We start from the raw sequence: 62,836 nt of genomic DNA on the forward strand, positions 1-62,836 counted from the left end.
GAACCACAGGCACCCAGAATGAGTCCTGTGGTAAAACGTTCTAGAACCAGAAGCTCGATATCTTCCTTGTGAAGCCATCCCACTCGTATGTGAAGTGGGGGTGTGATGTATCGCACCCATCCTTCTCTTGGGGACGCTCCCGTAACACAGCGGATTTTAAACTGGGTGGTATAGAGAATCAGAGGGATTTTGAGTTGTTGACACAGTTCCATGGAGATGAAATTGCCAGCTGACCCAGAGTCAAGGAGAGCTTTCACTGGAACAGAGCACATTAGTGGTGGGTAGTGCCATAGGTGTATTTGTATAAGAGACATTGCTCACCAGAGGTCACGGGGGTCGGCAAAGACATGTCTGACGGACATGTCCTGACTCTGCACAATAAAGACAGAGGCCCTGGGTCAGCCGGCGTTGCCCTTCAGAGGGGGTAAGTCGAGAGAAGGAGTGATAATCGAGCTGCATGGGTTCTGATTCTGGAACATGCGCCTTCTCTGGTGGGCAGGGAGAAAAAGGAGGTTTTAGGCCTGTAGAAAGTTCTGATGGGCACTCTTGTAGTTGGTTGGAGACTTAGATAGAGGTACTGATAAGATGTTCTAACCCAAGTGAATCATCGTGGGTGGCGAGTTGCAGTCGTAAATTCGGATTGAGCCCTTGCCGGAACTTTGTGAAGAGGGCTGCTTCATTCCATCCACTGGAGGCTGCAAGGGTTCGGAACGTCAACACATAGTCAGTAATAGATTCCTTTAAATAATTGTTCTCCAGTGGTGGAGAAGTCAGCCGATTGTTTAAATACTTCTCTGAAATAAGAAACAAATAGGTTATAACACGTACTACATTACTATTTTGTTGCCAAATAGCTTTAGCCCACTGTAAGGCTTTTCGTGTGATCTGTGGGAAACCGTTGAGACTGCATATCAAATGTGAGTGAACATTGAAGGAGGAATCCGTTGCAATTCTCCGCCTCACCAGCGTAGGGCGCTAATGGTGCCATGGGACTGGCTAATGGGAAAGATGACGGAGAGGAGGAAACTGTTGCCGGAAGTGAAGCGGTGGAGGTGAAAACTTGCTGAAGCCGCTCCACGAGCTCGTGGAAGGGATCAGTACCCGTCGGGTTCATGTTTTGTGGGTCTGGACTTCTGTTAGGAAAGGAACGAAGCAGGAATCCGTTGCAATTCTCCGCCTCACCAGCGTAGGGCGCTAATGGTGCCATGGGACTGGCTAATGGGAAAGATGACGGAGAGGAGAAAACTGTAGCCGGAAGTGTAGCGGGGAGGTGAAAACTTGCCGAAGCCGCTCCACGAGCTCGTGGAAGGGATCAGTACCCGTCGGGTTCATGTTTTGTGGGTCTGGACTTCTGTTACGAAAGGAACGAAGGAGGAATCCGTTGCAATTCTCCGCCTCACCAGCGTAGGGCGCTGATGGTGCCATAAGACTGGCTAATGGGAAAGATGACGGAGAGGAGAAAACTGTAGCCGGAAGTGTAGCGGGGGAGTTGAAAACTTGCCGAAGCCGCTCCACGAGCTCGTGGAAGGGATCAGTACCCGTCGGGTTCATGTTTTGTGGGTCTGGACTTCTGTTACGAAAGGAACGAAGGAGGAATCCGTTGCAATTCTCCGCCTCACCAGCGTAGGGCGCTGATGGTGCCATAAGACTGGCTAATGGGAAAGATGACGGAGAGGAGAAAACTGTAGCCGGAAGTGTAGCGGGGGAGGTGAAAACTTGCCGAAGCCGCTCCACGAGCTCGTGGAAGGGATCAGTACCCGTCGGGTTCATGTTTTGTGGGTCTGGACTTCTGTTACGAAAGGAACGACACATCAAACAGAATGAAGGGGATAAACCTGATCAGGCACTTTTATTAATAATAATAAACAGCTGAAATGGTGATAGTGACTGATAGAATAAACTGGAAAGTCTTATCTGTGATATCGATAGAGGTGGTGGACGGAGGATCAGGAGAGGATGACAGGGAGACAGGATATGGATACTGGAGGAACACGGAGACGAGGAAACACGGAGACGACGAGACAAGGAAACACGGAGACGAAGAAGCACAGAGATGAGCTTTTCTAGCTGGATGCGTTGGCAGCATGAAGTCCTTGTCTGTATTGGAGTCCAGACAATGAGTGAAGGGAAGTGTCGTGTATATATGTGTGTAGGTGATGACATGCAGGTGTGTGTAATCAGTATTTGGCAGATTGTGAACGCTGATTGGGGGCGGAGCCTGGCGTGTCCGTGACAAATATTCTGGAATATTGATAACTTTTTTTAGATGAATAAATTAATTACAGTTCCGGCTTTCCTTGCACAGATACTGGTGGATTAATTTAACTGTAATAACGTATAATTTTAATGACAAGTCTCAATAATTAACTATCATTACTACTTTAAATTTTAATTTCATTAGTAATCAATTAGGGTTTGGGTTCCCTAACTGATATTTTTATTTATAGTTTTCGTCTATGGACCACTGCACAAATCACTTACGAAGTCACTTTTTATGCATATTTGCACACCAGAGCCATTTCAAACGTCTCAATTTCTGTTTTGACAAATTTCTATTTCTATTTTCTTTTCTATATTTCTATATGTTATATTGATATTTTGTTCTCATCTCACTAGTTAATTTTATTTTTAACGTATTTTTTTTATTACAGTGTATTTTTTTGTACAGTATATTTTACTAGTTAATTTTTATTCTTAACGTATTTCTTTTATTTATATATTTTTTTATGTATAAGGTTTTATTTTTTAAGGTCACTGGCAGTCGTGTAAGCATTTCACTGCATATCGTACTGTGTATGACTGTGTATGTGACAAATAAAATTTGAATTTGAATTTAGTTCAATACTAGGTGATTGATTACTGTAGGTTAATTAAAGCTCATTAAAGCTTAATACTCAGCTATAATTCTTAAGTTGAATATTTTAAGCTTATTTCACAAATCAAAATTAGCATTTGACTAACTAAATTTTAAGTTGATTAATAGTAAAATCATTTTGCAACCAGAAAAGCAGATTCTGTTTGCCTTCCTTTCTCAACTTACCATAAGCTTCAACCTTTCCTTACAAAAAAAGAGAGAACCTGAAAAGGGAAAAGTGAAATTAGCCCATAACTACTCTAGCCGTACTCTGTGTGTCGTTCTTCTGTTCCACCTTTGTCTTTAACTGTGTGTCTACTAGTACCTCCCACCGAGACGCCCAATTAATAGCATGTCCACCAGAGGATCATGGTCACCGAGATCATCACCCACCCTTGACGGTGCTTACTCGCATACCTGATTGCCATGCTTGTTTTGTTTTTCTCTTCAGGTCTGTCAGTCGTGGTTCCAAAGCACCGTTGAAACATGTCTCACACTACAGACCCTACACTGGGAGGATCTGGAAACTTTGTGTTGCAACCGACAGCCTCCTACCTAAAGCCGCTGAGATAATGCAACACCAGACACAGTACCAGCTTGACGACAACTTAATGAGCCTTATGAAACAAGATCCAGGTCAGAGCTACAGTCACAAGGTACTAGCCTTGTGACTAAGCAGCCAAGATCACTGGCTCCTTAATCCACCCATAAACTGAGCAACAGGCATGCCGCCTATCTTCAGCAGGAGCTGACACAAGCACAACGATGCATTTAGAAGATGGAGACTCAGAAGTGATAGAAAGTAGCGTCATGAGGTAGAGCAAGGTGCCAAAGTGGAAATCACCAGGCTGCAAGAAGCCCTGGCAGCTACTACGCAGGAAAGGGAACAAGGCAATTACGCTGATCACTCCGACAGGCTGCAGCATGCAGAACAGCTACGGGGAAAGGTCAAGGCTGACTCCAGGGATAAAAATGGCAGAATTAAATCCCATAAAACTTACCGGGACTGAAGGAATGAGATCAGCCGCCTCATGCGACAGCTGGACCATATTAAAGAAGAGTCCGACAGCATCAAAGAGAAAATCAAACCCGCCTATAAATGGTGCCATGATCTGTCAAGGAAACGATGTGCACCCATCTTACCCCTGCTGAGCAAAGAACTCTACCACACAGCAAAACAAAGGAAACCTGTTTCCTCCAGCTACAGAGGACCGCACGGCTTGGACCTCAAAGAACTTGTCAAGCTCACTAGGAACATTGACAAATTCATGCCACATTTGCCAGGTAGCCAAGATGTCCAGGCTTACCTGCAGGTTATTGAATTCCATCTGGAATTGAGACCCAACATTGTTTCTCTTGCGCTCGCTGAATCGTGAAATTCCTCTGCCCGCTTCTCAAGCTTCTCAAGTGTTATCCCGTGTTTTCGTGCCGTCGACTTATTTATTTATTTAAATATAGTTGATGTGGAAGCGCAGGGTTATATGATGATGCCCCAGATATAAGAGATGCTTCCAGGCTATCTCTCCTGGGACATCATCCTCCCTGAAAAGCCAACACTTCCTTCCAAGCTGTGTAGACTTTTATCTTTCCTGGAGGGAAAAGCTTTTCAGGCAGCAGATCAGGTTGGTTTTCCACTGCTCACCATGGCAGTTTTGCAGGGCTAGTCACGATTTGGGCACAGTACGGGAAGTCTCTCCTGCTCTGGAGCTGTAAAAGGTGGAGGACAGGATGCCTTAAGAACAACTGGGTGTATGGTTGAGAATGGAACTTTCTAAAGATAGTTCGGGTAAGGATGCAGAATAGCTTTGAGGGCGATGTAAGAACCGAATTCAGATTAACGTCCATCGCATTAGCCAGTGGCATAAGTCAGAGCAGATTTTTATATGCTACAGGGGGCGCAACCGGGGGGCCGCAACCGGGGGGCAGCCGCCACTACAAGTTGTCACATTGGGTGAGAAATGCTATTGCCCTAGCCTATGGGGTGCGTGGTCTCAGTTCGCCTCTAGGAATCAGGGCTCATCTAACCAGGGGAATTGCCTCATCTATTGCGCTGGTAAGAGGTGTCCTCCTGCAGCAAGTGTGTCATGCGGCAGGTCGGTCCTCTCTGCACACATTTGTCAGAATTTATATTCTGGATGTTCATGCTACTCCGGGCTCACGGGTCTTCGAGTCAGCCTCCCAGAGCTAGCTCTAAGATCTCCTTGGCCTTTGTGCGCACATGCTACACAACCTTGGGGGTCCAGACACTTGCAGTGCGGCGGCGTTGGTATTCTCTTTCCCATAGCGTTTTCACGCAGCATCTAGACGTCCTTCAAACAAAATTGATCTAAGGAATGTTTCCGGTTCACTCCTATTTATAAACTGCAGGTGCCCTTCATCAGATGACGTCACCTGACTGAGGTTATATATGCCAAAATTTGGCGTGTTTGATACACACATGCTTCACAACCGGCAATATAGAAAGATGTTCCCATGGCATTTTCACGCAGCATCTCGTTTTCACTTTTTCAGGGAACAGGGTTACAGCAAAGTAACCCGAGACATTTCATGTATCGTAGAGTAGATAAATTCTTGTTTCTTTATAAAGAACTTTTGTCTTGGTCATGTTTTTAAACGGTAAACATTTGCCCAGATATGACATTATCTTGCACATAATTGCTAAAATACCAGGTTTTGTATTATCATTGTTGGCCACAAGATAAGCAGAATTGATACACTGAATCGTGCTAAAGATACACTGAATCGTGCTAAACGCTGGAAAGATAGTGTATGCTATTAAATTTAAATCAGTTTAATTAAATCAACCCGAATCCTCAAAGATTTGATTCACCTCTGACAAAGTGCTGAATCCAGAGCTTTGTACTGATTGCTGGAGATGGAAGATTGTTCCATCTTCAAAATCACACACAGCTCACCCCAACCTGGACAGTGACTGCTTGAGCTTGGTTAATTTGTTAGACCGCATGGTAACACAGCAGACCAGGATGCCACTCTCCCATGACACGGGTGTGGGAAATTTTAATGCTTCTGATCATTCAACATTGGGTCATTGCAGTTGGGAGAACAGATGTCTGATTTGTTTATATCCTGGTAACTGGAAAAAGACATTCACCACGTAATGGCAGAAATGGCCCCCTGAAGAGGGCGTTGTGGGTAATGCCAATGATTTCCTCATCATGGACACTGATTTGGTCCAAGTGTATGAATAGGGCTGTGCAGTGGCTCCCAAAGGAACCAGAGTATTTGTTCAGGCAGTTTAAAAAGTGAAAGCTTTTGGTAAACATTTAATGCTCCCGTTTCTATTAATTGCCTTGTGCAGCTAACAGGAAAGTTAAGTTCACGCTACATGGCATGCACAATAAGCAGAAAGGCCATAAAAACTAAGTCCTGCAGGTATCTTGCCTAAAAAGCAGCAATCAGACAAGATAATTATATTAACTAGCTGTAAGGAATTGCAAAAACAAAATAAGGGTTTTTAGGACTTGAAGTTTGGCATGTCCTGTGTTGTGTCTACCTTGGTAGTGCCTAGCCAGCATGACTACCTTATCTTGGGCCCAAACCTCATCAAGTACCTCATTTACAGCCTGGGTGATGAGCTATAGTGGGCATCTTGCCATGAGGATCAGTCCAACCCTGAAATTGATCAATTCTTTTCAGTGTTCACCAATGAACAATGTTGGAGAGGAGATAAGATTCCTAATAAGGTAGTGATAATAAAACCTATTGTTTTAGACATAAACACTGGTTTTGGAGCTTGACTTCAAAAGTGAAGTCAAGTGATATTTTTGGGGGACACCTTATAATTCCACTTTGGAGTGAGAGAGTGGTGCCTATGACTATGGTGAACCTTTCAAATGCCATTATGTTAAGCAAGATGGCTGATTTTTCTGTGTGGAAGGTAGTTAGATCCTCCCTGTATTATTGTCAGAATATTGTTATGCCTATCAGTGGGCATAAGTGGGTTTATAAAAAGCTCAATTATCAGTTGCATGTGTCACTCTCAGGTGGTTTTGTAAATTTCACAATAATAAAAGGTTATGTTATCGTAAAAAGATCTCTGCAAGTCACATACATGATTGTTTTGAGTTGGACAAATTGACATAAATGCCTAAAAAAAACAGGTAACTTTCTCTTAAATTTACACTATAATTTTAGCTTAATTCACAAATAAAAAAATAGCATTTGACTAACAGAATTTTATATTTTTAACATGCACTTAATATTTTTGATACTTATATATGATATATATATTTTTATAAATATTTTTAATACAAAATATTTCGTAAGCAGAGAGAAAAGAGGAAAGGCAAGAGTTTAGGAGTGATAGTAGGGACTTTGAATGTTGGGACCATGACAGGGAAGGGAAGAGAGTTAGTTGATATGATGCAGAGAAGGAAGGTGGATATACTGTGTGTCCAGGAGACCAGGTGGAAAGGTAGCAAGGCTAGAAGCTTAGGATCAGGGTTCAAATTGTTTTACCATGGTGTGGATAGGAAAAGAAATAGAGTAGGAGTTATCCTAAAAGAGGAGTTTGTAAGGAATGTTCAAGAGGTGACGAGAGTATCAGATAGGGTGATGAGTCTAAAGCTGGAAATTGAAGGGATAATGTTCAATGTTGTTAGTGTTATGCCCCACAGGTAGGATGTGAGTTAAAAGAGAAGGAGAAATTCTGGAGTGAGGTGGCAGTAGAGTTTTTGACAAGTTTGTTTAACAAGATCTTGGAGAGTGAGAGGATTTCAGAGGAATGGAGGAGAAGTGTATTGGTGTTAATTTTTAAGAACAAGGGAGATGTGCAAAGCTGTGGCAATTATAGAGGTATAAAGCTAATGAGCCAGACAATGAAGCTGTGGGAAAGAGTAGTGGAAGCTAGGTTAAGGGCAGAGGTGAGCATTTGTGAGCAGCAATATGGTTTTATGCCTAGAAAGAGTACATCAGATGCAGTATTTGCTTTGAGGATGCTGGCGGAGAAGTACAGAGAAGGTAACAGGGAGTTGAATTGTGTCTTTTTAGATTTAGAGAAAGCGTATGACAGGGTGCCAAGAAAGGAGCTGTGGTATTGTATGAGGAAGTCTGGAGTGGCAGAGAAGTATGTTAGAGTGGTGCAGGACATGTATGAGAGCTGTAAGACAGTGGTAAAATGTGCTGTACTGTAGGTGTGACAGAAAAGTTTAAGGTGGAGGTGGGTCTACATCAAGGATCGGCTCTAAGTCCCTTTTTGTTTGCTCTGGTGATGGACAGGATGACAGATGAGGTAAGACAGGAGTCCCCATGGACTATGATGTTTGCAGATGACATTGTGCTCTGTAGCGAGAGCAGGGAACAGGTGGAGGAAAATTTGGAGAGGTGGAGGTATGCTCTGGAAAGCAGAGAAATGAAGGTTAGCCGCAGCAAGACGGAATACATGTGTGTAAATGAGAGGGACCCAGGAGGATCAGTGAGGCTACAGGGAGTAGAGGTAAAGAAGGTGCAGGATTTTAAGTACTTGGGGTCAACGGTCCAGAGCAACAGAGAGTGTGGAAAGAAGGTGAAGAGGCAGGTACAGGCAGGTTGGAATGGGTGGAGAAAAGTGTCAGGTGTGTTGTGCGATAAAAGAGTATCAGCGAGAATGAAAGGAAAGGTGTACAGGACAGTGGTGAGACCAGCGATGCTCTACGGCTTAGAGACAGTGGCACTGAAGAAAAGACAGGAGGCAGAGTTGGAGGTAGCAGAGCTGAAGATGTTGAGGTTCTCTTTGGGAGTGACAAGGATGGATAGGATTAAGAATGAGTTTATCAGAGGGACAACCCACGTTAGATGTTTTGGAGATAAAGTCAGAGAGGCCAGATTGAGGTGGTTTGGGCATGTTCAGAGGAGAGATTGTGAATATATCGGTAGAAGGATGCTGAGGTTGGAACTGCCAGGCAGGAGGTCTAGAGGAAGACCAAAGAGGAGATTTATGGATGCAGGGGGGGCATGAAGTTAGTTGGTGTGAGAGAAAAGGATGCAGATGATTCGCTGTGGCAACCCCTGAAAGGGAACAGCCGAAAGACAAAGAAGAAGAAAACACAAAATATTTGAGAATAAAGTAATTATACTGATTTCAAAAACTACAATCATCACTCATTCTAAATCAATATTCTTTATGTTAAACAACAATAACTTAAGAATAAGTAAATTGCCCAGCGCAAGGTGCTCATGAGAAGTCTGAATCTAAATCAGACACAAGATTCGAGGACACACTGCTGTAAGAGTAACTAGCTAACTAAGAAGAACCTAAAACTTTTGATCCTTACAAATCCTAGCAGCTAGCACAAGTAAAATGATGTCTCTGCCTGTATGCATACACAACTTTATAGGGTGCAAGTTACTTTTCTGAATACTCTCACAGTCATGCACAATAGTTAGCTATTATAAGTTCTGATGTTAATTGTTATTTTGCTTGTTTGTTCCAACAACTAAACTGCTCAGCTAAAGTGTGGTTAATACAGATACTGTACTCTTTTGGGGGAAAAAAAATAAATTTTTTGTTTGTTTAACACTGAGCAGCATGTGCGTGCATGTCGACCTTTACATTGGGTTTCTCTGTATAAGCGGCTACGGTTGTGCCACAATACTAGAATTTTTTCTAATATATAATATAAAACTATATATAAAACTAGCATATTCAAATAAGTAATAGTCTCCCACATAAACAGAACCATGCGTCGGCTTGTTTCACTCGAACACTTTAAGGAGGAAAAGCAGACCAAACCAGCTTTGAACAGCAGAAAGTGATGTATAATGTCAGTGGTCTAGCAGTGTTTAGGCACAGGTTATGTCGCGGCAGTACAAGATCTGCGCAGCGCCGCTGTGCCTCAGTTTTGAGACTTAAACACTAAGCACTTGTGTAAGTAAAAAAAGGACTTTTTACTTGAGGTGAGGTCCTAAGTACATGATGCTCTAAAATTTCATCATACCTTTTTGGTACCTGGTACCTTTTTCCAGATGGGTGAAGAGTTCGTGTGATGGGTGTGTCTGATCAGCCACAATGCTGGTGGCTTTGCGGATGCAGCGTATGGTGTAGATGTGTTTAAGGGGAGTGAGACCCCGATCTTTTCTGCTGTCCTCACTGTCCGCTGTAGGGTCTTGCGATCCGAGATGGCACAATTCCCAAACCAATAATGAAGCTGCTCAGGATGCTCACAAAAGTCCCTGTATACAAAAAGTGGTAAGGATTGGTGGTGTAGGCTGGCCTTGCTCAGCCTTTTCAGTAGAAAAAGGTGTTGTTGGGCTTTTTTCCTGTGCAAGGAGCTGGTCTAAGGGACACGGTAAGGTTCTCCTCCAGATGGACATACAGGAACAGGTGCTGTTAATGATCTCCACAGAGGAGCCGTTGATGTTCGGAGTGGTCACAGAGTGGTCACTCCGTGTCCTCCTAAAGTCAACAACCATCTCTTTTGTCTTTTCAACGTTCAGAGACAGGTTGTTGTCTTTACACCAGTCCATTAGCCTTTACACTTCCTCTCTGTATGCTGACTTGTCGTTCTTGCTGATGAGACCCACCATGATTGTGTCATCAGCAAACCTAAAGATGTGGTTGAAACTTTGTGTCGCTACACAGTCGTAAGTCAGCAGTGTGAACAGTGGCGACTGATGACACAGCCCTGGGTACACAATGCAACATTTTTTCTAGAATTATTGTTGGGGGAAAGTAACATAAAATGGAAATATTTAAGTGAAATGTTATGTGTGTTGTGATTTGTACGTAAAAGTAACTAAAATTGGAGTTGAAAGGAGATAACAAAACAGAGGAAGTAAATGTCAAACATTTATTTCAATGTTACAAGTGTATTAAATGTTTAACTATTCAATTAAATATCCTAACATATAAGTTTGGTTAACACAAGTTCAGGAAAGCAATAAATAAACAAAATGACTTGCACCTTAATTTTGACTGTGAGTGCTTTGGCCAGGGAGCATTTACTGGAAACAGAAACAGTGACTAATCAGAAACATGTACAGTAGTAATAATCATTAGGCACAATTTTGAATATGTGAGTAGAGCAACACCTACAGGTAATGGTCCCTATGTAAATCTTATTAATCTGGTCCTGACCTAATAAGATCAATTCCGCTTACTGTTTTTATGATCTTGTTACATGTCATTTGCAAAGTGAACCAGGTTGATTTTAAACTTCATCTTGTCAAATTTGTCAAATAAATGTTTAATTAAAATGGTAATGTGTGTGTTGTTTCTTTGTTTATAGTTTGGTGTCAGTAAATATAGTGATCTTAATTAAAATACTATAGATTAAAGAATAAATATAGTTTTAAAAATGTAAGTAAATTAAGTTAACTGTGATAGACAAGTATGAATTAAATTAAGGTTAAATATTTAGTAAATGTAGCACATTTGTTTGTTAAATAATAATCTAGATTTTAGTTTCTTTTACCTTGCATTTCAATTATATCTACTAAATATTTTACTCGTTTTTTACTTAGAGTAACCATTGCATTAACTTGTGAGTTTAATTATGTTTACTCGATTTTATACATTATGGTACCAAATGTAGTTATTCAGGTCTAATTAATTTTCCTGACTTTTACCCAATTCATAAAGTATATTTATATAATTTTGCAACTTTAATACATTTACTTACCAAAGAATTTTAGGCAAAAAAATTGAGTTCAGCACAGTTTTATTTTTTAGAGTGTACAGTGCCCAGTATGTATAAATGGAACATGTTTTTAAGTTTGTTAGGTTTCATACAGTATATTTAAAATACTACAAAACTACTGTTTTGGTTGCCCATCTCCATGCCTTGAGAGTTTGCCAAGGTTTGCAGACTATTTTAGCAGCACCTTCATGTACAGTAACACCCTATGAAGTGTTAGCAATGACACTGGTTATGCCATAGGCTTTTCTAACATAGGCCTGCATTCTGTAAACATTGTTAGGTCAGTAATGCATGTAAGTCTGAGCTTACTGCTAAGTGACTTTCAGGACATGATGTGTTGAAGTCTAAGGGTGAAATGAGAATTTAATTAAAAGTCTATGTTTTTATAACATGGTAACCAAAGTACTGTATAATTTTCATTGTGCTGTCTTTTTAGAATTACTGTACAGCATAACTAACTAGTTAACATTGCCAGCTGGCTAGTTAACTTATCCCTCAATAACTATAAAGTTGGAGCTTGGAGTATATAGTTTATTTATAGTAATCCCACTGTCTGGTCAAGATGTCTTTTTGAATGGTTGGCTTAGAGTTTTATTTAAAAATCCAAAAAAATATATATACTCCAATAAAAATGCTTCTTACAGCCAGTTCTGCTCCAAAATTATGCATGTTTAGATAAAAACACACACACAAACCCCACACAGAGACAAGGACCTTTTTACTTCAATACACTTGCTTACAAAGTTGAAGGATGTTCCTTTCAGTTTGAAATACCCCTATATCATTATATCAAACATATCCCTCTGCATTAAGCAAAATATGCTCGACTTAAACTCTTGCAGATATGGATTCTAAGAAAGCTACAATGTGAAATTGAGAAGACATTACTTAAACTGAAAGAAGCACCTGAGAGACAATAGTGGTGTCAAAACAGGGGGAAGCTCTTGTGTTTGTTTAAACTGATGACTTCAATTATTATTTGTTTTACTCCAGAGCTAAAAACTCATTTAAGCCTTTTTTTTTTTTTAAAGAAAGCTTTTAAAATGTATTTAATTTTAAATTATTATAGACTGCTTTGTGAATTAAAAAAAAAAAAAAAAAAAAAAAATCTTTTTTTTTAACCCAGGCAGAACTGGTACCAAATGCTTGCCACACGTCCTGTTTGTGGTATGTGTAACACTGCATGCCTCCACAGGTTTCATCTCGTTCTGTGCAAGTCTTACTCCCAACCCCATCTGAGGCTGACTGAGGCAGAGTTCCTGTTGTATCAGATCAGATGTGGCATGGTGAAGCTTCAACAGAAAAAGTGGAGGTGGTCTGATCATTCCCATGCCCAACACCAAGGAAACAAGTACGTGCCTTTTTGGGCCTGCCACATTATCGTCGTTTTGTGCCTTTTTTGCCTTTTTTCCATTCTTTCACTTTTTCCAGGTGTCCCCGATCTCCTGAGAAAAGGACTCCTGGACAACTAAAGAAGAGCCGGCATTCAAAACACTAAACACCTCACCAGTTCCCCCGTCTTCAACTGTGCCTTGGTTGTCTAAACTGACATGGTACAGCATATGCGGCTACAATGACGTACTGCTGCCTTGTGAACACCTTATTTTTGCCTTAAAAATGCCCTATGAATGCCATACGAATATTGGTTCATACAGTAGAAACGCTATAAGATACTATATAGTATACTGTATATACTATTTATACCTATACTCTATAAACAACTTATTGTTGTTCTTGCGGCATACTGACAGCCACCGTAGAATCATGTTTTTTTTTTGCATGAGCATCGTACAATGTCTGTTAACATCGTTAGCATTGGAAGGAAAATTGGAGCATGTTAAAAAAAAATACCTTACTGCCTCAGTATTGATTCTTAAGGAGCGTTATTAATTCGTTATTGATTCCTAAGCATGGTCATTTTCTGTTTGCCAAAAATCCTTGTAATAAATGTAGATGGAAGTAATTTTAAAATTAACAAAGTAATATTTTAAGGCAAATAGTGATAATTAAAAACCAATAAAGAGCCATATTACATAATAAAGTTCATTGCACAATAGAAATGGTTCAATCTAAAATATATGTGGTTTGATTATTTTAGTCATTTTTATATTATATTTCATAATCAATCTGATGACATATTTACCATATACTTTTTATTCATAAAATATTTATGATTTGGACACTTTATTTCATTCAATACTTTGGAGAACATTATATCATTATATATTATTATTATTATTATTATTAACACATTGTTAATCTACTGTATGGCTTCTCAAGGTTCTCAAGGTGAAAGCGTCATTACCGAGAATAAAATAAGGCTTGTGCCAGTCATCATTGCTTCTGGGTTCTGGTGGAGGAAAGTTGATAGTACAATCCTCTATGCACCCCTTCAGCTAACTGTCATTATATAGTTGTGTCTATAGGTCGCGAGAAATCGCAAGACATCATATATTTTAATATAAACATATCCAAAAAGAAAACAATTAGAACACATTTTTTAACACCTTTTAAACATTTCTAACTATTGTTGCTGTGTTGCTACCTATTTCCATACTGGGAAGATAAGACAGCCCTGGGTGCCTTGTACAAATGCATGAGTGATTCATAGGCTACTGTGTTGCTTAACACACACACACACACACACACATCCCCATCAAAAATTCAGTTGCGGAAAAAAAATTGCAGATTTTACCATGTCCCAATCTCTTTGCATTGTGCGTGTGGAAAGGTTTTTACTTTCACTATTATAAATTAGCTTTACCATTTTTTCCCTTCTTTTTACTTTTTGAATTTGAAATTACAAGCATTTTAGTGGTATCTCGTTTAAGATGTTTTTCCCAAGACATTTCTTCCTGGAAGATTATGGTTTGCTTGGAAACTATCTTTCCAAGTTTTAATAATGTTTTATTTTTAATTTTTTGTTCTTAACCAAATTTTAGTTGTTGCAGCAATCTCCTTAGGTTTTTTTCTTTTCTTGTTGCAGGAAAATAATTTTGATCATTTTGGCTTATTTACTGTTTGAAATAACTATAATAAAAAAATTTGTTTCTTTAAACTAACATGCAGCTAAATCCTGACTAGCAGAACACAACAGGCAATATAAAAAGGCAGAGCTAGCAAAACATCAGCTGAAGTTTATTACTACAACTAGTCATTTGGTGTCAATATAATTTGCACTGAAGGTCCAAATCCCTTCTTTTTACTCTTTTATGTGCTGCTCTGGTTTTGGCATTGGCCTGCTGTCAGATTTGTTTTTTTGTATGTTTGTCTATTACTAAAACTTTTAACGCTTAAATCTCGACCATTCATAATTACACTTTCTAATGTTGCTAAAAGTAATATCAAAACAAAATGGCTAATGGTGAAATTGACAACATGCAATTATGATTTTAATAGTGAGAAGCCAAAGGGGATCTGGCTTGCAATGACATAGTTCTGAGAAATCACACATTGACAATGGTATGATCATACCATTTATCTCATCTGACTGATGGGACTTAAAGAGGTGCTGCTTACCTTACTGTAAAATACTCAGTGAAAATCTGGAGAATGTGGTAGTCAGCAACAGCACAAAAGAATTTATTACTAAAACAAAGTTGTTTGTTTAATTGTTTTATTAAAATGATGTGAATTGTAGTCTGAAAAGCAGGGGAAGATTGGCTTCTATTGGCCCTGGGAGAAAATGCCACAGGAGAATACCAATATTCATAGAATTCAAAACATAAAACAGTACTTGGTTTCCAAGTTCATATAAAGGGCGCATTCTAAAATAAAGAAAAAAAAGAATGATTATTTTAAAGCCATACTCTACTATTTACCTGACAGGATGACTTTTAGTACAGAAAACTAACCTCCCATTAGGTATATTTCTACTAATCTACTTTCGACTGAGGCTCCTTCTCTTTCTTTCTTTAACAATACAATAAATTGTGAAGACTTCATTCCTAGTTACTTGTGGATGCCATAGTTTTTCCCTAATGTTAGCAATCAAACTGTTATAAATCACAATGACTAAATGTTACTAAAGTTATCTGGTTAAAAGGTAATTATAAACAGCACTATATTGTGTCAGGTGTGTTGTGCGATAAAAGAGTATCAGCGAGAATGAAAGGAAAGGTGTACAGGACAGTGGTGAGACCAGCAATGCTCTACGGCTTAGAGACAGTGGCACTGAAGAATAGACAGGAGGCAGAGTTGGAGGTAGCAGAGCTGAAGATGTTGAGGTTCTCTTTGGGAGTGACAAGGATGGATAGGATCAAGAATGAGTTTATCAGAGGGACAACCCACGTTAGATGTTTTGGAGATAAAGTCAGAGAGGCCAGATTGAGGTGGTTTGGACATGTTCAGAGGAGAGATTGTGAATATATTGGTAGAAGGATGCTGAGGTTGGAACTGAAAGAAGAAGACTATATTGTGTCAAGCAAACAAGAATAAACTATTATAAAGCACTTGATCCCAAAATCTACGAATCTAAAACAGAAAGGCAATAACTAAGATGACTTATCCATTCATGCAGCAACTCCATGAAAACTTCAACTGGCTCTGATCCATAGCTGAACTCTGGTGTTGATATGCACAGATTTGAACACACACTATACTTTTAGATTAAAATTTAATTTACTTTTTTGGTTTATGCACAATGACTATAAAGCATTTCGTACAAGTATCTATAACGATACTTCATCTTCTCACATATGTCATTTATTAAATTAATAAAATGTTAATACAGTATATATAGCATGGTAGCTTAGTGGTTAGCACTGTCACCTTGCACCTCCAAGTTCAAGGTTCAATTCCTTTCCTCAGATTCTATGTGCAGGAGGTTTGCATGTTCTCTCCGTGCTTTGTGGGTTTCCCCTGGGTACCCCGGTTTCCTCCCACAGTCCAGAGACATGAGGATTAGGCTTACTGGCGCTGCCAAATTGCCTATAGTGTGTGTGTGTGTGTGTGTGTGTGTGTGCCCTGTGATGGATTGGCACCCTGTTTAGGGTGTACCCGCCTTGTGCCCTAAGTCTCCTGGGATAGGCTTCAGGCCCCCTGTGACCCTGTATACAGGAGAAAGTTGTGTGTGAATGAGTGAGTATGTAAATCATTGTTCAATATATATTACTCTCCCACAAAGTATTTTTTTCTGTTGTTCCTGAGGGAAACACATACAGCACAGGGAGAACATGCAAACTTCACACACAGACCAGAGGTGAGATTCAAACCCCCAAACCCTCGATATAGATTCAAAAGAAAGTGCTTAATAATGAGCCATCATGCCCCACGTGTTTAAGTTGCCTGAGACAGGTGTCAGTTTCAGCACAACACATAAATAAATGCATCAGGTTGTGTTACTGCTGAGCATGATTTATATATATAAAGGTTAATTATAATCAACTGCCTCATACAGTCGCATGTCACAAATATAGCATACAGGGTGAAGGTTTTCCCACCAAGATTTTTTTTTCAGACCTGTGGCAGGTTTCCAACACAGTTGGTTTAATGGAAGATGAAAGAACTAACTAACTGATGTCTCGTTTGTATGTAAGCGTGTCATGAGAGAGAGAGAGAGAGAGAGAGGTGCTTACTGCAGATTCGAGGCGCGACTAGAGATTCTCAAGAAGAAGCGGAAAAAAAAAACATTACCGCACCTCCCATTCCCCTTGGTACTCGTTGCCTATCGCGCAAGAGAGGTTGAAAAAAAAAAAAAAACCCACACCCTGGCTCTCATCTTCGAACCGTATGCAGCACTCTCGGAATGGCTTTCTGCTAAATTGCTCTTCGGAAAACAAGCTTGCTGAAAACCGCATAAGGTGGAGTGAAGGATATCAGCTACATTCAACCATCGCTTCTTGGATTCAGATGCCTCTGTATGAACATACGTAGTCGTAGTCGTCTTCAGGAGATTTTAGGGATTTAAGAAAAATAAATATTCCTGCTTTACGGTATGTAACGGTCAATTAAAATGTCTTGCAGCAGCGACATTCCGCTGGAAAGCGATCTCAGAAATGATTATTTAGTATGGTGCAGCGTCAACAATCTGTTTCAGGCATTTTAGCTACGGTGTATATGCATGCTTATGTATCGCAGTGCTGTTTTCTTTGGCTGTTGACGCCTTATTTTAATCGACTATAGTCAGAATTATTTTATTCAGCGAAAATTAAACGTTATACACGGTAACGTCTATCTCAGAGCCCCCTTGTTTCACTCTTAACCCACAGGCGTCCCCAAATGGAGAGAAACCAGTCATTTGTGGATCTGAGGAATATTCACCTTAATGACAACGAGTCGTTGTTCCAAAACAACTTCAGTGATATCGACGACGCGGATGATCTGTTTCCGCGCAGTGTGAGGATCACCATCGCACTGGTCTATATGATCGTGTGCATGGTGGGACTCGTAGGAAACTGCTTAGTGATGTTTGTCATAATCAGGTAAGCCTGTCCGTGTGTCCACATGGCTAATTAATAATAGTTTGGAATGAAAATAGTTGACAGAAAGCAGCTGTTTACACCATCACACTTAAGTTTGTCGGGAGAACATTTCGTTGTATTTGATGTGTAAGCCACAAATGCTAACCCTGTTGAGGTAAATAAATAAATAAATAAATAAATCCAGTGTTCGACCAGCTTCCAAAACACAGGCCAAGCTATTGAAGCTTTTACACCATATTTGGCAGCTGGTACTGTAAGTTAGTTGTCAGCTTCCTTATTGCTCGACTACTAGTAATACATGACCGAATAAATAATAGATATATAAATGTTTATAAAAAATGAACAGTGTTAATTTAGTAACTCAAAATTTTCGCCAGGCCGTGTCTGATTTTTAACGATTGCTCAGTTTATGTTTATAAACAAACTGTCACACCATCCACATACACTGCATATACAGTCATAGCCAAAATTATTGGCACCCCTAAAATCTTTCCAGAAAATCAAGTATGTCTCACAGAAATGTATTGCATTAACACATGTTTTGCTATACACATGTTTATTCTCTTTGTGTGTATTGGAACAATCCAAAAAAGGGATGAAAAGAAGCAAATTTGAAATAATGTCACAAAACTCCAAAAATGGGCTGGACAAAATTACAGTATTGTCACTCTTAACTTAATATTTGGTTGCACACCCTTTGGAAAAAAAAAAAAACTAAAATCAGTCAATCAATAAGCTTCTTAAACCTCTTACCTGGAATTCCTTTGCAAACTGCTCCAGGTCTTTCATATTGGATCTCTCCACAGGTGTTCAATGAGATTTAGATCTGGACTCATTGCTGGCCACTTTAGAACTTTCCATCATTTTGTGGCCATCAATTTCTGGGTGCTTTTTGTTTTGAAGTATGTTTGGGGTTATTGTCCTGCTGGAACACCCAAGATCTCGGATGCAAACCCAGCTTTCTGACACTAGGCCCAACAGTGCAACCCAAAATCCTTTGGTAATCCTCAGATTTTATGATTTGGTAATCCTCAGATTTCACGATTGCACACAGTCAAGGCACCCAGTGCCAGACGCAGCAAAACAACCCTAAAACATCTTTGAATTTTTACCATATTTAACTGTAGGTACTGTGTTCTTTTCTTTGTCGACCCCATTCCATTTTGCAGTAAACAGTAGAATGATGTGCTTCACCAAAATGCTCTATCTTGGTCTCATCTGTCCACAAGACATTTTCCCAGAAGGATTTTGGCTTACTCAAGTACATTTTGGCTAACTGTAGTCTTGCTTTTTTATGGCTCTGTGTCAGCAGTGGGGTCCTCCTGGGTCTTCTGCCATGGTGTTTTATTTCATTTAAATGTCGACGGATAGTTTACGCTGACACTGATGCTCCCTAAGCCTGCAGAATAGCTTCAATTTCTTTGGAACTTGTTTGGGGCTGCTTATCCACCATCCAGACTTTCCTGCGTTGCAACCTTTCATCAATTTTTCTCTTCCATCCACGCCCAGGGAGAATAGCTACAGTGTCATGTGTTGCAAACTTCTTGATAATGTTGCGCACTGTGGACAAAGGCAAATCTAGATCTCTGGAGATAGACCTTGAGATTGTTGATATTTTTCCAAAACTTTGGTTCTCGAGTCCAGTTCTCTTTTACTCTTTCTGCTGTCCATGCTTAGTGTGGCACACACAATACAAAGACTAAGTGAACTTTTCTCATTTTAATATGCTTTCAGGTGTGATTTTTATATCGCACCTGTTACTTGCCCCAGGTGAGTTTAAAGGAGCATCATATGCTTGAAACAATCTTATTTATCCACAATTTTGAAAGCATGCCCATAATTTTGTCTAGCTTTTTTTTTTTTGAGTTTTGTGTGACATTATGTCAAATTTGCTATATATATATATATATATATATATATATAGTCACACGTGTAGTAGCCAAAATTGTTTTATATATATATATATATATATATATATATATATATATATATAATCTTAGTTATGTCCCTTTTAGGACCCATAACTAGTACATGCCTACACACCCTATCACTGCTTATCTGACCATGTTTACTGTTATGTAGTGCAAGAGTAACAATTAGTTGACTCATTTGTGTGGTTTTCAATGAGGTATGAATGATTCAACAGCAAACAACCCGATTTCCCCCACTCCCACCCACTCAACATTTGTATGTTCAGTCGAAATCTGTTAGCTTTGCATCCTGCCTTGAAATTTGTGCTTATAAAGGCATTGGTCATTTTGTATGCATTGTATAATTTATCTTTAGTGGTTAAAATCCTACAGTCCTCCCTAAATTATATATACTGCCATAACATTATGATGACACGCTGAAAATAGAGAAGGTGCCCTGTTTGCCCTTGACTTTTTGAGGCATGGACTCCACTAGACATTTAAAGGTATGCTATTGCATCTGGCACTTGTGAGTAGAAGCTCCTTTATGTCCTGTAAGTTGTGAGATGGGAGCTCCAAAGAGCAGATTTGTTTTTCAGGCACATCGCACAAATGTTTGATTAACTGAGATCTGGAGAATTTTTGAGGCTAAATCAACACCTCAAACTTGTATTAGAATATTTTATTTAAAGTTTGAGTAAATTACTATTTAATATGTATAACATGTAACTATTGGTCTAGTTCAGTAAATCAGGGAAGACTGAGCTTTGTCCTGGACACCATCATCAACACCATCCAAAAACCACAAAAGGTCTTCATTAAAAAACATTGGATGTTTGCAAAGTGCTATTTTTATGTATAGTCTCGAAAAATTGACTGTATGGGAAAAGTGTGATGAATAAAACAGTAAATTAGCAACCCGGATGAACACGGGTTTCAGAAGATTGTTAAGCAAAGCCATTTCATGAACTTGGAAAAGCTTCACGATAAGTGAAGTGAGGCTGGAGTCAGTGCATCAAGAGGTTCCACATACAGACATCTTCAGGAAATGGGCTGCAGCTGTTGCAGTGATAGTATCAAGCCACTCCTGAACCAGAGACATTAGAAACATCAGAAGCATCTTCTGGCAAAGGAAAAAAAAAACACACTGCTAAGTGGTCCATAGTCCTCTTTTCAGATTAATGTATATTTTGCATTTAGTTTGGAAATAACTCTCCAATGTTAAAAAGTCTAGAGGAAGAGTGGAGAGGAACAGAATCTGGTGTCCACCGTGTTTTATCAAGTTCAAAGTTAATTGGAGATTGTACCGCACTTCATGCTTTCCTTTGCTGTAAAGCTTTATTGAGATTCCAATTACTTTTTTCAGCAGACAAAATGAAGTAAAGAAACAGCATCATGAAGCCTAAGGAACATACCAGACAGGTCTGGGATAGAGTTGTGGAGAAGTTTAAAGCAGTGTTAGATTATAAAAAAAGATTTCTTTGCTTTGTAAAAAAAGTTTTCAAGCTTCGAACATTTCATGAAGCACTGTTTATTCCTTCATTCAAAAATGGAAAGATTTTGGCACAGCCTACCAAAACAAAGTCGTCCACCTAAATTGACAGGCTGGGCACAGAGAGCATTAATCAGAGAAACAGTCAAGAAGCCCATGGTAACTCTAAAGAAGCTGCTGAGGTCCACAACTGAGGTGGGAGAATCTGTACACAGGACAACTATTAGTCATGCATGAGTGGCTTGAAGGGGGGCTGAATACAAATGCACATATTTTCAGATATTTCTTTTTTTTTATTGTAAAACAATTTATATAAAATCCACTTTACGGGATGATTATGTACTACTTGTATCAAATAAAATCCCAATAAAATACATTTATGTTTGTGGTTGTAATGTAACAAAATGTGAAAAAGCCCAAGGAGTATAAATACTTTTGGATGGCATTAAACACACAAATGGTATGTCCAGAAAAAGCCCAGCCAGTGTTAACCCTCCTGTTACCTTCGAATTTACTATCATCTTTTATCCTTGGAGTCAATTTGATCCCAGCAATTTAAACCTCCAGAAAAATATCATAATTAAAATTGTTACCCAAGTTTATATATCAAAGTCACTGAATATGAAGGAATATGTCAGTCATTCATTTTGAGACTGAATGGGGTCAAAATGACCCCAAAGATAATAGGAGGGTTATTATAACGAGAACGATTTGCATGTCATCGATGTCCTGGCAGCCTAAGAGCATGAACTGAAATGGGCATGTGTGAAAGCATAATAACTGTGAAAGTGAGAATGTATACTGTGGACATTGCATTTAAAATTACTGAGCAAGTAGAGCAATGAATCTGCATCAAATCTTGTGTTAGGCAAAAACGATTCGGAATGATTCAGAAGTCTTTCAGGGATGAGGCAATGACTGCAACACAAATAGAAGTATGGCGCAAGCACTTCAAAGCTGGCCAAGAAAAGTTGAACAAGAACGTTCAGTTCAGTTCAACCTCCTGGATGACCAGCAACAAGCAGAACACCTGAGAAAGTTGTATGCCTAAGGTCTTCAGTTAACAAAGAGTTCCGTCTGACATTACGAGAACTAAAAGGATAATTAGTAGTTTGTTACATATAATCCTGGATACTTTTTGTTATATACTGTATACGCTACAATTTTCCAGAGGTGCTACAGTAAGTAATAGTACTGTTGGGAAAAAAAATGAGGGTCCCACTCAGTGCAAATCAGATGACATGGCATGCCCTGCAAAATGCTATGTTAGCTATGCTGGTCAAGTGTGCCCCCATAATTTTGAGTTCAGAAAGCTCAGAAATGGACTCATCAGGCCATTTTCACAAGGACAGTTTTTCCCTGATCTAATGTCTGTTCCTTGTGTTTCTTGGCCCAAGGAAGTCTATTCTGCTTTTTGTTCATCTGAAGTTATGGTTTCTTTGCCGTAATTCGACCATGAAGGCCTAACTCATGCAGACTCCTCTGAACAGTGAATGTTAAAATATGTTCATGGCTCCAAGAAGCATGTACTGTATGTGGGCTCTAATGTGAGATGGTGTAAATGGGCTGTTTCATATCTGTAAAGGCATGAATTGACAATTCACTGACAGCAGTTGCAGTGGGAAGTTTACATATACTCATCATAAACATAAAAGTCAAGGCAATATTAAGCTTTAAGTAATTTCTTTTTTCTGGGGGTGGGGGGTGTGTGTGATGTGACAATGTACATAATGAGAAAAAAGAAAAAACTCAAAATTTGGTGAACAAGTTTTAGTTTTTATATATTTTGTTGCTTTTTCCTGAAATTTCAAAAAAGAAAAAATGATACCTAAAGGGTTAAATATATACATACATCACACTTATTATGTTTGGTTCATCTTTGGAAGATGCTTTTTTTATCCATTCAATTTAATTAAATTCAATTTTGTTTATATAGCGATTTTAACAATGGTCATTGACTCAGAGCAGCTTCACAAAAATTAAAAGAAAATTTTAAAAGAAAATTTATGGAAGTGTATAGGTGTGACAAAAATGTGTTTAGATAATAATGAGATTGTGTCTCATGAGCAAGCCATGGGTGAAGGCGACAGTGGCAAGGAAAAACTCCCAGAGATGGCAATAGAAAAAAACCTTGAGAGAAAGCAGACTTATCAGGGAACCCATCCTCATTTGGGTGATAACGGATAGCAATTATATAACATCATATGTGTTATGCAGCTAAAAGTTCAATATAACAGAAATCCATCAACAAGCATTTGGCAGAATTCTGGTAGGATTACAGTAGGGTTGTTTCTAAAAATCTTAATGAATTCCCTCTCAGGGAAAAAATTGACAGTTTGTGTCTTATTATAGACCTGGGCAACGTGGCTATATCTTTCAATAACTTCAAGAGACATTTGTGACATATATTATAAATTTACTTTCCCCTTCCTCAGATTTGTACTGAGCTCATTAGACCTTCTCATTGCACTGTGAGTTGGTCAATGCATTGATTGCTATCAAACAACCCATTTTTATGTTGGTGTAAAGAAACTAACAGATCACTTACAAAAAAAGAGCGGCTTTGGAGTGACCTACTGAATGTACTGAATTACCAGGTTATCTCACTGATAATTTTTTTCTAGAATATAATGGCATAGGAAAGTCACAAAAAAAACAAAAACATGAAAACACTTTTTAATAAGGCAGGTAGTGTCTGCCATAGACACGTTTATTCCTAAAAGTTGTGTCGGTAACAACCAATAAAACCAATTCTAGATAAAAGTTCACGAGAAACTGGTCATGTTTTCTTATCTTATTTAAAATTGAAGATGAGCATCATAAGAAATCATTTTAGAGAGACGTAGATTATTAAAGCATACGATCCAAGGTAAATTATTTGTGTGTAGAATGTACAGTGACATTCTAGACTTTGGATAACATTCTTTTTAAAATATTTTTTTAATAATGGATGATCATCTTCTATGACTTTTACTGTAAACAACTGCAGCATAAGTTTTTTGTGATAGCCTGAATCGTAGGCTATCCATTCATCCATTCATTCATTCATTCTATATAAGGTACTGGTGGATATGAAGCCTTAGTTCATATTGGACATTGTTGGGATAAACAATGGTTTATAAAGACATTGGATTTTTTTATTAACATATTTGGTTTGATAGTTGCCAGAGTTCATGATTAGATTTTAACTAGTGCATTTATTACTGTCATTTAGATGATACTAATTAGACACATATTACTTAATGGTGTAACATAATTATGTCATGTTGTCAGATCTGTCTTTAAGGTGGGTACAATAGAGTTTATATATAATATAGTGTAAATTTAAACCTTTTTTAAAACGGCAATTAAAAACCCTTTTGTTTTACAGCAGCTTGCAGTAGTTGCTAAGACTATCCCCATTTCGTGTGCTACATCAAGTTTATATGTGTAATTACTCGTTTAAAAATTTGCATCATTAATATTTATTAATAAAATACATATGATATAGTAAAAACTAACTAAATCTTGTATCCACAGTGGGTTGCAGTATGTAAGCTACCCTGCAAATTAGATAACTTTAATGTTTGTAGACTCATACACAGTAGCTCAGGTGATCCACTTTTAAGACTTTCCCTAGCCGATTCTATTAATATAATGTGCCAGTGATTAGCGATTCTGAGATACTGATTCGGTGGATTTTAAAAATATGTTCAGTTGTACTTTTTTCCACTCAAGAATAAGACAATACACATTCTATCCTTTGTGTGTGCTTATTTCCTAAGGAATAAAAGAGATATAGTAATCTTTAATGTGCAGTGAATATCAAACCAGGTTTACTTCACTGTGTTTGGGTGCTCATCTTTTATGGCCACTTTATAGCTAAATATCTCAATATTTAACTTTGGGCCACCTTTTTACTTTGGCCATCTTTTCAACTCTACTGCCTGAATAAAACAAAAACATATTCCAGACTCTCCACTCTTGCTTGCGTTGCTATGGTTATTTTTCAATGCTTCCCACAAACTCGGTCATTTTTCCCTGCTTTAACACACACTTGTCACTGCTGTCAGCACCGTGCTTAAACAAACAGAATCCTATTACTCAGATAAAATCCATACACATAGTAAAAGTATTGATTATTTTAAAATGCTGGAATGGAGTTGTTTTCAAAATACCAATACTACTCTGCCCAGCCCTCTTTCTTACTGCACCATTTCATTCTGTTATTCTTCACCCAGGTCATCAGGAACACATACTGTACACAGACGTTGTAACGTTGCTTTTTTCAGCCATGTCTGGAAGTAGTAGACTTGTTTAATGGGTTTTACAGCTTATAACTGCATATTGCATTTAAAAAAATAAAAAATTTAAGGCAATTAAAAAGTGTAACAAACTTGCAGCAATGCAGTAGGAAACAGGGAGGCGAAAAATACTTCTAAAATTTATATATTTGCTCAGAATTAAAAGGGTAAATGTGAGAAGGTGAATCAGGTGCTTGCACATGTTAACAGGACACATTTCTGATGCATCTGTATGGGGTTGTATTGAGGTAGTTGTGCCTTGAGGGCCTGGAACACCTCCCTGCCCACTTTACCTTATGTGGGTGTCCCTTATTCATCAGGTCTGCAAGTAGGGGAAGTTGAGTAAATAAAACGTAAAATCTGGCCAGCCCCAGAAAGGCCCATACCCGTGTCCTAGTGCCGGGGTGGAGGTATGCTTGGCTGGTTGTTTTTCTTCTTCTGCCTTTAATCTAAATGGCTGTGGGAAAATTGAGGACAAAGGGGCAAACCCCATTCTGCCAGTGGCTCGAGAGGTACTGAAAGCTATTTCATTAATTGCAGGGTGGTATTGAACCCCCTGTAAGCCTTGGTCAGCATGAGTGTGGAAATAAATCTGGCCTCTGTCCCCAGGTGCTCATCCAGGGTCACAATTCAAACTCAGACATCTGGTTGAGTCTTCTGAAGTCAGTACATAACCTTGATGGTGTCGTTGGTCCTGTGGACTAGACCAGGGCCTATGAACCCATGTTGCAGTATTTATTTTCTTGTCCTTTATTTTCATGTACACTGTCTCATGTAATATTAGAATTGGAAGCTTGCTAGGAAATATCTCTGCACTCCTGCCAAGCTAAATAATGGGTCTGTCTCATAAACCTTTGGCAGCACTTCTCCATGATAAAATAGTACCAACAACCACCGCAACATAATAATAATAATAATAATGATATTTGTATAGCACATTTGTATAGCAACATAGCTGAGATTTAGCTTTACAAAAGTGTAAGTGTATTCATAACATTTTTTAAATCAAGGATTTATCCATTTTCCCTTAATAATAAAGCTAAACTCAAAGGTTGCAAGGAAAAACTTTGAAAGGAACCATACTCAAAAGGAAACAAATTCTTATTGAGGGGCACCAGATAAAATGATCATAAATTGAACTCACTGAGCATTAACATTAGTTGATGCCAAGTGCAAATGCCCTAACTACCTCTAGACGTTTTAATTTGCTTACTTGTAAGTAAAATAACAAGGACCATCAAATACGCTTTGTCATGGAACAGCTAGGCAGCAAATTGTGTTTTGGTCCCTTAAAAAAGAAGGAAAACACAATTTAAAAACACATACAAATTGTTGTAATTCCTACACTATATACTGTTGGACATAAATGAAATTAAAGTTAGTACTTTTGGTTCATAATTATAACTTAATTTTAATTCTAACATTATGGTAGTCGCCTATCATTCTAAGTTTAGGCCTTTTTGATTGAACATGGTGACGAGGTTTGTTTTTGTGTTTGTGACTACTGAAAGAGCAAAATATATCATTTTTGTTGTAACATGAGTGATGAGAGCACTTGCTTATTGCGCCCTAGCTTTGATCACACTCTTGCCTCCTGCATAGATGATGATCTGTTCTGCTCATCCGGTGATTCCTCTGTTATCAGACCGCCTGCTGCCAATTAAATGGCAGGCAGGGGTAGGGGTGGGCTGGCGTCTGTAAGATGACTGTCGGCAGACTTGGTGTCAGTAGTTACATAAGATTATTGATGGAGTATCATGCATAACCAAAAAAGACTGCCTTTGCAATAGGAACAGTTATGCTTCTATCGCATTAACAAGCTTAAATATGTACATTTCTCAGCTAGTTTTACAAAGTTCTTTACATAAAACTAAAGGGTGAGCCAGAGATTGTTAAGCCTGTTCTGTCAAACCCATTAAAATTAGTAAAAAGTGATTATATGTCTTTGTGACAAATAATACTGTTTCACTGTGCTGTAGTGTATATGTACAGTATAATAAAGGCTTAATAAAGGCTTATTCTTTAAGTAGTTTCCTTAACAAAGGCCTTAAATTCAGTTTCATAAATAATGTGATATTAATCCTATGGTTTATTTCGTTTTAAAAAATGTGAAGCTAAATCAGAATAATTTTTGATTTACACAGATTTTTATTGTTTTATTTGTTTTTATTATTTGTTTTGAATCTCTAAATATTTTCAATTTTAACTTATTTATGGGCCCACTTGAGTCTTTCTGTTAGTGGTGTTCATGCTTTAAGGTCATAATGAATGTAATTAGCTAAATTTCTTTTGGAAGGATGTCTGGCATTGATATGACTGGACAAAGCAGAGAACTGTATCTGTATTACAATATATTTCTAAGCCAGATGGCTGTTCTTGTACTACAAAGAAAGTAGAATAAGTGAAAACAGAACATGTCCAACATAAGCTGGAGATGAAAAATGGTAGTGGTGACAGCACCAGAAACCTTAAATACTGCATGCCTAATTACTTACTGTAGTTCATGTTGCATAGTGTATTTTTTTTAATTGACAGCTTCATGAAATAACTAATTGGACTGAGCAAGGTTTGTTTATGTTATTATGCTTGAAATGAAGTTTGTGGATTTATGAAGCTTTCTGCCAGAGATGACAATGGTGCATCTGTTGCATCTATAAATGGCTGAATGGCTGCTGTACAAGAGCTCACAATGCTGCTGCTTTTACCAGGATATTACAACCATTCGCACTAATAAACTCTCAGATGGAATCTTATGGGATTATAAGTTTATATTGGCAAGCATCATTTCCACATGTTCAGCTGTTGCTCTTAGATGTGCGTGTGTGTGTGTGTGTGTGTGCATACATAAATTGTGTGGCATTTAAGCAATGTATTTAGTGTTTACTGTTTACGTGCAGAAATCTGTATGAATAAAAGTAAGGTTTTGTCTGTACATTGGGCAAAACTTTTAATGATATCTTAGTTTCATACATTAGAGGACCTAAAACCAGTCTAAAAAAAAAAGTCCTGTCCATCTATCTGTCTGTGTGTCTGTAAGTGTGTCCCGCCATTTTCGGCATAGCATCACACTAAACTGGCTAGACAGAATTTAATGAAACTTTACCTTCGGTATTTGCCTGAAGTTGAATCTGCGCCATAAATGAAATCATAATGTTAAAGGAAATAATGAGCAGTTTTATGCCAGTTACATTTATGATATGTCGCATCATCTGCTTTTTTTACCCTAAGGAAGTGGGCTTGGCTCTACGCATCACTTAATAAAAGCCAATTAATGAGATAGTTTACTGTAAATACACAGAAACTAATGTAATGCATCTACAAAGCTTCCTAATACGCACAAAACACAAACAAACAAACATGTGCCACAGTATGAGGTTACTTAAAAAAAGCATGTAGTGTATGAACACTGAACCTTAAAAGATAGATCGATGTATGTTTATTCTTGCTGCAGCAAATATGAGTTTGTCTCATTTGTTCTGAAACCGTGGTGCTAATAAAAAGCAGTCATGTCACCATGAGATAAACCATAGGTCGTTAGAAAAAAAGTATCTGCAGCAGACTGAGGTGAGTCCCTGTAAAATACCGAACTGAGAGCACATTGTTGTGTGCTAAAATCAAATACTAATAATTTTGAGTAAAAGTGATGTTATGAACAGTTTTGTGACAGATTTAATAATCTACTTAAAACAGGGAGTGTATTGGCTGACAAGGAAAGACACGACTTAGCGAAACAAGGCAGAAGATACTCAACCTTACAAAATTTAAGTTCTTTGTATTAATAAGTTAGGCAGAGAGTTCTGCCATACAGAAAGACAGGCCAGACATATATGTGGACTTCAACCTAAAATAATAATATCATTGACTACAATAAAGCTGATCAGCTTATTTTTAGCTTCAACCTTTTAACTAACTCTTTACCCATCAACTACAAAGCAAGTAATAAAAAAAAGGCCTCTGTGAGCACATGAAAGGTGTATGTACATAACAACAATCAAAAACAGACTAAATAAGTATTGTCACGGGTTCTACGTGGGATAGGAAAGACCAGGAAAACCAGAAAAGGTTTTATTACTTTCAGTTTCTCTCTTTTCTTTTCGGCAGGCTCAGAGCAAACCAACGGGGTGCATTCGTAAACATCAACATAAGGTTCAGGATTTCCTTATTATTTTCTCTTAAAGAGCCACCTTACTGAAACTATAGTAACTGGGGTTGAGAATGAACCGGGCCGGAATCCAAGACCGTTCCTCGGGACCGTAGCCTTCCCAATCGACCAGGTACTGGGTGCCTCTGCCCCGAGGTCACGAATCGAGGATGCGACGCACAGTGTAGGCAGAACCACCATCGAAAACTGTAAACTGAGGCCCTCTTTCCGAGACGATGTCTTTAGGGAACCCATGCAGACGGACTACATGCTCTAATACCAGCTCGGCTGTACGTTTGGCTGACGGGAGTCCGGCGAGGGCCACCAGGTGCACAGCCTTAGAGATCATAATGGTCATAATGGTGTCTTTTCCTTCGGAGACCGGCAGGCCCACAACAAAGTCGACGGCAATGTGCGTCCAGGGTCGATGGGGAACCCGAAGGGGTTCTCCCGGCGTAGGTTGGTTAGTGTCTTTGGCCCTGGCGCACACTGGACACGCCTGAACAAACTCTTTGCCGTCCCTAGCTATAGATGGCCACCAGAAGTCTCGTTGGAGAAACTGAAGGGAGCATCTTGTGCCTGGGTGTCCTGAGAGGGGGAAGGAAAGGCCCCATTGGAGGACCTCGGATGTCAAGGTTTCGGGTACGTAAAGTCGTCCAGGCGGTACACCTGCCGGTTCGGTCTCTGTGGTCTGCGCCTGGCGGACTCTTGTTTCCAAGTCCAGTTGAAGTGGTGCGATGATTTTGGAAGAAGGAAGAACAGGCGCAGGGTCCGCCCGGGGGGAATCCAGCTCGAGTTGCCAAGAGAGAGCATTAGCTTTAGTGTTTTTGGATCCCGGGCGGTATAAGAGATGGAAATTATAATTTTTAAAGAACAACGCCCACTGCGCCTGTCAGGGATTTAGCTGCTTCAGGTTCCTGATGGTGATGAGGTTTTGATGGGCTGTCCAGATGATGAATGGCTCTCTGGCGCCCTGGAGCCAGTTACGCCATTCCTCCAAAGGCCAGTTTATGGCCAGCAGCTCGTGGTCCCCTACCCCGTATCGCTGTTAAGTGGGGTAAAACATTTTGGAGAAGAAACTACATGGGTGTGGTTTCTGACCTCGTTGGGAGAGAACAGCTCCAGCGCCAACATCTGAAGCGTCTACCTCCACAACGAATGGTTTACTGACGTCAGGATGAAGAAGAACGGTGGCAGAGTCTTCTGAAGGCGGAGATAGCAGAAGGGTTGAGGTGGAAAGGGAGAGATGAGGGACGGGTCAGGGCGGTTAGGGGTGCGGCAACTGTACTGTAGTCCCGGATAAAGCGACGATAGAAATCCGCAAGCCCGAGAAACCTTTAAAGTTGTTTAAGGGTCTTGGGTAGGGGCCAATGACGCACAACCTCTAGCTTCTGTGGGTCCATGGCCACACCCTGGGACGAGATGACAAAACCCAGGAACGTGGTGGAGCGCTCGTGAAAAGCGCACTTTTCCAACTTACAGTACAGCTGATGGGCGAGTAGTCTCTTTAGGACCAACCTGACATGCTGGGTGTGTTCCTCAGCGGTGTGGGAGTAGATGAGGATATCATCTAGATATGCAAATGCCCACCGTCCTAGCATGTTTTGGAGAACATCATTGATTAGGTGTTGAAATGCGGCGGGGGCATTGCATAATCCAAATAGGATCTCAAAGCTTTCGTAATGTCCAGTGGGATTGATGAAAGCCGTCTTCCACTCATCGCCCTCTCTGATGCTCACCAAGTTGTAGGCGCTCAGAAGGTCCAACTTTGTAAAGATGGTGGCACCAGAGAGGGCATCCACGGCTGAGTTGGTAAGAGGCAATGGGTGTCGGTTTTTGATAGTGATGTTATTTAGCCACACATGGGCGAAGTTTGCCGCCCCTCTTCTTTGCAAAGAAGAACCCCAGGTGAGGAGGAGGGCCTGATGGTACCTTGGCGGAGGGCATTGGTTACATACTCCTCCATTGCCTGCGTCTCTGTAGATGTAAATGAGTAGAGGTGGCCACGGGGTGGTACCGTGCCAAGTTGGAGATCTATGGCGAGGTCATATGGGCGATGTGGAGGAAGGTGGGTAGCTCGTCGTTTGCAGAATACATCTGCTAGGTCTCGATATGCCTCTGGGATAGCATTGGTGTTGACATCGGGGGCCTTGGACTCCCTAGAGTACGTCCCAGCCGACGCCTTTAGGCATAGTTCGGTGCAGGTCGCGCCCCACTGTAAAATTTGGTTTTGTGTCTAGGAGATAAGGGGATCATTTTGAAGGAGCCACGGATGTACAAGGATGATGGGAGGAGAGGAGATGGTGGTGACATGAAAACTGATCTGTTCTTGATGTTGGTCGATGGTAAAAGTGATGGGTTGAGTTTGGGTGGTGATGGGACTGGTAGATAGGGGCCGACTGTCGACAGATGTAATTCGAACAGGCTGGGATAACGCCTCAAATTTTACCCCAAATTTTTTGGCATAAGAAGAGTCAATGAAGTTACCTGCTGCCCTGGAGTCGATGAATGCAGTATTTCTGACCTGTTTGTGGCCAAATTGGAGGTGCACTTGAACCGTAAGACGGGACGAGTTGGTCGTGACGGAGGAGAGAAAGCGGTGACCCGGTGAGTGACTCCCATTTCTCACCAGGCCTGCACGTTTCCCGGCCGGAGAGGGCAAATTGCTCGAAATTCTGCTGTGTAACGGCTCACGGATAATCCACCCTGCCGCAGGTGATAAAGCTTGGTGTCGGTCTCCACCTCGCCCACTGGATGTTCAAAAGTGAGCTTGAGTTGCCGGGTGAACTCATTATATGAATGGGCATTATATGAATCTGACCGGAGAACTGCCGTGGCCCACTCAGCTGCCTGCCCTGATAGCAACGAGACGAGAAGAGCAATGCGTAGCCAATCAGGGGAGTACTTGTTAAAATTAAACTTAAACACCAGATCGAGCGCTGTTAGAAACACACTACCCTTTCCTTCCGTGCCATTCCACTTCTCTCGTAATGAGAGAAAAACATCAGAAGGAGGGGAGGGGGGTTGGTGCGGCGCCGCAGCCGCTGCGAGTGGAGGCCGGCTAGCCGCGCCAGCAACAGCCATGCAGAGATACGCGTTCTCCCGCCTGAGCTCCGCGACCTCTCTGCTTAGCTTATTGATTAGCTCGACGTGCCGGTCCACAACTTCGCAGAGGCACGCATGGTCCGCTGGGTTTACCGCAGAGGGCTCAGTCATTCTGTTAGTGAACTAACCTGAAGTGACCAAAATACTTCGCTTTAGCAGTTAGCCCTTTGTAGCGTGATTGGTAAACCGAAATGTGGAAGCAAGCGAGTAGGCAGGATAACCACGCGAGTTGGTCTAAGGACTTTTACAAAAGGGGAGCAAGGGAAAAACACAAATTTAACCCGTGTCCTATAACACACACTTAAATCAGAAAGCAAAACCCAAGTGGGTGAGTACTCACGAATTGGTAGACGAACAGCCTGAACCGACTTGGGCAAACTCAATGACTGAGCGCTAAGCCGTGGTTTGTTTACTCCTCTTATACTTGTTGGTTTGCGACCACATTACTTCCAGGTCCTAGTGCCGGTCGCGTATTGAGTGTGCATGACACAAGCGTACTTATTACAAACATATCAGTGTTATACAGTAGTTGTTGTTGTTGTTGTTTGTTGTATTTATTTTTATTAGTGACAGTTAGGGAAGTTTCCTGGTTTTCTAAATAGCTGTGTTGGGGTTGTGGTAAATGTTTTAGCTTAAGCATTGCTGCTACTGTTCTTATTGGAATAGAAATGGTTCATTCACAGGGATTTGTTTGGTGGACATTTCAAGTAACATAAGACAAATGATAATTGGATTGAAAAAGCTTACTGTTATATAACAAAGAAAAATGTGTAAACAGAAATATGATCATTACAAGTTCATTACAGATTATGTTAGTGCTTTTTGAGCAAGCTGCATTTTTCCCCATTGTTGTTTTGCATTTTGTGTTATGTAATTTGTTTTGGTATTAACAAAAAAATTCAAATTCAAATTTTATTTGTCACATACACAAACATACACAGTACGAAATGTAGTGAAATGCATTATACGACTGCCATTGACCCTAAAAGAGAATTAAAGTTTACAAATAAGAAATAAATATAAATAAAAAGAATACGATAGAAATTAAATAGAAAAATTTAATTAAACTAGGAAAATATAGAACTAAAAATAAAAATAGAAATGTGCTAGGAAAAATAGAACTAAAAATAAAAATAGAAACATGATGTGCATAAAAATAGAAATATACTGTGCATAGAAATATGATGTGCATAAAAATAGAAATATACTGTACAAATTGAAATATACTGTACTGGGTGTGCAAATATGCAAACAACAAAGTGTCTTTGTGCAGAGGTTATTAAAGTGACTTTGTGCACTGGTCCAGGATGTAAACGTAAACATGTAGTGTAGTTGTGAAGGTAGGTGTGCAAAGTTATTAAAGTGTCTTTGTGCAATGGTCCAGGATGTGAATGTACAACATGTAGTGTAGATATGAAGGAAGGTGAGCGTGTAATTGTCCATAGTGTTCATGGATGTAAAAGGATTGATAGATTTGATCAATTATGAAAAGATTGTGTTAGTTCGTGGTTGTGGTTGAGAGACTTTATCGCCTGCGGGAAGAAGCTCCTCCTTAGTCTCTCTGTGTTGGCCTTCAAGGAGCGGAATCGCTTCCCAGACCGCAACAGAGTAAACAGTCCGTTATTGGGGTGGCTGAGGTCCTTCACGATCTTCCTGGCCTTGGTCAAGCACCGCTTGCTGTAGATCGAGTGCAGGTCAGGGAGCTCGATGTGGATGATGCACTCAGCTGATCGCACCACCCTCTGTAGAGCTCGCCTGTCCTGCATGGTGCTGTTCCCGAACCAGGTCGTGATATTTCCCGTTAGGATGCTCTCTATGGTGCAGGAGTAGAAATTCCTGAGCACCTTGGAGGGCAGTCTAAAGTCTCTCAAGCGTCTGAGGTGGTAGAGATGCTGCCGGGCCTTTTTTACCACGGTGTTGATGTGACAGGACCATGCCAGGTCCTGCGTGATGTGAACACCGAGGTATCTGAAGCTGTCCACTCTCTCCACTGGGCTCCTGTTGATGACGGGGGTCTGGTAGTTCCTCACCTGCTTTGTACTGAAGTCCACTATCAGCTCCTTTGTCTTACTGACGTTCAGGAGGAGATTGTTTTTCTGGCACCAGTTCTCCAGATTTCCAACCTCCTCCAGGTAGGCCGTCTCATCGTTGTTCGTGATCAGGCCCACCACAACAGTGTCGTCAGCAAACTTGATGATGGTGGTGGAGCTGGTAGTGGCCACGCAGTCGTGGGTGTACAGAGAGTACAGCAGGGGGCTGAGGACACAACCCTGGGGGGCTCCAGTGCTGAGAGTGAGGGAGGCTGAGACATGTCCGCCCATCCTTACTGCCTGTGGTCTGCCAGTCAGAAAATTGGAGATCCACTGACACATTGATGAGCTGAGTCCCAGGTGCTCCAGCTTGGTGGTAAGTGTGGAGGGAATTATGGTATTAAATGCAGAACTGTAGTCGATGAAGAGCATTTTCACATAATTCCCCCTTCGAGTGTCCAGGTGAGTGCGAGATGTATGGAGGAGATGAGAGATTGCATCGTCCGTGGAACGGTTTGGACGATAAGCGAACTGTAGTGGGTTGAGTGTGTCTGTTAGTGAAGAGATGATAAAGTCTCTGAGTAGGCGTTCAAAGCACTTCATCACTACTGAGGTGAGGGCTACAGGGCGATAGTCATTGAGGGAAGCAGGATGAGGTTTCTTTGGGACAGGAACAATGATGGATTCTTTGAAGCATGTGGGGATCACCGACTGAGATAAAGAGATGTTGAATATCTCTGTGAACACAGGTGCTAGCTGGTCTGCGCAGGCTCTGAGGATATGGCCTGAGATGCCGTCTGGTCCTGCTGCTTTCCTGGTGTTCACTCTCTTGAAGGCTCTCCTCACGTCATGCTCGGTGATGATGAACGCGCTTCTGGTGCTGGCAGTGACTTCCTGTCTGCAGCCGTTAGCGCCTCTAGCATTAGCATCGCTAGCGTCTTTAGCTGCAGCCTCGAAGCGAGCATAGAAAGTGTTCAGCTCGTCTGCCAGAGTCACGTCTGCGTTTATCATACCGGATGTTGGTGCTTTATAATCCGTTATTGTCCTTAATCCCTGCCACAGGCTCCTTGAGTCACTCTGTTGGAGTTGTGACTCTAGTTTCCTCCCGTAGCGCTGCTTCGCCTCTTTCACCGCCTTCCGGACGCTGTATGACGCAGCCTTGTACGGTTCCATGTCCCCCGACGCGAGTCCCGTGTTGTAGGCAGCGGTGCGAGATTTTTAGAGCGTCGCGGATGGTTTTATCCACCCACGGCTTCTGGTTGGGAAACGTTTTAATAGTCTTTTTTTCTACGGTATCGTCCGCTAGTTTCCCTTGAATCCCACAACCGCTTCCGTAAACACGCTGACGTCACCATCGGAGCTGTTTCTGAACATGTCCCAGTCTGCGTCATCGAGTGCGTCCTGTAACGCAGCCACTGATTGGTCCGTCCAGCGCGCGACCTCCCTCTGAACCGGAACTTCCTGTTTCAGCCTTTGTTTGTATTTTGGCATGAGGAAGATGGCGGCGTGGTCGGATTTACCAAACGGTGGACAAGATTGTGCCTTGTAGCCGTCCTTGACCGTTGTGTAGCAGTGGTCCAGTGTCCTTTCGCCCCTGGGGGGCAGGTGATGTGCTAATAAAAGTTTGGCGCTGCGCGTTTGAGGTTGGCACTGTTAAAGTCCCCCGCCACGATAAGCGCAGCGTCCCGGTGTTGTGTTTGTTATTGTGTGAGTGCCTCATGCAGCTCGCATAAGGCAGTGTCCGTGTCAGCTTGTGGTGGAATATAAACGGCGCTGATTATGACCGATGTGAACTCCCGAGGTAGATAAAAAGGACGACACATGATGGACAGTAGCTCCAGATTTGGTGTGCAGGAGCGTGTGAGAGGAACAACGCTCGCACTGTTGCACCAGCTGCAACAGCTGATACTGAAAGTTCTGATTGCATATTTATGCTATCATGCAAGTAATAACTGTGCAAGAAACATCTCAAAACAATAACTACACATTGTAAAAAAAAGAAATGGTCTCAATAAATTAGAATATCATGAAAAACTTTATTTATTTCAGTAAAAAGTGAAGCTCATATATTATATAGATCCTTTACATACATACTGATATATTTCAAGTGGTCATTTCTTTTAATTTTGATTATTATGGCTTATAACTAATAAAAAACCCAAAATTCGGTATCTCGGACAATATTGTGAAAAAGTTAAATATTTGAAACTCATGGTGTTGCACCTTAATCAGCTTATTAATCCAAAACACCTGCAATGGTTTCCTGAGCCTTTAAATGGTTTTCCAGACTAGTTCAAAAGCTCGTCGTTCACAGATTACTCTATCCAAGCAAATTAACGGAATGTTGAATGGAAGGGAAAAATGTTGTAGAAAAAAGTGCAATAGGAATATCAGCAGCCTTGAGAGGATTGTAAAACAAAGCCCATTCAAGATTTTGCCACAGACTGATCGCCTTCATACCTTGCCACATTGCTGTAGTAATTCATGCAAAGGGAGCATACCTTTCAATAGTCTAACATTTCTGTGTTACAACCTACACCAATAAATATATTGGTCTTAAGTTATATTCAAATTTTGAGATACTGTATTTTGTGTTTTCATTAGCTATAATCAGCAAAATAAAATAAAAAATAAACACTTGAAATATAAAGTCTGTGTGTAATGAATCAATATAATGTAGATGTTTCACTTGTTGAACAATTAGCTTTTTAATTATATTTTAATTTATTGAGATGCACAAATTCAGGTTGACAAAATAAATTAATTCATCCATCTTCTACACTGCTTATCCTGTACAGAGTTGCAGGGGGCCTGGATCCTATCCCAGGAGACTTTGGAAACAAAGGTGGTGCCAATTCATCACAGGGCACACAAACACAAGACACACACTACAGGCAATTTAAGAATGCCATTTAATTGTGGGGAGGGAAGTCTCCATGGCATGGGGGCATTTTAGTGCATAATGTTTGTTCTTTTGCTTAACTGCTAATCGAACCAGTTATATACAAGTGATGAGGTCTGATCAGCAAGTACTTTCCTGTGGAAGCAGAAATAAGACTTTAACATTTAACATAAAAAAAAATATATATATATATATTATATATATATATATATATATATATATATATATATATATATATATATATGAACTGTTAAAAACATATTTTAAAAGTAAACATTTTTTTTACTTGGACCGGTTTATTGCATGTTCATAACAAAGCAAAACATATTAAATACAACCTTAACATGATGCAGAATCAGTGTGAGCCCTAAGCTTGTTTCTATCTAGAAGAGATGGATGACAATCCCAACCAAAGTGAATTTTCTTATTTTTTGAGAGTTAAAGTTGTCTCAAACATACTATTAAGGCCACATGTACAGTATACTGTAATACAAAGTGCAAAGGTAGGACTCCTGGTATTTTCTGTTTAAATGTGGATAGTACTGGTACCCTTTTTATACTGCTACTGTAAGAGCAGTGGACTGAGAGGCAGTAAATCTCGCTAATGCCAGCTGGTGTAAAAAGAATAAGCAGATCATACACAATATATATATGGATCGCAGCAACTTGCAATTGATTTCTCTTTTTGTGCTATTATACCAGAAATCCTGATTTTTTTTTAACCTGGATTTTGTCAACCCAAATTTGAGGACTCAATAAATTCAGTAAAAATAACTAATCAGTAGCACCTGTGCTTTACTGTAGCCAATTGCAGTATTTCAACATTGCATGCGTTAGTTTAAATCATATTTCATTTTATCACCACAAGGTAAATGTCACAGAAATTGTTAGGTTGTTTGAAATTAAATACATTGTTTTCAATATAGAATCAATTGTTATGAAAGTTTTTATTGCTCAGTCCTAACATTTAATCTTAACTTCTAGTTTACTTCTCTGTAGCATTCAATCTGTATTCATTACAGTATGTGTAACAGCGGGAATAAATGTGTCAGGTTTAATTAACTAATACAGTATATCCCAATTGAAATTGTACATGCCTGTTTCTTTTTATAGTGTAGTATTAATTTTAGTTTTCAGTGTGTGTACATGCAGATGTGTATGTGTGCGCACACTAGTGTGAGACCAGTACCTTATTGTAATAAAAATTATAACAATATAAACTAAGCCATGTGATGATAATAGCAACAGAAGAAAATGTAATGGATTGACATATTTGTAGACCAGCTTATGATTGGATGGTATTGATTGACTCTGATTGGCTGCCAGTGAGTGAAAACAGTGTTGTGATATTGAGTGTGTGAAGTACAGAGTGGAAATACAGTTTGAGCAAGCAGAAATACAATTATGCATGAGAGAGTCTCTTTCGGTGAGGAATAGATTTTGACTGCCTGAGTAAGAGTGGGAGCAAGCTGAAATACATTTTGCACACAAAACAAAGATTTTTATGCCTAGGTGTTTTTCACAAAAATAGGGATTAATGCAAAAAACATCATTAATAGCAGATTATGATAATTACAATTGAACATGAGTCTGAATGCAATTGGTTAGTTCCCTCTCCACGTGCCCTACTGGTAGTACAATGTTTTTGTGTACTTTCATCTATTAATTTACATTTACTTTAAATAACATTAAATGAATAACATTTTAAAACTTATGAACAAGATGCTTTCTAAATGGTACAACAGGTACTTTAAATATGTGATCATTCTTAAGTTCGATTGCCAAGAAAAGATCTTGCACTTGACCTGGGATCTATGATATTACAGTATGCTGTGTCTCATCAGTTAATAAAAAAACTAGCCAGTCATGCTGCACAACTGCATTGTCATAGACTTTGTGGCAGTCTGAAATTGTCATTGCAGAGCTGCACAGATGTCAAAGAATGTGCCTAGATTCCTTAAGTGATTATTATAATGACCGAAATTGCTTGCTTGACTCTATAATATCATATAACTTACCACAACTAACAATCTGGCTTTGAATAACCTATAAAATGCGAAAATGTCCTTACGGTAACTGTTTGTTGTTACCATTGTTCCCATGTGTTTTTTTTTTCCCATATGACTTTTGTATTTAGTGAAATATTTATTTCTTTAGGGAGTTTTTTGTCTGGTATTATTAGAAAGCTATACCCAATGCAATGTTGAGTCTGCATGTCAAGGTGCCCAGTGTGGGGCAACAGGTTGGCTCTAAGCCATGTGCTCCAAAAAAAAAATCCAACTGCTCATATGAAAAAAACCTCACACCGCATGAGGAATAAGGGCTGATGGCACAGAAAAACAGCAACAACTACATGCCATGGCAACAACTGCCATGGCAACAACTACATGCAGCAGCAAGCTTTTTAACCATTCCGCTAGACATATGCCAATCCGTGCTCCAGGCACAGAACAGAGTTCAGTGGCTGCAGGGCTTCCAGCAGTAAGAGGGACTGCTTGCTGTACAGTCTTTTTGAAACTATACCCTGTTAAGCTATGGTTATGGAAAGTGGAGTCTGGAAAAAGGCCTGTCCTGTTTAAATCACACCCTGTTCCATGCCATGCTGTGCCCAAATCATGCCATTCTGTGTCTTAATCATGGCATTCTGTGTATAAATCATGCCAAGTACATGCAAATATACAGTATGTGGTATATATGCGTTACACCTAAGTGCTTATGTTGTCGTGGGCACTTGGTTCTTGGGTTACATCCCTTTTTAATTTTGCTAATACTCATGCTAATAAATGTATTTTACTGAATAAGAATTTAACAATTTTTTTTTAAGTTTGTGCTTACATAATTAGCTACAATATGACTACTAGTTCTTATTATTGGTTTTGCTTCTTAACAGGGTGAGCTGGTTTTCAGTACTGCATAGTGGGGATGCAAAAAATTATCTGAATGAGTGAAAGTATAATTATTTAGTGCATCCAGGCGTATATATATATATGGCATGCATATTAATCATGGATTAATTTTAAAGTTTGACCATTTTAGTGAAATTTTTTATAAAAAAATTTCACTAAAATGGTCAAACTTTAAAATTAATCCATGATTAATATGCATGCCACACACTGAGGGGAGATCCGTACAGATCATAGATCAATTCCGCTTTATTAAATCACTACAACATCCTACATTAGCTTAGTATGCAATTAGCCATTTTAGCCAGGGATTTATTTATTTATTTATTTTACTTTCTTTTTTTTTTTCAATTTTCTCCCCTAATTTAGTCGTAGCCAATTCCTCCTCGTCACTAGGGGGCTACATTAAGGCTACTACTACCACTTAGCTGGGAGGGCTGAAGACTATCATGTTTCCTCCGAACCGCGTGACGTCAGCCGACCGCTTCTTTTCGCAGTTTTCGAACTGCTTGCTCACGCACCATTAGGGGCGGAGTAACCCACTCGGAGGAAGGCACAAGCTGTTCTCCTCTGCAATAAACAAAAAATTCAGCATAGTTTTGTACAATAGGTCCCCTACGTACGAACGAGTTCCGTTCCAAAGGCTTGTTCATAAGTATAATTTGTTCAAGTACAACAAACATTGTCTAGGTACAAACATACTAACACAATTAACTATACACAGTATAAAAGTAACATGTTCTATTATCTAGTCCTTGTTATTGAGAATCGTGGAGATGGTTGAACAATTAAAAGAGCTTGCAATGTCTGGCATTTTTTTACCTCGCTTCATTCTCTTTATTATTTTTACTTTTGTCTCCTGCAATGCTGGTGCTTAGCAGTACCAGCTTCATCGCCATTGCTTTTATGCCTGCTTCCGGACATTCTGACATGCACACTGTACACATGTGACAATGTATGCCAGACATGTGATCTAACTTTCACGATTGAGCATAAGCGAAAGCATGTTCGTATCTTAGAAAGTTTGTAACTTAAATGCTCGTATATGGGCGACTTAGTGTACTCCACAGTCCATTATGAAGAGGCAAGAACCATTTACAAAGTTTTTATATCACCTACAAACAGCTACAGTAAAACAGCAATAATCAAAACATTTTTTGACAATCATGATGTCTCGCAAACTGAAACAATACACTGACCTAAAGGATTATTAGGAACACCGGTTAAATTTCTCATTAATGCAATTATCTAATCAACCAATCACATGGCAGTTGCTTCAATGCATTTAGAGGTGTGGTCCTGGTCAAGACCATCTCCTGAACTCCAAACTGAATGTCAGAATGGGAAAGAAAGGTGATTTAAGCAATTTTGAGCGTGGCATGGTTGTTGGTGCCAGACGGAGTATTTCACAATCTGCTCAGTTACTGGAATTTTCATGCGCAACCATTTCTAGGGTTTACAGAAAATGGTGTGAAAAGGGAAAAACATACAGTATGCGGCAGTCCTGTGGGCGAAAATGTCTTGTTGATGCTAGAGGTCAGAGGAGAATGGGCAGACTGATTCAAGCGGATAGAAGAGCAACTTTGACTGAAATAACCACTCGTTACAACCGAGGTATGCAGCAAAGCATTTGTGAAGCCACAACACGCACAACCTTGAGGCGGATGGGCTACAACAGCAGAAGACCCCACCGGGTACCACTCATCTCCACTACAAATAGGAAAAAGAGGCTACAATTTGCACGAGCTCACCAAAATTGGACAGTTTTGAAAAATGTTGCCTGGTCTGATGACTCTCGATTTCTGTTGAGACATTCAAATGGTAGAGTCAGAATTTGGGGTAAACAGAATGAGAACATGGATCCATCATGCCTTGTTACCAGTGTGCAGGCTGGTGGTGGTGGTGTAATGGTGTGGGGTATGTTTTCTTGGCACACTTTAGGCCCCTTAGTCGCAATTGGGCATTGTTTAAATGCCATGGGCTACCCGAGCATTGTTTCTGACCATGTCCATTCCTTTATGACCACCATGTACCCATCCTCTGATGGCTACTTCCAGCAGGATAATGCACCATGTCACAAAGCTCGATCATTTCAAATTGGTTTCTTGAACATGACAATAAGTTCACTGTACTAAAATGGCCCTTATAGTCACCAGATCTTAACCCAATAGAGCATCTTTGGGATGTGGTGGAACAAGAGCTTCGTGCCCTGAATGTGCATCCCACAAATCTCCATCAACTGCAAGATGCTATCCTATCAATATGGGCCAACATTTCTAAAGAATGCTTTCAGTACCTTGTTGAATCAATGCCACGTAGAATTAAGGCAGTTCTCAAGGCTAAAGGGGGTCAAACACCATATTAGTATGGTGTTCCTAATAATCCTTTAGGTGAAAGTATATGAGTAAGGAGCATATGGACTATTTAAAAGCAATATAACAGGTCTTTGAGGGTCAGAAATCTGGCTGATAAGCAAGTGATCAAAAACTTTTATTTGACACAGTAATTCACAAACAAATTGTTAAAAAATCTGACCCCACTGTATATACAGTATATATATATATATATATATATATATACACACAAAGTTTTTACATATATTTTACATGAGTTCTGTAAATCTATTAAGTTGTACTTAAATATCCTTTTTCACTTCATAAATTCTCCAACACAAATTGAAAGAAAAAAAAATGTGGATGCCTGGAGTGCCTTGTCACAGATTCTAAGACCCTAGGTCCTGCTATAAGGTCAGATGGTGTCAGACGTTGCAGTCTATAGAGACTTGGAGTAGGAGGCACAGGGGATTTTGCTATAATTTTCTATGTGGAACCCCCATTTTGTAGGGTAGTCTGCCACAATGGGTCTGAAAGGTTGTGCTCTCTCTATGCTTCCAGTAAGGGCCACTCTTTTCTTCCAGCTGTGGAAGAATTGGGTCACAATGTTCCTGCCCATCTCAGTAGCCCCATTAATGTGTTATACATCATCTTTTAGGGCATTTTCTGTGATGAAAAAGAAGGAAGAGCGTGAAAATATGAATTACTAACCACTGTGGCATTTTTAATCACATTTACTATTCAAACTTTGATTACATTTCTTTAAAATGGTCTAAAACATTAATGACATTCATCAAATGATATTACACACCTGTAAACCTAATAGATGATATTACAGTTATAGGCAAATAGCAGCTCCTGTTATAATTATAATAACAATAATATCATTAATAATAAAGTATTACAGAGTTAACATATTATTATTATAAAATATTTTGACACACCTATAAAATTAATTTAACTTACCAATGGCAAGATGAAGCCTATGTCCAAAGCATTGGATTCTAGTACAGTGATTAAACTTCCCCACTTCAACAATGTTAGTGCCGTTGTCTGTTGTAATAGTCACGTTTCTCACACAGCCAGTCACGTTTCTCACAAAACCAGTGCGTCTGACAAGCTCAAGGCTGTGTTCTCTTAGGTGGGCTCCTCTGGGAAATAAGACGTTTGCAAGCAGCGACTCTTTAGTTCAAACTCTTCATTAACAAAGAGCACAGTTAGGCTGATGTACTGTATGGTTTACTCATCCTGCTTGACCACAGATCTTTCGTAGTTAAATAGAACTTCACTGTAGCTATTTACACTTGAACGTTGCTATGGCATTTGTTGTAAAGTTTAGGGTTAGCAACTTAGAAAACCTATTTGCAAAGAGAAATAGTTCTGTAAGGATAAAAGCTGATCAGTTTTTAAAATCCCTCTTTGTTAACAGCATACAGTACGTGGCCATCGTGTCTCTGTTATGGAATCTGTGAATTTTTACATTTCTGTGCGGCCTTTCTCATGTGGCATAACTCTCACAAACACATCAGTAATTCGTTTTTTTTTTTTTTTTTTTGGTTTACAGACTTGCACTCTACTGGTTAGGGTTTTTACTGTCATCATTTCTATATACTTTTCTCTGTGTTTTTAAATACAAATTTGATGTTTAAACTGTTTAAACAAATGATCCGACTGCTAGTTTACATGAAAGCAAGCTTCTGCGAACATGCTGGCAGGTTCATGAAGGCTAAATCTCAAAAACTCTCTCTAATCCCTGAACAAATGCATTACTTGCAGTGTAGGACAAAAGATCATATACCCTACATAGCATGCTAGCAATTAAAATTGCATTATGCACTATTTGTGATTCAACCCAGAAACGCTGGGCATATTCTAAATCAGAATAAATAGAAACATTAAGAGAAACAAGATTTACAGAACTGTCCATCACCTTCATTATTTATTCTCTTTATCTTTTTGCTACATAGGACCAGTAAGAATTTAAACCTACAGGTGGGTGAAAAGTAACTAGGAATAAAAAATTGGTTTATATTCTTTTTAAGCAAACTTATTGAAACAAATTGCTTATACATGCATGAAAGCAAATCTTTAAATTTTAATCTTTAAAGGCAGCAACCATTTTCCACAAACAGCTTGGAATATAATGCAGAAAGCATTCTTCTGAAGGTAGTTTGGAATATTACTGATAACCTTCTGAATCCAAGTCTTCCAGTGTGCAAGGCTTTGTCCTGTACACCTCCTTCATTGCATAGCCCCACATCAAAAAGTCACATGAAGTGAGATCTGGGCCTGTATTTAGTAAGCTTCTCTGGGTAGGAAATTGCTCCTCAGGGGGCAAAAAATCTCAAAATGTTTTTCAAGAGTAGGAATAAAAGCTATTTATCAAAAATTTTAGAATAGGAAATCAGGGCTTAGGAGCCCAGTTTGTGCTGAAAACAGTGTAATGAGATTCTAGCCACTTAAACTGTATGTTTATAAGTAACTGAATAATACATAAATGTCAGGACATGTCAGAACCTCTTTAGGGCCCCAAAACACCTGCAGACTCCTATTGATTAAGGCATAACTTCAATTTCAGTTCCTGTTTGTTTGACATCATGAAAAAATCCAAATAATCAACCAAGACCTCAAAAAAAAAAAAAAAATGGTTGACCACCCTAAATCTATTTCATTCTTTAGAACAATTTTCAAATACCTTATGGTACTCTGTACATCTGTATAAACAATACTATGCAAGTATCAATACAATGGGACTGCACAGCCATCATTCAGCTCAGGAAGGAGATGCGTACTTTGGTACAAATCAGTCCCAGAACAACAGAAAAGGACCTTGTGAAGAGGTACCAAAGAATCTCCAGTGCTGAAAAAAAGTTTTCTGTAGAAAGTTTTCAGATCCTGCTAAGTGTTCCACGTTTTGTTATGTTTTACACATATCTTAAAATGGATTAAAATCATTCTACTCAATCATTCTACACATCCTTCACAAGTACTGTAAAAACAGATGTATTAGTTATCAAAAAATAAAAACTGAAATACTCCATTTAAATGACACTTGTAATTGGGCTCATCCTACTCTTATCGGTGGCCCTTGAGATGCTTCTACAACTTGATTGGAGTCCAACTATGCTTAATTGAGTCCATCAATTATATAAGGTATAACCTATAATCTATATAAGGTCTGTGTAAGGTCTTACAGTAGATGGTGTATGTCATTGGTGTATGCCTTGGAGTTAAAAATAATCCATGAGGTCAAGAGAATCATCTGCAGACCCGTGAGACAGTATTGTGTCAAGACACAGATCTGGGGATCTGCAACACTGAAGGTGCCAAGAACATGATACCTTCCATCATTCTAAAATGACCATGATATAATACCATATATTACCATAATGCCAAGAAAACGCAATATAATAAAACCGATATCGACATAAAAATATGAGAATAGGAGAAAGCAAATAAGAAGCCGCTGCTCCAAACCTGCCAAAAAAAAAGTCAGAGTAGAGGAAACAAAGATCTTGGGGAAATGTCATCTGGTCTGATGAAACAAAAATATAATTGTTTGGCCATAATAACCATTGTTGTTTGGAGGAAAAAAGGGTGAGGATTGCAAGTCAAAGAACAGCATACCAACAATGAATTCAAATTCAAATTTTATTTGTCACATACACAGTCATACACAGTACAATATGCAGTGAAATGTATAGACAACTGCTTGTGACCTAAAAATAAAAGACTATGAATAGTAATAGGAAATAAATATAAAAAATTAAAATAAAGTGTAAATATAACTAGGATAGAATAAAATAAAATATAAAAACTTAAGTTAAAAATAAAATAACTGTACAACAAAAATAGAAAATATAAAAAATATTTGAAGAATGTATGAAGAAATATAGAACAATAAGAGCAGCAGAACGGGTAGGTATATATTTATGTAATTTTTGTGTGGAATGGAGTTAGAATAAATGATAATGAAAGAATGGTAATGTCCAGCGTTTGTGCAATCCACATATTTAAAGTGTCTTGTGCAGTGCAAATATGCTTAAAAGTGATTTATTTAAAGTGACTTGTGATAGAGTGATTTGATGACCACAAAGTGTAGTTGTGCAGTGGCCACTAGTATAAACGAATGTCCAGAATGTCCAGTGTGTGTGTAAAAACCATATGCGTGGGTCAGTACTGTGTGGTGGTGTGATTGAGAGACCGTATCGCCTGTGGGAAGAAGCTCCTCCTCAGTCTCTCTGTGATGGCCTTCAGGGAGCGGAATCGCTTTCCTGACCTCAACAGAGAGAACAGTCCATTGTTAGGATGGCCTTGGTCCAGCACCGCCTGCTGTAGATTGAGTGCAGGTCAGGGAGCTCGGTGCGGATGGTGCGCTCAGCTGATCGCACCACCCTCTGTAGAGCTCGTCTGTCCTGCATGGTGCTGTTCCCGAACCAGGTTGAGATGTTTCCCGACAGGATGCTCTCTATGGTGCAGGAGTAAAAGTTCCTGAGCACCTTGGAGGGCAGTCGGAAGTCCCTCAAGCGTCTGAGGTGGTAGAGACGCTGTCGGGCCTTTTTCACCACGATGTTGATGTGACAGGACCATGACAGGTCCTGCGTGATGTGAACACTGAGGTATTTAAAGCTGTCCACTCTCTCCACTGGGCTCTCGTTGATGACGGGGGTCTGGTAGTTCCTCTCCTGCTTAGTGCTAAAGTCCACTATCAACTCCTTTGTCTTACTGACGTTTAGAAGGAGGTTGTTCCTCTGGCACCAGTTGTCCAGATTCCTAATCTCCTTCAGGTAGTTGTTTCGTTGTTATCAGAGATCAGGCCCACCACGACGGGGTCGTCAGCGAACTTAATGATGGTGGTGGAGCTGGTAGTGGTCACACAGTCATATGTGTACAAAGAGTACAGCAGGGGGCTTAGAACACACCCCTGGGGGGCTCCAGTGCTGAGAGTGATGGAGGCTGAGACATGACATGAGACACTGCTTGTGGTCTGCCAGTTAGGAAGTTGAAGATCCACTGACACATAGATGAGCTGAGTCCCAGGTGCTCCAGCTTGGTGGTGAGTGTGGAGGGAATTATGGTATTAAATGCAGAGCTGTACTCGATGAAGAGCATTTTAACATAATTCCCCCTTCTACTGTCCAAGTGAGTAAGTGATGTGTAGAGTAAATGAGAGATGGCATCGTCTGTGGAACGATTTGGACGGTAAGCGAACTGTAGTGGGTCCAGTGTGTCTGGTAGTGAAGAAATGATGAAGTCTCTGACCAGGCGTTCAAAGCACTTCATCACTACTGAGGTGAGGGTTGCAGGGCGATAGTCATTGAGAGAAGCAGGATGAGGTTTCTTCGGGACAGGAACAATGATGGACTCTTTGAAGCATGTGGGGATCACCGACTGAGATAAAGAGATGTTGAATATCTCAGTGAACACAGGTGCTAGCTGGTCTGCGCAGGCTCTGAGAATACGGCCTGAGATGCCGTCTGGTTCTGCTGCTTTCCTGGTGTTCACTCATGCTCGGAGATGATGAGCGTGTTTCCGGTTCTGGCAGTGTCTTCCTGTCTGCAGCTGTTAGCGCCGCTAGCATTAGCATCGCTAGCGTCTTTAGCTGCAGCCTCGAAGCGAGCATAGAAAGTGTTCAGCTCATCTGCCAGAGTCACGTCCGCGTTCGTCATACTGGATGTTGGTGTTTTATAATCCGTTATTGTCCTTAGTCCCTGCCACAGGCTCCTAGAGTCACTCTGTTGGAGTTGTGACTCTAGTTTCCTCCCATAGCGCTGCTTCGCCTCTTTCACCGCCTTCCGGACGTTATATGACGCAGCCTTGTATGGGTTCATGTCCCCTGACGCGAGTCCCGTGTTGTAGGCAGCGGTGTGAGATCTCAGAGCATCGCAGATGGTTTTATCCACCCACGGCTTCTGGTTGGGAAACGTTCTAATAGTCTTTTTCTCCACGGTATCATCCGCTAGTTTCCCAATGAATCCCTCAACCAGTGGCAGTGAAGCACGGAGAGGCAACCTTATGTTAAAGGGCTGTTTTTTATGGTCTGGTGCACGTTATAAAATAAGTGGCATCATGAGAAACGACGATTATGTGAATACTGTATATTAAAGCGATATATCAAAACCTCAGTTTGGACAGTAAAGCTTGGTGGCAAATGGTTTTTCCAAATGGACAAAGACCCCAAGCATACTTCCAAAGTTTGGGCAAAATTTCTTAATGACAAAAAGTCAAGGTATTAGAAAGGACCTTGGCCCCTATTTACTATGCGTTTCATAGTAGGAAATCACTCCTAAATGGCCCAAAATTCCACACACACTCCTCAAGGGTATGTGCAGCAAACTGACAGGTGGTATTGATGCTTTCAATGAAAGAATAGGACTGAATTTTGCTTTGATTATTTCTTTACGTTTACTACCTCCTCCGCAAGCAAAACACTCTCATTCTCTCTCTAGTAAGATAGTCTTACACAGCTCTATTATAGGGACTTGAAACAGTTTTAAACAGCAGTCTGATTAGAATAACGTCAGGCAGCAAGTCATGTATCTATAAGTTTTGTCTGTGTACATAAAGCTTTCACACAACTGCTGCTGATTTCACCATTTTGCTTTTCCACTGTTTAAAACTACAAAAACCTGTAAAAACTACAACACCCACTATAACATGCAGACTACTTTACGACTCTCAGTGTCGTAAGACACGCTTTTCTCTGCGCAGCCCTACTCCTCACCGAAAGTAAGGGTAGAAAGCTTTATAAATAACTTTTATATCCTATTTTATTCCTAAATGAGCGCGATTCCTACAAGTGATTCTGAGATGCAATCCAGTCAATCCAATTAGGGCAGCACAAATAATAATAATAATAATATATATATATATATATATATATATATATATGAGATATTATATATATGATAAATATATATATAATATCTCATTTCTAAATGATGGCGATTCACTTGCATTTATTTCCCTACATACAGATCACACTTCATTCACATGTTCACCTATTTACTTGATAACAATCCCAGATGCTATGTCAGTCACACACATTTTTCACACTCTCACAGTCTAAAACAAACCAATAATAATTAACCAATCAGGCCAGAGAATAGTGAATTATCTAATTAAACAACTTAATCAATCCTGTTAACTCTCTTCTTCATTCACGCTTTCTGCAGTTACTTGTAATATGAAATGAGGCTGACCTGAACAGACTAGTCAGTTTACTTGATGAAGTTGAAGTAGTATTATGTTATTTTGTGCCAGAAACCTGAGTGTAAAACTCTGTTTTGTGCCCAGATTTTATTGTGCCCATGCTCAATATCACGGCACTGTGTTTGTTGAGTTTCAGGCAGATTAGAGGAAGGACAATACAAATCAATCAGAAGCTGGAGAACGGTGCATTCAGTTGGCCTGTTTCAAATTGGCTCCTTTCAGTGGTTTCTTTCTCACCTCAATGTGTAAAACTATTACATTTTCTTATGTTGCATTTAGCAGCTAGCATATACTTCATCATCGCACAATGTCAAAACAATTTGAAAGCTACATCGAATTGTACTAGAATTACACTAGAAGTATGTTAGGAATAATTAATAAAACCTTTTAATAACAATAAAATATATAATGTAAACTATCAACAAACTGTTACATTTACAAAATAATAATGATATAAATCAATGCATAAGGAGATGAAGTATTGTAGTTGGCCGAGTGTCTAAAAAACACAGGGGCTATTTATTAGTTATTTGTATTTATTATTGTTAACCATCTGTTTATGTTCAACAGCTTTTATTTGTTTATTTTATGGGTTATAAAATAACTGAAGTATAGACAGCACAAGCTTATTTTAATTAAGTACAATAAATGTTTTGGTTCAAAAAATGAGAGAGAGAATTGTTTAAAAGAATCATGATAAAAAAAATTATGATTTAAATTTTAGCAAAACACTACAAATAGCAAACATAGCTTTAATAACACAACCTTTACAAAAATAATAAATAATAATAAATAAGGCCCAGTGTGCTTATTTTTGTTGCCCAGTGTGCTTTAATTAAACATGGCCATTACAACATCCGTTTATATTTTGTGTACTCCACTTTTGTAATTAAGAAAATCTGTCTAATTATTGTGCTCACTTTCTTTGTCATTCAGGTACACCAAGATGAAGACAGCCACCAACATTTACATCTTCAACCTGGCTTTAGCTGATGCACTAGTACTTGCCACACTTCCTTTCCAGGGCACAGATGTGTTCCTAGGTTTCTGGCCCTTTGGCAATACCTTGTGCAAGGCAGTGGTTTCCATTGACTACTACAACATGTTCACTAGTGTCTTCACCCTTACTGTGATGAGCATGGACCGCTATGTGGCTGTGTGTCATCCTGTGAAAGCTCTAGATATGAGGACACCCCACAAGGCCAAGGTGGTCAACATATGTGTGTGGCTACTGGCCTCTGCCATTGGTGTGCCGGCCATGGTGCTTGGAGATGTTGAGGACGACCATGGTAAGTGTGTGACATACTGTATGCATCCTCCTGTGTTGGGTTGATGAAAACATTTACAGCATATGGCAGACATCCTTACTCAGAGAGACTTTTCAGATTGTTTTCTTGTCACCAATAAAACACGTTCTAAAACAAATATGTATAACAAATATATATATAAGTTTATTTGTATAAATAAGTATAAACAGGGTACTGTTGAGCTAAAAACCTGCAAAAAAAACCTGAGTTAGTACAGTAACAAGAAAACAGAAGCCTAGAGCTTTTTGTCATTTGGAAAGCCGTCTTTCTACATACTGTATAGTGGTGTTTGAATAGTTCATAAACAAGACACCTGAGCAGCAACTATACCTGGTAAAAAGTTCAGTACTTGCAAAATTTCTTTTGATTTTCTTCCATCAATTATTGGCAATTATAGCCTTCTAAACAATTTCTACAACAGTGTTCTGGGCCATTGTATACAAATATCAATACTCTCTCCACCAACCTGATTATTCATTCAGGATTAAACTTTTATTTGAATAATGAATGTTAAACTCCTTATTGCTTTCTAGTTACTGGGATACCAGGTTTTCAACTGGTGCAACAGAAACATGTTTGTCATGTTGTCCGGAGCACGGGTGTCGCCTAATATACTGGGCCTCCAACCTTGACAAAGCCAACCCTTTTTAGAAGCCACAGCAAAAGAAAACAAGCCTAAAACTCACATGACACAATCAAAGCTTTCACAACATGAAATATTAACATATTTAATTTATACAATTTTATAGGCTGGCATTTCTGGAGTATGCTCAATATTTAATATTATAGACAGTGGACTATGAAAATACATGTAATGGAGTGGATTTATGGGGGGGCGGGGTTGGATTTATGGGGGGGCGGGGTGATGTCCTCAGGCTTGCTGAAGCTGCATGTAAAGAGCTGGATTCAGCGGAACTTGGACATTAACATTAGCCGAGTGACCAATTTAACTGACTGACCAATTGTCACCCTCTCTTTTTTCTTTCAATTTTGACATTTGGTGCACATGCTGGAATTTAAGGAGACTGGCACAGTTTTGCCAGATCGGGCAGTTTGGGATAATTTTCATCTTCTTGTATCGTGAATGGTGTATATACTGTGTATATTTTTTACTAACTTTAGTTAAACAATCTATAAGAATTTATAATTTAGTTACAGGAGTTTTAGTACTAACCTTATTTTTTTTAAGTTGGTTGTTTTTCAGCCCTACCTACCACGGACATACAGTATTTAGTCAAAGCAATTCAGGTTTAATAAAAATAAAAAAAAAAAAGAAAATGTATTTACTTATCATAAATGTACTGATTTACATATTTTGTCAATGTGTCTTTGTGCAGGCATTGAATGCATCTTGGTCCTGCCAGACCCTCGTAGCTATTGGGAACCAGTGTTCGGCACATGTGTGTTCCTGCTCTCCTTCCTTATCCCGGTGGCCATTATTAGTGTGTGTTACAGTCTGATGGTAAAACGCCTCCGCAATGTTCGTATTTTGTCTGGTTCCAAGGAGAAGGATCGCAACCTGCGCCGAATCACCCGCATGGTGCTGGTGGTGGTGGCAGCATTTGTGGTATGTTGGACCCCCATCCAGATCATGGCACTTGCACAGTCTTTGGGTGTCAACCTGGGAAGTGTGCACACTGTGGTGCTGATGCACTTTTGCATTGCACTTGGCTATGTCAACAGCAGCCTAAACCCAGTTCTCTATGCTTTTCTGGATGAGAACTTTAAGCGTTGCTTTCGTGAGTTTTGCCAACCACCATTGCCTTTTAGCCTGGATGCACAGCAGCAGTCGGGCCGAATGCACAGCGTGGCAAGAGATGTTGCCTACAACTGCAAAACTACAGAGGCAAACAGTAATGCTGCATGACTAGGCGTAGAGCTGCCCCTGGTCAGCCCTGAACAGCCACCAAATCCAGGGACAGGACACTCTAACTCTGAGCTCACTCAGATCACTGCTCTCTAGGACTGTCTAGTGGTCGAGGAATGGAAGGACCAAGGATCGGTTTTCCTTGGGTTCAAAATCAGTGACACACATAATCTTAGGGACGAAGGGGCTCATTTTTTAGTATTATGTTTGATTTTGCTTTAAATAGCATCTCTTTGTTATTTGGTGATGACACTAAGGAGATGCTTTTAAGTATTGGCAGAATTTGGTATTTATTTTCTTGGGACTTCATTGCCTTAACTCGATTATAAACTCTGTAAAAGTTAAGTTGAAGCCTAAGTGACCTGGATGAAGATAAACTTATATTCATTTAAAATTTTTACCTTCTGGTAAAATGATCATATTCTATCAACACGTACAAAACAGAGACTTTTCTTCTAAAGCCAGATTTGTATTTATTTACAAATGCTATTTTTGCCTGTTTGTCCTGGAACAATATAAATGTAATATTGCATTGTTTCATGGCACTGTTATGCTTAAGGCATAATTTGTACAGAAGGCTAAAGATATAGTGCATTGTGTTATATTAATCGGTGCATCCAATGAAGTTAATTAGCATGAGTCTTAATATTCTTACAGTCATCTTTCAACCATACCTCTGATATTCTTGAATGTTTTAAATGTTCCCAGCATCTTGGTTTACTGCCTCATGTTATGATGAGCCAGAAACAAGGATTAAGCTTTCTCATTAGTTTACATCACTGACCGCTGAATGTCAAATAACTTTTTAAAGAAGCCAAAAAAAAAAGAAGTTATAAGTAGGTAGAAAGGTTCTCTTTTCAGTAGTCTGAAAAGGCACTATAAATGTAAAGCTTCTTCATGTATGCTGTATTTAATGTTGTAATGGTTTTGTTTACTTGCTGAAATGTATTGGTTTACTTGTTTAACTGTTTACTTATGGAATTATTTATTAATGAAGCAAAATGTTGGACAAATACTATCACTATGAGTCTTATTACTATATACTGAGGCTAGTATTAAAAAAATTATATATATATATATATATATATATATATATATATATATATATTACACTGTCTCTGTGTGTCTGTATGAATTAAATTATATTAAACGGTACTGCAGAGATCTGTTCTTTTTTTCTTACTGCTGGTTATCCTTCGTTTTTCTATTAAACAGCAAGTGATTGCACTTTCAACAGCAACAGACAAATTGTCTATGTGCATTAGGCCAGTTTATATCCAAAGCATTTCTTAGCATCTGGCTGCATGCTCTCATATTGACATGATAAACTGTGGATATAAAATCATATTAGGCAGCAATGTCATAATTGAACTACCTGTAGTGGCAAAGTTAAATATAAAAACAGTTTAGCCACTTCAACTTTATTATCTGAATTTCATTGTATATTAATGTGAAAGAAGGTGCTCTTCCTTCATCAAGGATCGCCACAGTGGACCATCTTAACTGCATAGAATTTGGCACAGATTGGGGCATATAAGAATGCCCTGCATTCAATGGCTGGGCTGAAACTGAGCCCATGCATTTCACTTAGTTAGGCTTACCAGTAAGCTTAGGGAGCCGTCTGTTTAACTGAAAGATCTTTATGTTGCCCATTTAGGTGAGACATTAACTAAATAAAGCAGCTTGTGTCACCTGGAGCTCTAAAATATAGATAAAATGTGTTGTTACGGTATTAAAAAGTTCTATATATTTCAAAATGTAGCATGACACCTTTGATGGTGTATTTATTATGAATCCAACAAATTCTTACCACTGTTCTATTTTATTTTATTTTTTTATTGCAAAAAAGTATACCTTATTACTCTGACACGTTATTTATTTATTTATTTATTTATTTATCCATTGCTTGGGGCATGATTACAAAAATAGTTGCTTAAAAAAGTTTTAGCTTTACACAGATTCACTAATGTAACAAATGAATCCTGGACCTATAAATCTGTTAAACCAATGGATCTTTACAAATGCATACAAAGTCCTGTAAGGTCTGTAAATTATTAAAAAGGCTCTTTGGTGTAAGACATTTTTAGATCCAAGTGCATGCATCATGTTTTATTTATCATATTATTATTTTACACAAAATTTAGCAAGTCACATTATTTTATGAAACAGGAGAAAGATTGAAAAAGGTTGTATGCAGTTTAAACTGTTTAATTTGCATTGTATTTTTTTAGAATAATAGTTTGTTTTCTGCTTTGTCAGTTGTGCAAACATTAAATTGTGGAACACAGTATTCCAATTTTAGATTGCAGATTCAGTAAGATCTACTTGCAAAATGGAGACTAGGGGCTAGGGAAAGAGGTTCCCATAGCAACAAAAATGAAAACATAAAATATTGATAGGTGAATGCAGCACAGCCAGATGCTTCCCAGATTTCAGCATATGCCTTCTTTTTACTGTTGTCCTTTTCCTGATTTGTGACTTTTTGCATTTGCAAGGGATTCTAGCCTTCAGTTCACTTGAAATAAGCTGTTCAGAACTGAGGAATGGATGGATAATGTCTTACCTGGGAAAGAATATGGGTATTATGAAATATCATAAAAAGAAAAAACTCCACTACAAAATATAAAAACATACAAATGCCTATGATTCAATGTGTTGATTATATATAGCAAAATATAGGTCATTAAACAAAAAAAACTAAACATTCTATTTTTGCATTTTACCCCACTGTGATTTTGTATTAAGAAACAAAAAAGATTCACACACTGACAAGACGCTTGTCATGATGTCTGAGCTCTAATTTCTGTCACAAAAACAAACCAGATGAACTCGTGCACACACACACACACACACACACCCTAGCAACCACCTATAATAACAGCAAAAACCTAGCAACCACCTGATATATTATATAAACCACCTAGCAACACCCTAGCAACCACCATAACAGCTTTGAATGCCATACCTTTACTGCCTGGTTAAAAATAAATAAATAAATAAATAAAATGTTGGTATTTCATAAGGGTAAAAATGTTGCCCTGCACCAGGCAAAGGGTGGGGAAAAAATGGATTTACTAAAATTAGGTTAAGAATCATCCAACACAAAACCTGGAAGGACAGTATTTAAAGAAAAAATCTACAGTAGAAATCATAATTAGTTTCATAGTGAAAGTGAGAGCATTTACACTCGCACTGGGTGACAAAAACTTATGGGATTGGAACTAAACAGATAACGAATAAAAATAGTAGCCATAGTAAAATAATAGACAATAAATTAACTTGTTAGTGAAGATGTTAGGAGAAAAAGGCTTCAGTTGCTAGAGAGCATAAATATTGAATATTCGTGCAAGATCATGCAGTCTGATGAGTCCAGATTTACCCAATTCTAGCATTATTATTATTATAACAATTAAAGTGCAGTTTCATTTATTTTAGTTTTACTTTTTAGTGAAATTTGTTCGGATATAAGAGTGTTTTGATATAAAGCATGCTTTTAGGATGAATTATGCTCATAATCCAAAAAAAAAGTTCAACTGTACTAAGTAAAGATGTTGATTGAAACAAGTATGCTTGAGTCTGTGTAACTTTACTTATGAGGCAATTCATCATGTGAACTTTGACTGCTTGGCTCCAAATCATATAATTGTCATGGGTTACTGCAAAAATTATTTGCACACTATACTGTCAATTTCAAATTACTTATGTATTTAAATTATGCATTCAAATTCATTTATCCAGTAATTGTATCATAATGATATTAAATGATTTAGCATTACCAGAAAAAGATAGTTGGTACAGTATATGGCGGCAAGTTTACCACGTCAGGTCTGTGTGCATTGAACTTGGATGTTCTCCCCCATCCTTGGTGGGTTTCCTTTAGGTACTTCAGGTTCCTGCACCAGTCCAAAGACATGTACAGTATATTAGGCTAATTGGCCTTCCCAAATTGCCCATTGTGTGTGTGTGTGTGTGTGTGTGTGTGTGTGTGTATGTGTATGTGTGTGTGTGTGTGTGTGTGTGTGCGCGTGTGTGCGTGCTGCGATTGATTGGCACCATGTCCTGGGTGTATCCTGCCTCATGCCCTTTTGGGGTAGGCTCCAGACCCCCCTATGAAATCTAATAAGACATTATTTTGCGTATATAAAATTTTTTAATAAATGTTCATAAAAATTGCTTAAATACAAGGTAAAGAAAACTAGGTAAAGATGACATTGTTATGATTTTGATCCAACCTTGACTAACTAGTGTTTTTTTCAAATATCCACATATTGACATTGATGCATTCAAATTATTGAAGATAAAAATTATGAATGTCTAGAATTTCTTAATTACTTACATAAATAATGTCACAAGAAGGATTAGACAGTAGGCAGGTATTATTTAAAAACATTAGCACACAATTACACAATATTCTCAAGAGGCTCTACAATCACTCTGCAATCTCCGTATGCAGACGCCATGCCTCAATAAGCCATTGTTAAGCCTTTCTTTGTTTGCATATCAATACTGAAATCCTATACATCTACAATGACTATGAAAAACAGCCAGGCTGTCTTCTTTGTGTGCAACTACTAAGAAAAGTATTGCAAAATAAAATGTTTAAGTAAGAATAATTGCTTTAAGTATAAGAGGAAAAAAATACAGTATAAAAGTTTAAAGTTACAAACTTATGTTTGTATGTTTAGATGCTGCTCTGACGCTCATAATTAATATGCTTGTCACAGGACCAATAAACGCAAGAAAACACTGATGACAACAGACACAGTTATGTGGTATGCAGTGCTCGGTTTTACATTTATTTCTTTTACTTTCAGTTTCCCTTTTTGTTTTATTTTCTCCTTATAGCTCACATGGTTAGGTACACTCACACATATGGTTAGTGGTTGGGGGTGCTTGGGGGAGAGGAGAGTGGTGAGGTGCAGAAGACACAGCCTCCGCGGGTAGGTGAGGTGTCGTCCTCCTTGGGGCGCGGCATCCGGCGTCCCTGGTGAGCCTGGAAGGCAGTGGAAGTGTTGGCTCGGTCCTTCCATGATAGCCTCTGTTGAGTAGCTATTCCTTCACTGTGGTCCGAGTCTGAAGGGGGAGAGGACACAGGCGTTTGTAAAGACGTCAGTTGTATCCTACTCACCAAGCGCGCCGTTCGCGAGTCTTTTATAGTGTGCCGTCGATTGCAAGAGGGTAGACAATCATGAGCGCAATCCGCCCCTGCGTAGCTGTCCCCGGTGCTGAAGGCGAAAGTCTCCCTTTCGAGCGAGATGTAATAGCGCTTTGTAGTGGGCTGGCTTTGGGCCCGCCATCAGTGTAATAATGTAATGTTTTTTGTTTTTTTTCCTGAAAGTGAAAAATTAAATCATCCTACAATAGTACGTGAATTTAGGATGATTTCTTAAGGTGAAATTTCGTACTGCGAAAAGTATTTTCCCAAAGTAAAGTTTACAAAATACCGTAGAAGATCCCCAATCTAACCAAAGTGCAAACCGAATACCATGACCTTCGATGGGTCTTCGAATCATGGGTCGTTTCACTACCATCTCACCAGCCCTATGATTGCGCTATCCTTCCAAGGGGGGACTCTACTTTCTCTCTGTCATGCACACTCAATCGCTGACCGGCACTAGGACCCAGAAGTAAAGCGGTCACGAACCAGGAAGTATAAAAGGAGTAAACAAACCACAATTCAACGCTCAGTAGTTGAGTTTGGCCCATGTCGGTTCTGGCTGTCCGTCCACCGATTCGTGAGTACTCACTTTCTTGGGTTTCGCTTTCTGATATTGAGTGTGCGTTTATAGGACGCAGGTTAAATTTGTGTTTTTCCCTTGCTCCCCTTTTGTGAGAGTCCTTAAACTAAATTGTATGGTTATCCTACCTACTCGCTTTCTTCCGCGTTTGGGTTCACCATCCACGCTACATTGGGCTAATCGCTAAAGCTAAGTCATCTGGTCGCCTAGGTTAGTTCATCCTGACAGAATGACTGAGCCAAAAGCAGTGAACCCAGCGGATTATGCGCATCTCTGCGACGTGGTTGACCAGCATGCCAAGCTAATCAATAAGCTAACCGGGGAGATCAGTACTCTGCCCCAGGGCGTCCAAGACATCGCGGCCTTGCGCCGCGAGGTTGCGGAGCTTAGGCAGGAGAACGCGGATCCCCGGGCGGCTGTTGCTGGCGCGGCGCCGCATCACAACCCCCCCCCGCATCCCCTTTTTCTGACGTTTTTCTCTCATTACCAGAGAAATGGAATGGCACGGACGGGAAGTGTAGTGTGTTCCTAACAGTTCCTAACAGGAAGTGTAGTGTAGGGGATCCAAGATGGCGGCGCGGCAGTAGCACGCAGCGGCCGCTCCGGAGCCAAAATGGTGCTACTTTGTTTTCGTTTTGTGTGTAGCGCGTTTATTTTACTATGTGTATGGATATCGTCGCAACTGGTGTCCGTACATACAACAGCCAGACACTTTTCAACCTAAATAACCCGGTTAATGTTATTCGCGATGAGCTGCGGGAAAAGCTACGCGACCTCGGCTTGCTGCGTGAACCAGGCCTCGAGGCCTCAGCGTTGCCTGATGCAGGAGGCCGGAGGAAGGGTCATCGGAAGCGGTGCGCGAGGAAGCGGAAGCGCGGCAAGCGGGCGGGAGTCTGTGCTAGGCTAAAAACAAACCCTAGCCGGCCGGCTCTCCCGTCCATCATCTTATCCAACGTCTGCTCTCTGGACAATAAACTGGACTACATCCGACTCCAGCAGGCTACACAGCGTGAGGTTAGAGACTGCTGTGTCTTTGTTTTCACGGAGACATGGCTCAGCGACAGAGTACCGGACGCCGCTATTCAGCTAGACGGGCTAGCCTCGTTTCGCGCCGACAGGAATACAGCTCTGTGCGGTAAGACTCGCGGTGGCGGCTTATGTGTTTACATCAACACGAAATGGTGCAAGAACTCTGTGCTAGTTTCTAGTTATTGCTCATTGCTAGTGGAGTTTGTGATTGTTAGATGCAGACCTTTTTATTTACCACGAGAATTCACCACTGTTTTCATTATCGGAGTGTACATTCCACCTAGCGCTAATGGTAAGGAAGCGCTATGGGAATTGTATACTAAGATCAGTGAACTGCAAAATACACACCCGGATGGACTGTTTATTGTTGCTGGAGATTTCAACCATGCAAATCTCAAGTCAGTGCTTCCTAGATTCCATCAGTATGTGGATTTTGCAACGAGAGGGAAAAACACGCTGGATCTTGTTTACACAAACATCCCCGGCGCATATCGGGCAGAGCCCCGCCCCCACCTCGGCTACTCAGACCACATCTCTGTTATGCTAATTCCAGCATACAGACCACTCGTCAGGCGCTCAAAACCGGTTCTGAAGCAGGTGAGAACCTGGCCTGCAGGAGCCATCTCTGCTCTTCAGGACTGTTTCGAGTGCACTGACTGGAACATGTTTAGGGAGGCTGCAACTTACGGCGACTTCACTGACTTGGAGGAGTACACGTCATCAGTGACCAGCTACATCAACAAGTGCACCGATGACGTCACTGTCTCCAAGAGCATCATCTCACGACCCAACCAGAAACCGTGGATTACTGCGGAAGTGCGTGCACTTCTGAGGACCAGAGACTCTGCCTTCAAAGTTTTGACAAGACAAAGGAGATGGTTGTTGACTTTAGGAGGACACGAGGCGACCATTCTCCGCTGAGCATCAACGGCTCCTCTGTGGGAATCGTCGAAAGCACCAAATTCCTGGGTGTCCACCTAGAGAAGGACCTCAGCTGGTCCCTCAACACCAGCTCCCTACAGAAGAAAGCCCAACAGCGTCTCTTCTTTCTGAGAAGACTGAGGAAGGCCCAACTTCCACCACCGATCCTGACCACCTTCTATAGAGGAACTATCGAGAGCATCCTGAGCGGCTGCATCACTGTCTGGTTTGGGAATTGTGCCATATCGGATCGCAAAACCCTACAACGGATAGTGAGGACAGCGGAGAAGATCATCGGGGTCTCTCTCCCCTCTATTGAAGACATCTACACCACACGCTGCATCCGCAAAGCCACCAGCATTGTGGCTGATCGGACACACCCCTCTCACACACACTTTACACTCCTGCCATCTGGAAAAAGGTACCGAAGCATTCGGGCACACACATCCAGACTGTGCAACAGCTTTTTTCCACAAGCCATCCGTCTCCTCAACAAAAAGGGACTGGACTGATAAACACAAACACACTCACACACACACAAACACAAACATTATCACACAGCTTAACTCAACTACCTCAAAATATTGAGACTGGTCTGACTAATCAACACAAGTGCAGACACACTGACCTACACCACCAAATTATCGTACACACCAACCTGTAAATGCTTCACTGTTTTTAACAATCTTTTTGCACAATGATCATTACTGGACTACATTTTTGCACTAATTCCTCGAATCTTGCTGCTGTTTTAAGGAATGTTTATGTTTACCCACTACCTCAACACCATATTTTATGTTCTGTTATGTCGTGGTTGCGCACTGTCACTTTGTTGTTGCTCTTGTTTGCACATTTGCACGTGCACTTTATGTTGTCTATAAAAATGTTACTTAGCTAGTTAGTTATTGTTAATTTATGTTGTAATTTATGTTAGGTCTCTCTGTCCTGTCTCTGCTAGCCAGTTAACTAGGCCTCTTGGTTAGCTAGTTTAGTGTCTCTGTTAATTTATGTTGTAAATTTATGTTGCATGTAGCACCTTGGTCCTGGAGGAACGTTGTTTCGTTTCACTGTGTACTAACTGTACATGGTTGTAATGACAATAAAGCCTACTTGAACTTGAACTTGAACTTGATAGTGTGTTCCTAACAGACAAGAGCTTCCAGTCACGCTGGAGGGATTAATCCAGCTGGATCTCCGCATCGACCAGCGCCTCCTCTCCCGTTCAAAGCCAGCCCCGAGGACCCTGCCGCCTGCTCCCACCTATCACCATACTGCACCTCCACCACCGAGCATTTTCACCACTGCTACTACTGGACCTGTTGGATCTCCACCTCCTGCCGTGGTTAACACCGGAGCCGGGGAACCCATGCAATTAGGACGCGCCTCCCTGACCACAGCAGAACGCGTGTGCCGGTATCGAGAGGGGTTGTGTGCCTACTGTGGGTCCGCGGCACAACACCGGGCGATCTGCCCCGTTCGTCCGGGAAACGTGCAGCCCCGTTGAACCAGAGGGGAGACTCACCGGGCTCCCTCCAAATCTCCAGCACGAACGACACCACGACCTCTCGTCTTACTGTCCAGGTAATCCTCCAATTTGGCCACAAACAAGTCAGAGGTGCGGTGTTTATCGACTCCGGTGCCGCCCGCAAGTTCATTGACTCAACTTATGCCAGAGAAATGGGGGTAAAAATCGAGGCGTTATCCCAGCCAGTGCAAATCACTTCTGTCGACGGTCGGCCCCTGTCATCCAG

General features: G+C 39.9%; 1 protein-coding gene across 1 annotated transcript; it reads left to right on the forward strand.

Annotated features, from left to right (window-relative positions):
- Positions 1 to 17,117: 17,117 nt before the first annotated feature.
- oprl1 (opiate receptor-like 1) lies at positions 17,118 to 54,440 on the forward strand. The gene is made up of 4 exons (XM_053481871.1): positions 17,118 to 17,423; positions 17,700 to 17,912; positions 51,160 to 51,512; positions 52,868 to 54,440. The coding sequence occupies exons 2-4, from the start codon at positions 17,710 to 17,712 to the stop codon at positions 53,395 to 53,397; spliced, it is 1,086 nt and encodes a 361-aa protein (XP_053337846.1). The 5' UTR covers positions 17,118 to 17,423; positions 17,700 to 17,709; the 3' UTR covers positions 53,398 to 54,440.
- Positions 54,441 to 62,836: the final 8,396 nt, after the last annotated feature.

Source organism: Clarias gariepinus, chromosome 22 (genome assembly GCF_024256425.1).
Source record: "Clarias gariepinus isolate MV-2021 ecotype Netherlands chromosome 22, CGAR_prim_01v2, whole genome shotgun sequence".
NCBI classification, from domain to species: Eukaryota; Metazoa; Chordata; class Actinopteri; order Siluriformes; family Clariidae; genus Clarias; species Clarias gariepinus.

What these genes read in the sequence shown, in the direction of transcription:
- oprl1 (XM_053481871.1), top strand. Translation starts at nt 17,710, where the DNA reads ATGGAGAGAAACCAGTCATTTGTGGATCTGAGGAATATTCACCTTAAT. An exon ending in GTGATGTTTGTCATAATCAG is followed by an intron (nt 17,913 to 51,159) that starts GTAAGCCTGTCC and finishes TTTGTCATTCAG; the next exon opens with GTACACCAAGATGAAGACAG. An exon ending in AGATGTTGAGGACGACCATG is followed by an intron (nt 51,513 to 52,867) that starts GTAAGTGTGTGA and finishes GTCTTTGTGCAG; the next exon opens with GCATTGAATGCATCTTGGTC.